Source organism: Perna viridis, chromosome 3 (assembly GCF_037379345.1).
Source record: "Perna viridis isolate PV_CMFRI_1.1 ecotype Kerala chromosome 3, ASM3737934v1, whole genome shotgun sequence".
Classification (NCBI taxonomy): Eukaryota; Metazoa; Mollusca; class Bivalvia; order Mytilida; family Mytilidae; genus Perna; species Perna viridis.
The window spans coordinates 56,661,609-56,730,429 of NC_142447.1; the positions used below are offsets into that span (position 1 = coordinate 56,661,609).

Genomic DNA, 68,821 nt, shown 5'->3' on the forward strand with positions numbered 1-68,821 from the left:
ACAAAACTGAGAAAAATTATGACAAAATGAAATTTTGTATTTACAAAATTGAATTCTGTCACAACAAAATCACTTTAGCATGCAATTTAACACAAAAGTCAATTTTGTGAGAGGGAAAAGTCAATTTTGTGAGACAGAAGTCAATTTGGTGAGAGTGAAAAGTCAATTTAAAGTCGATTTTGTATGCAAATTAGTTTACAGAATCCTTAGAATATGCAAATGAATTCTCTCTTCACATTTTGTAAAGTGTCTCATTGGATATAGTAACCGCGGGTCTCGCAGACGCAGGTTTCTACAGAAGCCATATGGGGATCTAATAAAAAGTGAAATTATATCGTTATCCCGATATATATATCGTTATCACTATATATTTATTTCGTTATCTCAATATAATTAATTCGTTACATGGGTAAAATTAATTCGTAATCTTGATATAATTATATCGTAATCTTGATATATTTATTTCGTTATCTCAATATAATTATACCGCTTTCTCGATATAATTTTATCAAGATAATGAAATCAATATATCGAGATAACGAATTAATTATATTGATATAACAAAACAATTATACTGAGATAAAGAAATAAATATATCATGACAACGATATAAATATGGAGATCACGATACAAATATACTGAGATAACGATTTAATTATATAGAGAAAATGATTTAATGGTTTTTTTCAGGTCCCCTTTGGGCTTTTGAAGGTTTCTGATTTACCATATGGATGATGAGCTATTCAGCAAAAGTAAATAATACCTAATAAAGTGCAGTGTGGCACATCAACCAAATGATATGCACTTGCTCGAAGTAATCGAAACATGCGAAACCCGCAGTTACTATATCCAATGAGAGGCATTCTTACATTCTTTCCAAAGGATTCTGTAAACTAATTTGCACACAAAATTGACTTTTCTCTCTCACAAAATTGACTTTTGTTATTCAATGTACATATCAGGTAACAAAAGCAAATTTTCTATGTAAATAAGTTAATATACCTATTTGACAAAATTTAGAAAAAACGAAGTTAAAAATTTAAGATAAGAAGTTGAAAATTCAAGATAGTAAGTGAAAAATTCAAGATAGTAACTCGAAAATTCAAGTTAACAACTTAAGATAATCAGCTGAAAAGTTGATGATCAGGTCTACCGCTTTGTAAAATTGTTATTAAAATCAGATGTCTGATATCGTAGAAAATGCCCATGGAATACCTTTTTACATGATTTTAAAATTTTCAGTATTTTTAAGTTTTATATCTTGAAAACTGTAAGACATAAATAATCAATGGTTACCATGATCACTTCTACATGCCTGTTATGTTTCATTAAAATCAAATCACTGGCATTGAAGTTTTGGCCCCTGAAGTGTATGGTTTCATCTTTACCTGACCCTTATGATTTTTGAAACCAGATGAGCTTTACATAGTATTAGAGTCTCTAGTTTATGTCTCGATCTGGCCTGACCCTCTACATTTTTTTCTACAAATTATTATTTTTACTATTGGTATTTTACAGTGCTTGTATAGTGCTTATCTAAAATATTACTCTAAGCACTGTACAGTGCATATATAAAACAATGAAGAAGAACAAAAAAAAAGATACAAGAATCTATATATCAATGATAGAAAAAAAAATTCTAAAAGTCAAAGTATCAATATGATAAAACTTAGAAAAAAAAACATAGAAAACCTTAAAAAATTTAAAATCTTCACAATAGTTATATATATATATATATATATATATATATATATATATATATATGAAGTATAAAAATTAAAAGTTCTCCATTTCACCACACATGTACATGTATATAAAAAAGTGATCAAAGTTTTAAAAAGAAATAAAAATTAAGGAACCATAATATAAAAAATAGGAGATTAAATATGGCCACTGAGCTGATCACAGAGTGAAAGTCAACTCCCAAGTTTTGTAAAGTTTCTGTGGTTTATGAGAATGTTACACGAGATTTATAGATTTTGATGTGAGGAATTCAGTGATGTGAAATTTATTGAGAAAGAAAGTGATTTGGAAAATTATGCAGAATATTACTTTTGAACAATATGAAAAATATGAATTGGATTAATACATAATAGATTTGAAAAGATATTACTAGGTGTAAACATTTCTTGGAGGAATAGTTCAAACAATAAGACTTTTGGTAGTAAATCATCTAATCCTAAAGGAACAGTACAAACTTTGCTGGTAGCGAAAAAAGGATAAACCTAATAAAGGAGAACCAACTCCAAAAAGAACTCACTCAGAACTCTCTAAAGGCTCTAGCACAAGCCTGGATATACCAGGACTAATTAACTTTCAAACAGATCTTGATGAAATTAAATTTAGCCTTAAGGGATTTAACAACAAAAGAAGAAGTGACAAAGGACCTTGTTAAAACTTCAGACTTAGAAGAAATGGTCAAAGGTACTGTGAAAAAACTTCTTAGTAAATTGGAGTCTACTGTGGAAAAGAAAGTAAATGAGAAGATAACAAAAATCAATAAAGAAATTGAACAAAGAGATAATGACATTATAAACAGAAGCCATATCTATTGAAAATGAAAATCTTAAAAAACAACAACAAAATTGCATGGCTCAAATTACATCCTTTAACCAAGATCTAGCATACACAGCACGAATTGCTAAGACTGCTGACTTGAGCAGCAATTATAATGAACAATATAGTAAAAAAAAACAACATAAAGGTATATAACTTCCCAAAAAAGGAACGTCACGATCTTAGAAAAGACTATTAAAATGGTTAAAACTGACTTAAACGTAGCTCTAGAAGACGGAGATATTGTGGCAATTCACCACCTAACAGCAAAGAGTGAAGAAAGATTTTACAAAATGGTGTGAAATGTGTTGATGATGTCACAACAAGGAACATGGACCTTATAAGTAGACTTGAAGACAGTGGGAACTTTGACTAAGTATGGTACATTAACTGCAACATGTACAACTCAAGTTTGGTTGATATGATGATATTAACAAGACTGAGAGGTAGAAGGGAGATAACTCTAACTCTTCACTTGAAATTATATCATGCCTGAATTTAAAAAAAACTGAACGTCAAATCCAAATGTATATAAAGATAAATATATATTTACATAATAATTATAGACTGAGATTTTACAAAAACTGATAAAATTCATAGCATTTCTATAATGATGCTAGCCATGTTGATCATACATAAAAATTTTATTCTATGTCTATTTTTTTCTCAGATATCTTTCTCTTTTCATTATATTTTCATTTTCGTTTGTCTGATGAATGTTTGTGTTTACCTGTATATTGATTATTACAATGTGTATTGTATGATTGATTTTCAATGTTATTTATGGATACGTTAAAAGTCCTAATTGTTAACTGCCAAGGCCTGGGGGATATTTTTAAGAGAAAGGATGTTTTTTATTATCTCAAATCAAAACAGTGTGATATTTATTGTACTCAAGATACCCATTTTATAGGTGATATTGAAAACCAAGTTAGAACTACTTGGGGATATGAATCTTATTTTTCATCTTTTGCTTCAAACTCATGAAGATTTTATTTAATAATACATTTGCATTTAAATTTTTGAAGGAGAAAAAAAGATTTAAATGGAAATTATTTAGTATTAGATATCAGTATTGGGGAAGAAAAGATTACTTTAGTTACTTTATATGGTCCCAATACAGATACTCCAAATTTTTATAGTCAACTTTCGAGTATAGTTGAAGATTTTGGAAATGAATCTTTTCTTATTTGTGGAGATTTTAATTTAGTGTTAGATCCACAAATAGACTGTTGTAATTATATAAATGTCAATAATCCCAATGCAAAGGAGACCTTGTTAGAAATTATTGATCAGTATTGTTTGATAGATCTATTTATAGAATTATTTCCTATTCTTCAAAGGTATACATGGAAGAAGTAAAAGCAATTTAAACAAGCTAGACTTGACTTCACACAAAGCATGCTGACAAATCTAAAAAGTTGTAAAATTCAACCTAGTTATCATCCTGATCATTGTATTGTGATTTTTAAAAGTAGTATTTAATCCTTTCATTAGAGGTAAAGGATTGTGGAAATTTAACAATTCTTTGCGGAGTGATATCGATTATGTAAATACTGTGAAAGAAATGATTATTGACCTTAAAAGCCAGTATTCAGCTCTTGTTTATGACATGAACCATATTGGTGATATAGAAAATGATAACTTACATCTCACTATTACTAAATAATTATTTTTGGAGATTTTATTAATGGAATTAAGAGGAAATACCATCTCTTATACCAGCTATACAAAAAATGACTGGGATAGACAAGAACAGATTTTACAGCAAGAAATAGATTTGTTAGAATGCTTTATAGATAATAATTCAATTGATGACCTTGAAGATAAGAAAAAAAGAAAATATCAGAAAAGGTAATATGAAAGGAAAATTAGTCAGATCAAGAATACAATAGATATATGAGGGGGAAAAGCCTACAAAATATTTTTGTGGCTTAGAATAAAAAAAAATTTACAAGCAAAATTCTACATAGGGTTGAAGAAGAGGGTGGTATTAATGTAACTGATCAGTTTGATATTTTAAAAGAAGCAAACCTTTTTTATGAGAACTTGTACAAGAAAAGTAACTCTTCTTGCACAGTTGAAGATTCAGAGGGTACATTAAATAATTTTGATTTTACTAAGTTAACACAGGATGAAAAACTTAGTTAAGAAGGGGATATAACTATTGAAGAGTCAACTTGTGCTCTCAAAAATATGAAAAATAATAAAACACCAGGATCCGATGGATTGTCCACTGAATTTTTGAAATTTTTCTGGAGTGATCTTAAACATTTTGTTGTAGACTCTTTGAATTATGGATTACATAATGGTAAACTTTCTGTAACACAGAAACAGGGTAGAATTACTCGTCTTCCAAAAGACAATAAACCCAGACATTTTTTTAAAAACTGGCGTCCTATCTCACTTCTTAATACAGTATATAAAATTGGGTCAGGTGTAATTGCTAGCAGAGTTAAAAAGGTTCTAGACAAATTGATTAATTTAGATCAAACTGGTTTTATAAGTGGGAGATATATTGGAGATAATATTAGATAGGTGTATGATATTTTGCAATATACAGATGAAAAGATATCCCTGGTCTGTTACTGTTCATAGACTTTGAAAAAGGATTTGATTCTATTTCATGGGACTTACTAGTGCTTTAAAATTCTTCAATTTTGGAGAATCCTTTATCAATTGGGTAAAGTTTTTTATACCAACATTTACTCTGCTGTAATACAAGGGGGCAATGTATCCAACTTTTTTAACATTGAGAGAGGATGTAGACAAGGGGAACCATTGTCTCTTTATCTTTTTATTTTATATGCAGAGATTCTAGCAATCAAGATTAGAGGCAATGTGAATATAAGTCCTATTTATATCACACATGTTGTACATAAGTTATCACAGTTTGCAGATGATACATCGTTAATTTTAGATGGAAGTGATACATCACTTAGAGAGACACTTATAGAATTAGACTGGTATGCAAATATTTCAGGATTAAAAATATTTTTTTCTAAAACCCATGTGGTTTGGATTGGAATCAAGAAGTATAGTAATGATATTCTTTGTCATGATAGAAATCTATCATGGGGAACTACAAGATTAAACTTCTTGGAATCAATTTTGATGTTGATCTTGACAATATGATATATATTAACTATTCAGAAAAACTGCGCCAGATAAAAAAAATGATAAATACTTGGTCAAAGATGAATTTGACAGCTATTGGGCGAATATCAGTTGTTAAAACCCTTATTCTACTGATTCTTAACCATCTAATTTTGACACTGCCGAATCCCAGAAATGATACGATAAAAAAGATTGATAACCTTATCTACTTCTTCATTTGGAATTCACCTGTTCACAGAGTGGAGAAGAAAGTATTACAAAAGTCTCATATTAACTGGAGGTCTAAAAATGATCAACCTGTCTGCATTTATTTTGGCATTAAAATCCACTTGCATTCGAAAAAAATATTTAGTCAAAATTGCACATGGCAAAATGTTTTATATGCCAGTGCAGGTTTAGAAAAGGAGAAACTATTTAATTTTGGAGCTGGGTATACAAATAATCTTAATTTAAATACTATGAACAAATTTTGGCAAGATGTATTCAAGGCTAGAAAAACTGTAATTGAGAAAGAGATGGACTAGTTGGGGATATTTTTAACCAGCCCTATATGAATAAATCATTATATTTAGGCCACAAACAAATATTTATGTAAAATTAATATTACTGATGACCCAAATTGCACTTTTTGTAAAGATGAAGACTATAGAACATTTGCTTTGGAATTGTGATGTTATTCAAAATTTTATAGAACAAATTGATAATTGGCTATTATCAAATGGGATAAGTATTCCATTTACAAAAACAAAGTTTGTTTTTGGCAATACATCAAATGTTGTCAAACGTGAAGCCTCTAACTTGATTATAATATGTATCATACAATATATCTATAACACAAGATGTTTTCAGAAAAAAATATCCCTCCATGCACTTGTAGGAAAACTTAAAGATTTGTATTACATAAAAAAATGTATTGCTGTTAAAAACAAAAACAGATACATTCTCTAAGTTCTGGAACCCTTACAGGTTTTTGGAATAATGTATTTTGGAATAATGTATTATATAAGCTTATTTAATTTCTTCAAAACAATGATGTAAACATGTTTTGGAACAATACAGAATATCACACATCATCAGACAACCCTTTTTCTAAATTTCAATTTTTTTTTTTCTTGTTTTGTCTCACATATCTAAGTATTTTTTTCTCTAACATTTTATTATCATTTCCATTTAATATCCTCTTTTCTATGATAATCTGTACATTTGATTACATTTTTGATTTTTAGTAATCTAACTGAATCTATACGAAAACCTTTTTTGAGATAGATATTCTGTAATGTCCATCATATACAATAATGTGTCTACCTAGGTATCCAAATAAAATAATATATGTTGTATATTCAAAATGTGAATTGTGTATATATATGATGATACTAATGCTAACGATGCTGGGATAAAAAAAATAACAATAAATAAAAAAACATATACATAGAAGTAAAAAAAAAATAGCATTTGCATGTCAACTATAAAGTTTTCAGGTTTTTCTTGAAAGTATTCTGACACAGATTTGGTGCTTCATAGTTCTTTTGGCAAGTCATTCCACAAAACGGCAGCCCCTCTATTTTTCTCCATAAGTTTTGTTCGCAATGTTGGTTTGACTACTGGTAGTAGCATATTGCTTTCTGACCTAAGAGTTCTGGTTGGCTTGTAGATGTTTACAAGTTCTTGCAAGTACACAGGTGCTTCTTATTTTAGAGCTTTAAGCACATAAAATAATACTTGTATTTGCAATGAAAAGTTATTTGCAGCAAGTGAAGTGATTTTAAAATATGGTCCCAAACACAGGATCAAAATATTTTTGCACGAAAAAAACCATCAAGTGAAATTGTCAGTCCCTTTTTTTGGATAAAGTTGGAGTTTTGATTATCATCATTTTCCAATGTGTTTCACTCAGACTTTTGGGGGCCTCAAGCTTGAAAATACAAATAAAAAGATAATATGAAAGCATTAATTTTCATTTATGCAAATTTTCCTGTTTCAACATGGAAAAAGTATAGAGAGATCCCTGAAGGTCTACAATAGAGGAAGGAAATTTAATGAAACAAGATTATATCCAGTATCCACATATCACACCACAAGACAAGAGTACACAAGAGGTGAAATACAAGGAATAGAAAACAAAAAAAACAAAAAAAAAACACACACACACAAAACAGTAGGACAGTGTTAGATGAAAATGAAAACTTAAAATCAAAGCTGTCATCAACATTCCCTGCTGTGACAATAAATGCTTTGTCAGTCCACCATTTCTGCATGTGTGTAAGGCAATTGAAGTTACATGTATCTATATTGGTTTCAAAAGTACAGGGTTCAACTTGCTGTTGTCATATCTTACTGCACTCAGCGCATCTCTTAACTTACTATCTTGAATTTTCAAGTTGTAATCTTGAATATATTCCAGTTATTATCATGAACTTTCAAATTAGTATCTTGAATTTTAAAGTTGTAATATTGAATTTGCAATTTTTTGTGTTTTCTAAAAAAAAAATTGAAAAAGTGGCCGATGTAGGGCTTTCTTAGGATCCTTATCAGTTTGTGTACAATTTATTTTATCAAACTCTATGATAGGGTTGGTGACCTATTTCTTTCCTTCAACCTGAATTTTGCCCTAACAAAACAAAAGTTAGAAAAACTTGCTGCAAAATATACACAAATTCCTTTTGTGTTTTCTAATGTGTAAAGTATTAGTGCTGAAGTACAAAAATGCCATAAAAGAAACAGGCTGTGGAAGTACATACATGTATTAATTAGTCCCATTAGGGGCAATGTCTAGTAGCGATGTAATCCCTTTTGGGATTCAGTGTCCAGAGCTATTTTCTGATTGGGCCACCCACTGAATCAATCTTGTGGGCGGCCAAATCAGAAAATAGCTCTGTACACTGAATCCCAAAAGGGATTAGTAGCGATGTTGCAACAATAACAAATAAATAAAATTGAATGCAGAAAAAGAAAAATAATGAAACTTGAAGTTTTAAGCTATTCAGAAATACCAAAGAAGGAGTCATATGCTAAGTATATGTACTTACAAGATTCATCCATATTCAAACTAGGAAATTTATCGCACTCATCTCTCACTTTAACCGAGGCTGATGAAAACATGTTTCGGCTTTCAGTTCCATATTTTGGCTTGAACAACAGAGTTGTCTGACTAAATATGATCATCATGTATCTATCGAATGCTGATGTTAGAATGTCGCATGTCTCACCGGTAGCCACGAATTTGAAATTCGACGAATCCATCGTAAAAACGTTGTTAGTTGTAGCATATTTTTGTGGTAGAGGCCACGGTGCACCTAGTGTGGGATTAATTAGAGTGCCTGTCAAACTGTGTAAATCACAACACAAGAAATTTAATGCCAATAGAAAAAACAGTTTGTCTAGCATTTTCGCCATTTTGAACGTGTTTGATCACATGATGGGATTTTCCTATCATGTGATATGAAAAAAGTTAAAATCTCTACGACAGTTCCGTGAACGTCCTCATAAAACGGAAACCCGTATTTGTTTCCTGGTGAGTTTTGATTAGAAACTATGATGTATTTAGGTAATTGACCTGGGTAACAATAAATTTCAATAATTCAATTTTCTGTATATTTGCACACAATTTACATTTACAAATTTGAAAAATGATTCCCTAACTGCAATTTAAAACTATTTTATTGAGCCAAATTGAACCATGTCTGTGAATGAAGAGTCTTTTTTACAACCTAAGTACAATGCAATCCAAATAAATCTTTTATTAAAATAAAACAATGAATATATCAATATCATGATGTTTTTGAATGTTTGATATTTTCAAATTTTCAAAACCATTCAACAAATGTCATTAATACATTCAACACATTAAAAATCTTGTATTTTTAGAAGTAGAGTTGAGGGGGGGGGGGGCATATTCACCACCCTCTTTTTTTTGCTTATAATCCAAAATATTTTGCCTATTATTTCTCAATTGAAACAATATCACTCCAATTGTCCAAAGTTTGGTTTTCAACAAGTATTACTAGACCAAATTAAAAATATGTGTGTTTTCTCTTACCCTACCCGCACTATTTTTTCATCGAAAACTATTAAACACATAAGTATTTTTTCAAAATGTTTCTGCCATAAACTCAATGTAAAAAAAAGAAATAAAAAAATCCCTTTCTACCTAACCTTATTTTTCAAAGGTGTAACACACATCTTATTTTTGTTGCCTTATCCTATTAACAAGCATCATGATACCTGTTATAAACATCCTTTTACCAAAGTAAGTACCATTATACTTTGTGCTAATATCATGACAAAAGCAAAAACTAGCACTACAGAAATATCCTTATTATTCTCCTTTCTCTATGATTTAAGTAACCTCTAATAAAATTACTATCAAACAGTGCTCCCTGTCCATGTGGATTATGTGGTAATTTCATAGGCAGTTTCTTTAGAATGGAGTAGATGGATAAAATAGAATATATACTTGAGACCATTTTTTATAATGATGGTGTTGTAGAGGACAATTAGTCATTACCTTTGGGTTTAGATATTATTGCAAAATTGATCCACACTTGGTTCAGATATTTTGACTCAGTGTTTAAAGTGTATTTTGTTTGTTTTGAGTTGTTCCTAGAAAAACAATATGGCAGGACTTCAACCAAAAATGTTAGCTAAAAATGCATGTGACCCTATGGAACCAATAATTAGAAATCTCTGGTAATCTACCATTTGCCATGAAAACTATTCAACAGTCTAAGAGGGATGGAGGAAACAAAAGAGAGACAGACAGACTATTTAACAACCTATTCATGAATGTTGATCATTAATTTTATGTTAATTTGTATTTAATGATGAAGATTCAGGCAGTGAGGATACTTAGACATATTTTTTTATGAACAATTATTCTGTCAAATTCTTCTGTTTTTCAAACTCAAATTATCATACCTCATTAATAGAAGTGCAGTATTTTCAGTTGATACTGTCTAGGGGAACAGGTCATGCACATTGATTATGAAAACATGGACAGAAAGGCAATAACAACAAAATGAAATTTCCACATTTGTAATGTAAAATGATTCACATAAATATATAATTACAATAGTCATAGTATCACCACAGAAAAACATTAGACTATAAAACTCAGGAAATACAGTCAAAATAGTTCAACTGTTTAAATTTACACAAGTTCTTAAACCAAACATTACATTCTAATTACCACAGATTGAGAACATATCTTATCATAAAATTGCACCCTATAATGATAGCAATACAATGATATACTGTTATTCTAATATAGCTTCTCATGCGTCAACGATCGAGAAGAATGTACGTAATTCATCGTCTCAAGAAAATTTGATCTAAAATCCTCCAAAGATGATCAGACAAATAACTTAAGATAGATGACTGGTCTGCTCCTAAAAGAAAGAATAAATGTTAAAATCTTCACACTTAAGAAAACTCAGAGAAGAAAACAATTTACAACCCACATTAGGAGTATCAATGTAATGCTGATATCAGGGCAATGTAATTAAGATTTATTCTTATAGTTACTGAAAGCTTTATGTTGAGTTTTATGCTGAGGAAGAGTTAATTTGTGTTGAAGATAACTTGAAGAAAAGAAAATGTTTCCTTATGACTATCTTAACCAAATTAAAACACACAAATGTTTTTTTAAATGTAAATTAAAGAGTGAAATAAATTTTAATTCTACAAGGAAAACATTTCAATTTGTGGAGTGGTATAAAACTGTCATAAAATATCAAATTCTAAAGAATTAGTAAAGTACATGCACATGTGTTGACTGAAGTTCAAACTAAAAAAAAATTCAATTTATACACATTGAACCTTGCACTTTAATTTTTAGATATAAGCAATCATATTTATTTGATATCACATTATAATTATACATGAAGGTACAGTGTTTGTCAGATGGATACACTTTAAATACAATGAAAATATTCAGATTAAACTTACATGAGATGAAATGATGAAGTTATGCTGTAACTGATGCTGAGTAATTCCTTGATATTCTATCAAACTCACTTTCCTAAAATAGGGAGAAAACAAAACACTGTACTAACAAAATATTTGAATGAATTACATGACTAAGATTACAAGTATGATTGAAAAATGCAAAACAGAAAATGTAAAATAGCATAAAAAATCAATTATGAGTTGTGTTTACAAATTTTATAATCAGTCGTAGAATGAAGAGTGAAATAAATTATCCGTTTTGAAAAGGTCATTATTACAGCTTCTTCCACATATTCCAGTGATAAATTATGAACTATTATACCACTAAAATTCATTAAAAAGTTCAGAGGGAGTTGGTTTGCCCTTAAATGTTGAGGGCAATAGAAAAGTAATAAGCCAGTCTAAAAATCAGAAGAGGATTCATAAAAATATATGATTACCTTGTGGAGTAAATCTTGTACAAAGGGATGGCTTCTGTGTGAATCTTTTAATTGTGATATATACCGGTTTGTTATCTGCAAATCAACACAGCACTGATGTCATTATTGTTACACAGTGAATGAACAACAAATACAAGGTTAATATTTTAAAAAGACAATTTTTTTATGCACAAAGAAATGCTAGGGAAGGTAATTTACCTAGGCATTATATAAAACAGACATTTTATCAAACAAACAATATAAGGAAAGTATTTTAAAAAGATAATTATTTGGTCCAAACAGCTGCATGAGTAACTTATACATTAACCCAGACTTTATAAAAAAACCTGACATTTTATCAAAGCATTTGATGGAAATAATAGCACACAATGTCAGGTTACATTTGTAAGTCTCCACATGAGTGATAAGGCAACAACCTGGAGAGCTACCTAATCAGAACTAACCCACAGTAATAAACAATTATTACAAAGACTAACAATATTTTGGCTTTACGTTTCTGAGTTCGCCTTTCAAAATTTCACTTCATACTAAAGTATGTAGTGCTTTTATCTACCATGTTCTAACAACGAATCTTTTTACATCATTCAATACAAAAAAGTTCCACCAAAAGACAAGAAATGTGAATCTAAAGATTGTAGAACATCTGTAAAAATTTTAATTTAACATCACAGCTGTACATACCTCAATAGATTTGCCTGTGTGTTGAGTCAACAAAATCATGTTTACAAGTGTCTCTGGGTTGTTTGAATCCTGAAGGCAGGAAAAATAATACAAAAATTAAAAACAAGAGGCTCCCAGAAGTCTGAATCGCTCACCTTTTTAAATTTGGTCTTTCAAGGGCAATAAATTTAACAGAGTTGTCCAAAATTTTTGACTCAAGAAGGCTTTGGTAGGACTTATCATAAGGATCATTTCAGCAACTGAGAGATTCTTTCTATCTATTATAGTTCAAGATATTGGCTACTGTTGTCTTTCAATGTCAACAACTCTTACAAGGAGTCATCTGACAACTTTGATCCCTGGAGACTTTTGTTGGCCTTATAATTAGAATCATTTCAGCAATTGAAGAATTTGGCTAATCCTAACAGTTTTGGAGATATAATAAGGAAAAAACTAATGTCTGACCCCTATATTCTATTTTTAGTAACAGCGGCCATGTTTTTTGATGGATCAAAAATCCCCACATCAGTTCTATGCAGGATACCCCAAGACACATGCATACCAAGTTTGGTTCCAATAGGGTATGTAAGTCTGATCATGTGACCCCATGATTTCACTAGAATGGGTCCTAGTCTACCGTTCGAAGACTTGTTATTTAGACAGCATTGAGTTCAGTGTTGTCAGGTGTGTAGCTGAGGCCAAATTGAAGTGTAGGCAAAATTACGGCAGGAGGTCTGGAGGCCACTTAAGGCCCCCAGCAGGTCCAGAGGGGCAAAGCCCCCCCCGAAGCTCCGCGGAAATAGCGTTTTAGAGCATCATTTATGCCTCTCCTAGATGTATTTTATGTCCAAAAAAAAAAAATCGGAAAAATAAAGTGCAGGCAAAAGCTTTTTTGCCTAAAGGCAGCTACGTGCTTGGTTGTGGGCAAAACATCTTTTCTTGTAAAAATACTGATAAAAAATGAAAAAGATCTATTTCTACATGATAAAAGTATCAAGAAAAAACATAGAAGATTTTGCATCATTATACAGCGTTTCAAGTACCCAGAAGTTATCAATAAAATGCAGATCAGTCTTCAGCTTTCAGTACATTCTACGTCGTAAATTCCGGTAAAGAAAATGAAACTAGAATAAGACTTACATACCCTATTCGTCAATGTCAGAGAAGAGGTTTGAAAAATTCTTAACGACGACAACGAACGACGAAGATGGACCGACGACGACAAACAGCAAGTGATTAGGGAATTTCTGTACTAAATTGTAATTTAAGAACAAAGAAAACTAAAGTGAATGTTCATGTAAAGTTGTATAAATCCCAGTGTAGCGGGGTACTTGTTGACATAGCACAGCTAATTTAGCTTTTTCATCAAATCATAGCATTATCTCCATACTGCATTTTAACGAAAATGTATTTGAGAAAGTACACAGCTAAAATTGATATTTTGGTCTGCAAACACCACCTGATCATATTACTTGTGTGGTTATTCATTTACTACAACTTTACAATTTTTTGTTCCTGTTGATGTTTGGAAAACCACATGCTCAATTCCCACAAAGGAATACCAAGGAATATGACAAGTTTACCTTATCCATAGCCTCTTGTAGAACAGATTCAGCATCGTCATACTTTCCTTGGGCCATATAACATGCTGCCTGACCATTCAGTAATAAAGGTGTCGAGTTGTGCTTGTCTGACATTTCTTGGAAAATATAGTATGCATCTTGAAACTTGTCTCCACCCTAAAAATATGTTTCAATATAAGTACTGGTTAAATGTATTAACAGTTAAAAGATACCTCAGTTCTTAAGTGAAATTCAATTTATTTTCATGCAAGCCCTCAACAAAAACTTTTGTACATGAAATTAAATTTCAAAAGACTGATCGTCTACGCATGCACGATTTGTTGGTGCATCTAATAATTTAATGACTTCCACTAATATATATTTATACTTACAACTGCTAAATTAAACCAAGCTTGAGCTAACTGAGTCAAGATACTATCTTCGTCTATTTCTTGCATTCTCTTCAGTTCTTTTCTAAAAAGAAAGTCACTGTTAGTAGGAACCTTATAGTCGATTCTTTAAACACACTGAAAAATTTAACCAGGAACCAAAAATAAAAAGAAATCTGAGATTTTTTTGTTTTTATCACTAATTTATCTTGTATACCTATGTCTAGAATTCATTTTTGTTTTTATCACTAATTTATCTTGTATACCTATGTCTAGAATTCATTTTTGTTTTGTTTTCTTACATGAAAAAAGCATGAGGAAAATACTCATGTTCATTTAAAGCAAAAAAATTCTACCACTAGTATTCATGACAGCCAATGGTTAGCCTGCAAGAATATTCAAGGGTGGACTTTCTTGTTCAAAGGTAAGAGTCAGAAAAAAAATGTCATGTCAAGGATGGGAAAACAAAGTAAATCTGCAACACTTAGGATATTTGCCAACATGTTTCTTCAAGTGCCCTAAGAAAGTTAGTTAAAATCAAAAACAGTCCTGAAGATACTTTATGAAATTGAAATTTTTTTTGACAACTTGTTTGAACTACAATGTTGTGAATGTTGTAATTCTCTCTCTTTTTTTAAGGATGGTTGTGGACAAAAATGAAAAGGGTAAACAGCTTCTTATCATAATACTTATTGGTTATACCTGGCTAAATCTACTCTGTCCAATTTCAGTAGTATCTGTATTGAAAGAGCAATGCTGAAAATAAAACAGACAAAAATATTGATTGATCAACCAATTGTAGTTTTACATTCTAATACAGGTATTTAATGCATTAGAGGACAAAAAATGTATATTATTTGAACATACCTGCTGTGTACGAGTTGGATACACTGAGATGGATTTTTAATAACTAGGTCACAGAAGCCTGCTGGTAGATCACACCAAATATTATTCTGACTCGGAGCTAACTAGTCATCACTCAATCTCCTGTATGGTGAGTGAATGGCTAACAATTCTAAAATCTTTGGTATGACTCTGCCTCAACCCACGATTTCAAGCATTCAACAATATAAACGTATTGGTATACAAGAATCATTAAATATTGCCTTTGAGTACATGTATATATACATGTATGAATTCAACACAAGTACATGTAGATGTTTTGGTTTATGACATTATTACTCATGTTTTTTGTTATGGTTGTTAAAAAAAAGCCTTATGACTAGCAAAACTTTGCAGAATTTACATCTGATGCCACTTGACAAAAATATCCTAATATTTACAGGAACTGTGTTTAAATCCTACCATTCTAGAGAATCTGAAGGGTTTAACACTCTCAAAGCTGCATCATAGTTCTGAAAAACAAATTTAATAATCTTTTATCACCATATCTAAATGTCAGATTACCATGCATGCATCTATTTTGTTGTTTATTTTTTTTTACATAAGACTTGATGTCAAAATGAGCTTAATCTGAAATTTTATTTTTGCTTATATGAAAAATATCAAATTTAATATACTCATGCTGAGGGTACTATAGTTAACTCAAAATCTAGTAATTAAGACCATTAAGAACTAAAGCTTAGTTAGTTGTGAATGACACAGTTGCTGAAGGTTGTCGGACTTCAAGAGGACATGTTGTAAATATTCAAAAATCATACGAAATTAACTCATTTGAAAAAGTATAAGAATGACAAGCTACTGGTACATGCATCTTTTGGAAAAATACATTGTTATTTCATAATGTATTCAATGATAATTTAAAAAAAATAATAATACAAAAATAAACAACTTTGTAGAGCACAGCATGATCCTAACGCAGGAGTTGAACCTTGAACAGTTGGGGCAAGTGTGGACAATATTATTAGTTAATGACACATTAAGCAAAGGGACTTACAATTCATTATGGACACAACAACAGGTTTGGACACTATGTTGCAGAAAATTTGAAATTCAATTTTTTTTTTGAAAATCGGAAAAATAAAGTCAATTTTTGGAGTGTTGCCCCTTTGACCCCTTATAACTATTAAAGCCATACGTGATATTTGAAGGAATCCAATAAAAAAAAAATTTGAAATAGCACCAAATATAAAGTTGAGTTGATTTTTTGGCAGTGTAGCCCCTTTGATCCCTTATAACTCAAAAACAGTCCAAAGTGCATCAAAATCTGCTGACACATTTGTCACAAGAATTAAATAAGGCAAACATTCTACATGGGTTTTTAATAAAACATCTATTTTTACACTTTTTAGCCCCTTATTCTAAAACAATTGGGGCCACAAACTCCAAATTAAATGTGAACCTTCCTTTAGTGGTTAGTAAAATCATATCAAAATTTCATAATAATTGGTCAACCACAACTAAAGATAAACCAATGGACATGAAAACCAAGTGTCTATGGATGATGGCTACAACAGTGCCATACCAATAGACAAAAAAGTACAACAAATTTTTTGCAGTCGTACAAAAATTAGTGACATGAAATGATGATAATGTTGATTTTAAAATCCAGTAGTCTCGTTAGCCCAATTTAGAAGGGTGCTGTGCCCTTCTGCCCTTTTAACTTGACCCAAAATGCCCTCAATATCATTTTGTTAATTAGAAAAGCCATTAATCTGACAAAAGGTGTTAATTGCTGTTTAATCAGGTAAGGGAAAGTTTTTATGCCCGCTAAATAGTCGCCCAGAAGCAATCAGCTGAACAGGGTTATCTGATGATGACTGGATCCCAATTGGATCTATTACAATTTTATGGATAGCCAATCATTTGTTTGATAATGATGAATTTCTACTGCACAATTAATTAGACAAATACAGTCAATTTTGTGTTGGACCATATGTATAAACAATTATAAAATTACAGTTTTTTAATCAAATTGTCAGTTACCTCATTATTTTCAAAAGTACAGTATATTTGCCAAAAGTTGTGCTTGCAATAGTTCTAGGAAATACAATTTCTTTAAATTAATGATGATTTTGGAAATATGGTAGCAGCAATCTTGATCATTTGTTACATTTTCAAAAACACTAAACCTCATGGTATGCAGTAAATGTAATGAAATACAAGTCTGACTTATGGTAAGTGGTTTTGATATTATGGTACCTCAACTATCTAAAGGCACTGAGTAATGCAATGATTACAAAATGTGTGTTTTTTTTTTTTTTTTTGGGGGGGGGGGGGCAGAATGCATTTGATTCATTAATGTATTCAGTGGGGGTGAAAGTTTAATTTTGCTCATAAGACAAATGTAATTCATCTTAATTTTAATGTATTGGTGGTATCCCTAAATACATGTATCATGAGCGTTCTGCCCCCAGGATACATCTTTTTTATGAAATAGCCCTAAGAGAGCTGTGTTGCAAAAAAGTGCCCTTCTCAAATTTGAGAAAGCCAGCACTCCACAGTTTAGTTTAGTTTCGCACTTTTGGCTAGGGATGAAAAATGACATAAATGGAAACCGTCGGTTGCTATAGTGATTAAAAATGAAGAATCTATTGTTGATAAAACATTTTCTGAAAAAAAGGGGACTTTTAAAAGTATTTTGCAATGTTTTATATATTTTCAATGTTGAAGGGGCTTTTTTTCAATGACAATTTGACTTCATTGTGAAAGTGAAAGTAAGTCAATTTTTCACCATGCTAAATTTAAGAAGTGGATTACAAAGTGAAATAGCTCAAAATCTAACTGGCGATGCCCATATGAGGAAGGGGTTTTCGAAGGAAAAAGTTTGAACAGTTTCAGGGGATGAAATAAAAATTTCAGATATTTTGCAGGAAATTTGATATTTTTAAACCTGATTTTATGAACTTTTTTGCAAATTTTCGCATATTTTTGCATGGTTTCTATGGTAACCCTATATGCTGTGGGTAATTTTTTTCCAGAAAATTTTTCCTGCATCCTGAAGGCCTTGGCTTGACCTATTTCTAGATATATAGATTTTCAGATGCTTGACAATTTTTTAAAGTGATAAATGTTACAAAGCATCAGATTACAATACCAAAATTAGGCAGTTCTACAATATTGTGGAGTGCTGGCAAATTGCCTTTTCCTCCACTGGTGCCCTCCCCTTTGAATTTCTAGCTGGAGAACTCAAAACTAAATACCCTTATGTTTGATCAAATATACACAGATAGAATATTCAGACCACTATAATGAGTTAAAATGATTAAATGGTCATACCTGTTCATGATAGTATACAGAAGCAGCCATTACAAGGAATGTTGTGTTACTTATATCTACATTAGCACTCATCTTACCATCAAGGTCTCTAACAATAGCATCCCTATTAATATAAATACAAAATACGGATTAAAGTTTGTTGAATTATGTTGAACAGAGTGACAGGTACAAAATAAAAGTACATGAAGCCTATCTACTGGTAAACATGATACTCATTAAGTATGTTAAGTTGTGAAGTGGGTGAAAATTAAAGTTCATACATGTAGTAATTTATTTAGACATTTATTGTATAAAAACAATCTTAATGCAATTAAAAGGGAAAAAAAGAAATGACTATTTCATTTCAGAAGAGGTATGTTCCACCTGCCATAATTTTTTTTAAACAAATTGCCAATCTACATTAACTATTTTGATATTTTTCACCCTTCTCAGAAATCAGAAATCTATAATACATGCACAAACCTTTTGGACTGGTTTGAGAGGTAATCAGCAAACATTCTAACAGCTTGCATTTCATCTGGATGTGCAGCATTGATGCCATCTAATACAACCCCATATTTCCTTTGAGCAATATATGCTCTATACATGATAACATCCTTCTCAACTTTAGACTTAGGATTGTTAGTCTGTAATAAAAATATATAACTTATGAAGATTGTTTAAAAAGAGAAAACTGCACAGGTTATACTACTGTATGAACAGCTTTTAAACTTTTTAACATAAGTGTTGCTTTAATAAATAAAAAACTGTTTTTTTGTCGCTCCAGCAGTGCTTTGCTTATTTGCTAATTCATTTGTCTAAAGCAGTTTTTCTCCTACAAAGATAAAAAATTCTAATTTAAGGTAGATCACACTAATAATGGAGCATATTTTTATAATCTTTCCCTTTTTGCCCTTAACCATCAGTAAAGAAAATTACTACATCCACAACAATGTAGTTCAAACAAGTTGTCAAAAAAAAATAAATAAATAAAAAGAAAATTACTACATCCACAACAATGTAGTTCAAACAAGTTGTCAAAAAAAAATAAATAAATAAAAATCCATTCTCCTCAAATGATAAAACTACCAACATGTACCAACAATGCCTCTTTCATGGGGAGATAATTAGCCCAAAAATGGGAATCTTAGTTGTTTAAAAGTAACAAAAACAGTCTGAAAGAAAGCAAGACAGGCAACCTTTACACAAATTTTACAGAAATTCTATTGACCAGTTTCCCAATGTAGAGAAGTTCAAAAAATGATAATATAATAATGTATGGATTCGAAAAAAAATCAGCAAGACAGTTGAAAATGGGTTTTCAGCATGCGAGTCTACTCAAACTAAGTCAAAGAGTCAACAAAATGAACATTTTTCATTTTTTATTGTTTAAATATTTATCCAACCAAATGTAAAACCTCAATCTGAATTTTATATAAATTTCTAGCACTTGTCAGAACTTTGATAATTCAGATGAATCTTCCAATTTGTTCTGGTTGTCAACACAAGAAAACTGGTCTATTATGGAGAACATAGGTGATATCTTTACAAACAACTGATGGCACAAATTCTTAATTTCAATTACTTTGATTTTGGAAAACTACAACCTTAGGGAATGCCAGCTTATGACTTTTAAATGAGTTATTTTTAAACAGACATGTGCAGATTTGCCCAGAAATTAAAAATAGTCTTTTTCAAAGAGAAAGGGCAAAATTTCCGAAAGTGTATCATGGCTGCAAATCCTTTCATTTATCATAAGGTGCTGACAAAATTATGTCTTGTGACACCAATAGAAACTGTACCAAAGGTAGTACCATAAAATTTTGTGTGTAAAAAAATTTATGCAACCCATAGTAATAGGTTGTTTCAGTCATGGACTTTATTACTGAATTCTATTTATATCGGCACTTGGTTAAATCAGCACCATAGTCAAATCGGCACCCAGTCATGTTAAATAGGCACCCAGTCTGGTTAAATCAGCACAATCAGGTTAAACTGGTCCTTTTTTTATTGTTAATAGATTGGCCTTGGAAGAACAATCTTTAGATAGATTGAGGGAAATGTGGAAGACCTGACAATAAGTTAAATGACATGCTGAAACAAATATAACTATTTGTATATAATGACAAATTATGTTCTGTTTCTCTTTCAAAATAATAAGGTTACTGGATTTTCAGTATTTTAACATCCCACCTACTTCAGTTTAGTGTACAATTATTAACAAAGTTTAATTTTCATAGTCAATACATACTGGCATAATGCTAACTATAGTTTAATAGCGAGCGCCATTAAGCAGTGTGAGCTCTACTGTTATTATGTGTGCATTCTAATTTTCCCTTATGGTTCCCCAATATACTAACAAAGTAACAAAAAGTGACTGTCCTTACAGAGAAAATTCATCATTTCCTTCAAACAAATAAAAAAATATAGGTTAAGATTACGTTTCATTAAAAATAAATTCATCTTTTCTTTTCTAATTTGTTTTACTTATTTAAAGGAGTGAACGTTATGTTTATAAAACTACAGGAAACCCATGGATGTAGGTACATGTATCTCCGCTGTTCCACTGTTGCTGTTACCAAGCACCTAACCCACCTCGGAAAAAAATGTAACTCAGATTATTTTATCAAAATCGAAGCATAATTTTTCGAAGATAGGAAAGGCAATCATTTTCTTGTTTTGAATTTGCAGTGTCCTGTGAATTTTTGAATTAATTAAAAAGACAGCTTTTCAAATAGAAATATTGATTTTGCTTTCTGCTGAAATATAAATAAAAATATTGCACTTGCAAAGCAAAAATTGTCATCCGGGTTGACCACCCCCCCCCCACCTTTGTAATGTCTTTTATCATTTTTACAAGTCTTGCACAGACCGTGGGAATAAATGTATGGTAAAGCTCACGGTTCTCCCTGATTTAGGCAATGCCTACCCCATATTAATAATTTACTTTTATAGTAATTACTCTTTAATCTTGTGAAGCCATATAGGACACACAGGTGACCCTAGTGATGCAATCAACATACTGGTAACCTCAACTAATTTTTCAGTTTCTGTCATTTATCTAATAACGACTGATTATTTTTGAGTTTTTAAACCTATCATCAGCTTAATTTCATGATATCATCTTTTTTTTTCTTTTTCTTTTTATCTAAATATATTTTTTTGTCCTTTATTATTTCTACTTTTAATTTTCACAGATAATGTTTTGCAACTTGTTATCTTTAATCTTTTTGTTTGTGTTCCTGCCTTATTCTATCAGTTTTTTATTTTTTTTTTTTTATTTTTCATTTTCAGCAATATCAACCATTTCAATTAAAAGCATCATTAGTGAAATTACTTAAACAAACATCAAGCTTATTACTAATAATTATTTTATTATGTATACAGGTAATCTAATCATCACAGCTCTAGAGAAGTTAAAATCACTGCACGTGTGGTCAATTTGTTGATACCATTAAACAAGTTCTTTATAATTTTACCACAAGAACTTTAACAGTTTAACATTGCTTTCGTCCAAATCTGTGTCATTAGACAATCTTTTAGAGTTCTGGGAGTCCATCAACCTTTCAAAAAGGTAAAGCAATTTGGATTGCTTTTCTGTGTCCAATAAATGCTGAGGTCATTAAGACAATGTTGCATAAATTTAAGATCGTCTTACTCCCTCTCCAATTACATTGATGTTTGTCAAATTGAATTAAATTTTTGATACTTCCTATATTTTATTAAATGAAAAGTTATCAAATTTCATTCATTTAAATAAAACAGTAGAAATCATTCAGCTTAATTGAATCTTTTGATTTTGCCAAGAGTGACAATCACCAATTTAACATCCAAGATTTCTTTATCCACGTGTTTCACTCCCAAACACATTAATCCCTGGAAATGACGAATCAAAACATTGTACTACCTTTAGAACAACCACACATGCCAATCATATTGATTTATGCCAGATATGGGAGATAATAGGCTAGAGTAATTGGGAAATCAATGATGATTTGCAATGCATGATGCAAATATTAATCTGAATACATGGCGCACACCAAACTAACACATGGCACTCATTTTTAATTCACTGCGCAAGGAAAGAAACACATGGTACAGCACCATGGAAGTCATGGAGAAATTTGCATACAGGTATGAGGAAAGAAACACATGGGGCAGCACCATGGAAGTCATGGAGAAATTTGCATACATGTATGAGGAAAGAAACACATGGGGCAGAACCATGGAAGTCATGGAGAAATTTGCATACATGTATGAGGAAAGAAACACATGGTGCAGCACCATGGGGGTCATGGACATACATGTATGATCTGTCTCAAGGAAAGAAACACATGGTGCAGCACCATGGAGGTCATGGACATACATGTATGATCTGTCTCAAGGAAAGAAACACATGGCGCAGCACCATGGAGGTCATGGACATACACGTATGATCTGTCTCAAGGAAAGAAACATATGGTGCAGCACCATGGAGGTCATGGACATACTTGTATGATCTGTCTCTTTTGCTTGTTTTGCAGCTTTGTATGTATTTAATACTGTATGTCTTATGTGTATTAATGTTTCAGTTATATGCTCCCAAAGGAGCTTAAATGACTGTATTATCAACTGGGTCCTGCATACTTATGGAAAAAAAAAGCATCAATATCTGGTTTGTGCATGTAAAAGTAAAAAAATGTATAAGGCAGCTTCATTTTCGTATACTTGGAAAATGCAATTAGGGACTACACCAGTCTAGGAAACATAATCTAGCTTTGATGATTAACTACAATTTGAATCTGAGCTTTTTTAAGATAGGGATGGTTATAACATGGCACCCAAATGTTTTACAAATCAATACCTGACAACTCAAACCGTGACAAACCACTATTGCTTACCAAAGCTAGACATTTTGGCCCAGGGCTCACGCTACTGGGCAATTCGGGCTAAATAGTCGCCCTGGAGTCACTCACTTCGCCCTCAGACAACACCAAAAGCGAAGTGAAGTCGCCCTCTCATTTTTAGACATCACCTGTGATCGGGACTGTACTCCATCTTTTAGCGGTATTTTGACCAGAGTTATCGTTCTTCCGATAACAATTCAAACAAAAATGGCACCCGTTCGAGAAAATAAAACATAAAAATTTTCAAAATCTATCGAATTAACGGTTATAAGCAAGTATTTTAATCAGCTTTTTGTTTCAAACATTTAAGTAAGGGTACAGAATGAACATTCTTCACTTCTGCTTATGATAATTCATGTTTTACTGTTCACATTTCATTACGAAACATGCAAATTTGTTGTGTGGGTTCTTTGGACTTAAGTTAAATTATTTCAATTGACAATTCGTTAGAAAACCTGAAGTGTTCCTTTTGATCATCATGTTTCATAACATTACAATTAATTATCCACTTCAACAGAAAAATTTTTAAGCTTGAGACGAGTTCATACTGACCGCTACAATATGTGTCAATAAAGTTTCAGTCTTGATTTGTCGGCAATAAAATTTTTACATGATTATTGATACTCTTGGTCAACTTAAATCAAAAGATTGGATATTTTGAACAAGAAATCATTATAGAATAAGTGGGATCAGGAAAAAAAACGAACAAAATGAAAATACCAACAGAATGTCACTGCCTGAAAATTTCTATTCTAGTGCTACTAAAAAAAGACAAAATCAAAAGGACAGTGCAGTGTGAGAAGATTTGCTTTGTTCAATCACATATTAATATTGCTGTAATAAATTTGGTAAGGGGTAAAGGTATAGATTATAAATTCAATTTCATGAATATATGATACAGTCAATCATTCAGTCAGCAGGCTGATTTCATTTTGTCCAAAATATTTAGTTACTTACATATGTAGCTTAAAGAAAAAGTAATATTTATCTCAATAAAAGAAAATGAATACATACAAATGCTTGCTTATATTGTGTGCATGTAAGTAACATAAACACATAATTTTAAAAAGCATTAGTAAATGATGCACGACCACGTTCACTTCTCCCTAGTGTCTCTCTGAAAGAGAAGTCACTTCCCCCTGTTTTTCTCAAGTAGCTCGAGCACTGTTGGCCCATACATATTTCTGGCTAGACAATAGGAGACTGCAAAAAGACAATAAAACCATATATCATGACACATTTTAACAATTTGGAAGTTAATAATAACAAGGCCGACAAAAATTATGAAAGGACTTCAGCGTTTGAAATATTGTTTCTCCAAGAGCGTTTGAGGTTTCACCTTCCTCATAATATGTTGGTTTTAAAAGCTCATTAGAGCTTGTGTTGTAATGTTTTACATGTACCAATTTAAAAAAAGCTTTTGAACTTGAACTTTGAAGGCCGTGTTTCTGGATTTCATCCCACTGCTGACGCTTCTGTATCCCTTAATCCAGCAATGATAGAGGTTGTCTGGCAAGCTGTTTTCTGACTTGGTGCCATCTTAACTTCTAGCATCTGACACGTTGAAAGCCATTGCAAATGTGAATAAGCTAAACATGCGTTTTAAAATATATTAAGTCTTTCATTTACATAAAAGAAGTTTAACCTACCAGAAATCTAGCAATAAAAATCCTTAATATTTGTTAAATACCTAGAAAACATTTGTAATAAAGATAGTTGTCAAAATGACCAACAATTTTGAATTAGGTCACTAATTTTACAGAATATAATATATTTTTGACAAAACGAACTTAAAGTTGTTAAAGACAATTCGTTGGTGAATTTGATATGTTCGTTTCACAAATGTTAAAATTCATAATTTTATCAAATGGAATTACACACTCAAAAAGCTAAAAACCAAATACGAAATTCATTTAAACTGCATTTACAAACGATTTCCAGGATTGCTGGATTTTCTCATCAGGTAGGTTATTTCTTTTTCTTCAGTTTAGTCCCCTTCGCCTGTGTTATGGTAAAGAAAAACTAATACATTTTAAATGGTAAATAATTTACTATAATTCTGCCGATTTCAAAGAATGTCAGAACAAGCATAATGCAATATGGCGCTCAGAAGTAAAAGGCTGGGGTATGGAGGAACGAATTCCAACCTATTATTAGTTACATGTACGTTGTGGGAGTACCATATCCATCCCCATATTTCGATCTCTATCAATAAATAAGGGAAACAACAAAATTACCGAACACTAATCCGATTCATAATCAAGTCAAGTTCAAAACAAATCTGGCAAAATAGATATTACACCACCGGAGAAGCTGGTACCGCAAATTATTAATATTATGATCCTGACTTGGTATGTACAAGCATATCAAACTGAGTTACAGCTATTTAAATTATATCTGTTTCATATTACCTTAAGCTTTGGGGCTTCATTTATACATAACTGGTAATTTCCCGTGTAAAACGCTGTTCTTATTTCAAATAATTCGTCGACTTCAGTGTTTGACATGTTTGCGATGATGTGGAGGACCGGAAGCAATATAAATCAAACGTCCAATAAACCAGGAGGGTAGTACTAATTAATGATCGGAGAAGATCTAGGAAGACTTTAGACTACAGGGGAAGTCTAGGAGCAAATGAGTGAACTAATTTTGCTTTAAATGATAGATCTGATTTTATAGTACGCGATATGCAAAGTTTTATTGATAACTAATGATTTTTAGTTGACAGTTAACATTAAGAATGTGTTTATTAATGAGATACTGGCTGTACGGTTAATATCAAAATCAAGTTCGGTTATGGTATGATTAAATTACGGCTGTACATGATAAGAAAGAAGTTTATTTAGAAGATTCGTTGTTATGACTTCCCTAATAATGGGCTGCCGTTAAATTGATTAAGGACAGCAATAATGACATCAGCAATGTTTTCCCTGTTGGTTCATTAGCTACAGTTTTTACACCAATACTATATTTTATATTTTTTGCACCAACTTGAATTTATTACGTTATCCTTGTTGGCAGTGTTGGCAACCCTGCATCACGATTTCTCGAGTGTTTTCTTATTCTGCATTAAACCCACCTAACCAGAAAATGTCATATACAGGTACATGCCACTTATATTGTGTATGTCCGTCCGTCTATAGAAATACCGGTACACGTATATGCTCGGGCCTACAGATAAATTTCAGATGACTTGAGAAATTATATCGGCATCCGAGAATGCAAACGATTACATGGAAATAAAAATTCTTCCTATAATGGAATTAATTAACTTGGAATGATGTTTTTATTTGAAGGGTGAAATACGGGTAATATTGATAGTATTTCAAAAGTACACCGTTCAAACTTTATGAAAACCCAACATTTTAACGCCATATCAAAACGGACGAAACAATAAAAAAAGACGTATATGCACGACGTACAGAGATAATTCGCGAATTAAGAGGTAAAAAATCATTAAAAAAACACAATTTGAATGCCGGTAGTATATATAATCGTCTAAATAAAAGTCAATAATCACTCTTACGGGGTTATGGATCGTTAAAAACGATGCGAAACATAACAATAAATTAAACAAACGTCTAAATATGCTTAACATCACCAGAAGGTGGTAAAGTTTACAATGAATATTTCGGATAACTGATATCCTTCTTCAGCATAAAACTCATAAAACCGTATGAACATAAAACTTATAAAACGTTACGATCATAAAACTCACAAAATTTGTTGATTACCATCTCCGACCCCTTGTTCAGAAGCTCCCGTCATATTTTAAGGACACCACGGACTATCTGAGGAAAATGGAATCAATGAATCCTTTACCTCCCGAAACGCTTCTGGTCTCCCTTGATGTCACTTCACTCTATACTAATATCCCACACGATGACGGTATAGAAGCCTGCAGAGAAGCTTGGGAATCACGAGATATTTTGGAACCCCCTATTGACTGCCTAGTAAATTTACTCACTTTAGTTTTGAAGTGTAACAACTTCACTTTCAACGACGAACACTACCTCCAAATCAATGGTACAGCTATGGGAACGAAAATTGCTCCTTCGTATGCTAACATTTTCATGGGTAAATTAGGAAATAAAATAATTTCAACATCTTTATCGAAACCCCTCTCTTGGTTTCGATTCATCGATGATGTTAACATGAAATGGACTGAGTCGAAACAAAATTTAGACAATTTTATCACACATGCCAACAATGTTCATCCATCAATCAAATTCACCCATGAAATTTCTGACCTTTAAATCACATTTTTGGATACTGCTACGTTTGTAAAAGACGGGGAAATGTCAAGACCCCCTTTGTTATTTTCATTCAGGTTCCTTATCATTTGCTTATGTGTGCCTTTGATAAAGGTACAATCACCCACAGCATACGTGATTCAGCTTCTGAATCTGTTTTGATCTTGAACTTTATGAGTTTTATGCTATAAAGTTGTATGAGTTTTATGTTCATAAAGTTTTATAAGTTTTATGCTGAAGAAGAATATCAGTTATCCGAAATATTAAATGTATATTTTACCATCTTCCCTGGACTCGAACTCGTACCGCTGTGACATCTATGGCAACACCGCCTGCACAAAGTCCAGCGCCCTAGACCACGCAAATCGCAAATTTAACAGTTGTAACATAACTAATTAAGACCCGTATCATGCATCCAAGATAGATTTAACATAGTTAACACACCTAAATTTGGTTGGATCATTGTCATGCAATTTAATCATAAGCCTAAGCATTATAATTGACAGTTTTTGTTCTTTTTGCATAGTTCTTGCCCAAAAGCTTACCATTCTTACTTCTAACAAATATTTCAAGTGGAAGTCTCCCTAATTCGGCGGGTGTTTCTAGAGAAGCAGAGGACGCTTGCCCTACCGGTACGCCTGGTCCATGCTCCCAGTTTTAGTGGAGTCCGAGTTACTCATTTACTTCTGTTACATTGTGTTCTTTGTTGTGTTTGTCTGTTTTCCGTGTCTGGTCTTTGTCCCTGGATTGCGTTCTTTTGTTTTCCGCTAGAGTCTTGGTTCCCTTGCTTACTCTCTTCATAAACCATATAATTCTCAGCTTAAAGATGCTTACCCTACCGGTGCACCTGGTCCATGCTCTCAGTTTTTAGTGGAGTCCGAGTTGCTTATTTGCTTTTAATACTTTGTAAGTATTATTTTAGTTGCTTGATGTTCTTTGTTGTGTATATCTGTTTTTCCATGTTTGGTCTTTGTCCCTGGATTACTTTCTTTTGATTTCCGCTAGAACCTTGGTTCCCTTGATTACTCTGTACAACATTTAAGATGCAACTTTCCAACGTTTTGAATGTTTTCGAAACCCCAGACCTAGAACTGATAATATCTTATGTTTTGCCTCATTATAATGTTCTCCGTAATTAAATCATGCCCGACCGGAATTTAATTAAAAATTATCATACTCCACGGACTCCACTTAGTAAAAAACTAGGGGTTATATATAATAATCAACACTAAAACATTTTTTTTCATATTGAAACTTTGCATATCGATTAATAATTATCAAATCTATCATGTAAATAAAAAATAATGAAAATCAGACACCCCATTTGCCCTCGGACTTCCCCTATAATCTCAGGTCTATCTAGATCTCCTCCGGTCTGTAACTAGGACCACCGACACCCGAGACAGAACATACGAAAAAAAAATTGATTTGGACATACGATTTGGAAATTATAAAGACTTGTTTATTTCCGGATAAATTGAGTTGCGAAAACAGATTGTTGTATCTTGAAATGTGGGTTCTCAAGAAGTGGTACATTTAAGTTGACATGATAGGTTTATTCTTCTCAGCGTACCGAACGAGCATCTTAAAAAATAGTTTCAGGTGCACGGACTTGCTCTTGCCTCTACCGCAGTCGCTTGTGTAATAAGTTGTGCAATTTGCCAATTTTCGCAATTTTTAAAAATAATTATGATAATGCTCATTGGTCTCAGTGTACACTTTTAAGAAGTAAACAGATGATAGCCAAATAGTTATCCTAGATTTGGGGATGCCCCGCTTCAACTTCAATTTATTTTTTTAAAGATAAATCAAACATTACTTAATACATGATATACAGCTCTGCAATCACACAGACTTAAGTTTACTACGAAATGGTCAAGGCCATTGACCCTTTTAAATGATGGATACGCATTCAGGCATGAAACCGAAAAAAAAAAACGACTTGGGGAAACTGAGGGCATTGTGCAGGAACAAAATCGTTTCTTCTGATCCTATTGATGGGACACAGTAAATTTCAGATAAGCCGACTGACAGAAAAAAAATGAACATGGCCAGCAAACCTAGAGAATTTTGAGTGAAGGTGAAACTGTTCATTGTCTGTGGGCCAGGGCCGGTTTGATATGATCCTGATAAGAACAGAAAGATTCTAACTTGGGCTGCAATGTACAACATCATATTGAATTACAATTTGAATCAACACAATGCCATAATAAAAAAAAAAAACCACATATGCTAGCAGTGATTTTCCAACCCTTATTTTAGGTCTGAATTTCGGCTCCATTCCCAATGAGAAAAAGGCTCTAAAAATCCCAATTGTTGGTTGTAGAATTCCCAATTGTCTATAGACGTTGGGTCGCCTCAAGATCACCATCATGTTTATTTTTTTCTTCCATATCATACTTTGTTTATTGATATTTGGGGGTGTTTCGTTAGTTTTCCTTATTCTATCAATGACATTATGATTGCATTGCAATCTATTTGATTCTATGTCATCGTTGCACTTGAAGGGAAATAAAAAAAGTAAAACAGACAAGCCAAAAAATGACCCATACAATACAGCAATAGAATATTTCTGATGCTGATGTCTCATAATTTCAAGTTCTATTAAAAAAACAGCTCAGCTGATAGTGCTACCGAAAAACAGTAAGAAATCACTTGCTAGTCGATTCCACTTCATATCGCTTTATTGCATATTTTGGTTATTAGCATAAAACCATTTCCTATTATTCTATTAGGGAAAAAATCGCTTATTTGCATAGGCCTTGCAGGTGCATTTCGGTTTATTGCATAGAGAATTTTGCTGGTGATAGGTATGAAAGTAAAATGTTACCTTGTTATCAGATTGTTTGAATCGGAAATGGCAGTGTTTTATTTACAAATTAGTACGAGTTAATCATGTAAATAATAAAATATGTTTCTTTTTGCTAATACAGCTATTATTTTGTCGACATGTCATGGCCAGTCATAATTATGTTGTTAAATAAAGTATGAATGAAAGAAGTGTTTTTACATTATCAGTTCGTGTAGACGCTCATCCAGGTAAAGACAGGTTTTCCCAAATTCTATTTTAAGCCTTCGAGTCATAAATATGTCAATCATATTTATTGTTATAAAAACTAGATTATCATCAATCAGGAGGTGTTAATAATGGATTAAAAACATAATAAAAACATAAAAGACAATTTAAATGATTTCTAAGTACATTAAAATAAACAAGCACCTAGGTGAACAGTGACTTCTGACGACATGCCAACATCAACTGATGTGAACACTTATAATGCGGCTTGGGGTTCAGCTTAGGGTATTTTTTGTCCCATTTTAAATTCTTCCGACTACAAATGATAATCAATGTAAATTTAATTTTCTTTAATTAGCTGAACAGTTTTTAGTGAGCTTGGGTTACTAGGCATAAATATCAACCGAAAATTAAGTCATCATTCATTCAGTACAATGTCTAAGCAAAAGCGTAACAATCTCACACTTGTTGACAAGTATGAAGTTATAAAACTGCAAACATTGATGGATATTACACTGAATCCTGGCTGAAATATGAAATATGAGATTTTCTTTCGTAGAAAGGTCAGAAAATTACTTGACTATTTATAGATGAGAAACACATGGGTTTACTTATAAATACACACAAGTAAAGAAGGTCAATAAACAAGACAAACACAATATATATTATTATTTATTGATAAAAACAATACAATGAGAAGGTCTATAACAATTAAATACCAGATCAGAAATGTTGAACAGTGATATCCCTGGTTGATCCACAGTATCGTCGTCTTACCTGAACTCACACTTCCGGTAAAATCGTCATTTCGGTTATTGGAATAGCCCGGTTATTTGCACAATTTTTACTGGCAAATAGGCTATGCCAATAAGCGGAATCCACTGTATTTCTTATTATTCATTTTGGAGTATATGTACCTCTCTCACCTAAAATGAAACTATAAAGTGTATGTAAATTTGAGGTTAATTGATTTGTTGGTTTAATCTCTCCTATTATCTAAAAATTGACCCCTTATCATATTGCCATATTAGCCCCTTCATTCTGAAAATGACCCCCTGTCTTGCTGTCAAGGGGGCCACTTTCTGGAATGAACACTGTCTACACATAGCCCCATGATACACCCAGAGATACACTTCAGATCCACCCCCAGCTTCAGATCAGAGTAATTAGAGTCATTAGTTGTGATTAAATGGCTCATTTAATTCATAGTGTAGTTCATTTATTTCTTGCTGGTCTTTTTCCCTGGATTACATTCTTTTGATTACCGCTATAACCTTGGTTCCCTTGATTACTCTTGTCTACATTATCTACCTTTGTCAACAGAAGTGGCAAAAAAAAATAAAAGCAATAAATGATAATAATTTTTTCAGGACATTGGAGCGGTTGCCCATTTTTGGCCAGCAATTTCATGTCTTCTGGCTACTTTTTGTGACCCTAATACAAAACTGATCTCATTTAGCAAGCTGACGACCAGGTATTTAGGCACTGAAAATGGGTTACTGGCCCCTACCATTCTGCTAATAAGGGGCAAAAAGGGGTAATATAAGTATTTATTTATATTGATGTAAAAGGTTTATTTGCATTCAATTTTGAAAATTCATTTTTACTCAGAAGTCATGTGACTTCTGAGTCTTAAAATCATCTGATATCAATTAAGACGACTACTGGTTGATAACCGCCTTAAAGAATTTCCATCGCAAAAGAGATCTGGCAGATGAATATTATAATGTATCAAATTGATTATTGCGTATAAATACATTGCACGTTTTTACAGTATACGATTGAAATTATTTTTTTTACGTTTAAAACTAAAACCAGTTTGTCAAGATTACACATTGAGAAACAAAATTAAAACAAAATGAAACCAAACAATAAAAAAAAAAGAAAAAAGGAATTTAAATTGAAATATTGAATAATCAGTAGTGTGCTGTTGTGTAGTTCTAGAAGTGATGAAAACGCTGATCCAGTTGTAAATAATTAATCTTTTTGGAAATACAGAAAGAACAAATTACCATCAGTGAATTTAAAAGTTTTTTTTTTTAAATACCTATAAATATCTCATGACCTCCGAGGTTCAATGCCATCAGCGCTTTGATTTTATTTTCTCATTGGATTCATCAGAATTCCAGATCTGCATTTTTTTCAATTAGTATTGGCATATTTCTCAGTATTTGAGTACAAAAGGGTCAAAGGAGCCAAAAAACCTAATTTTTTGGAACACTGTGTTTTTTAAATTTATATCTAATTTTAATACATTTTTTTGTAGATTGCCCACCATTATAATTGCTTTAAAACATATGCTAACAAATTTTCTCTATCATTTACATTTTTTTTAGATAATGGGGTGTAAAGTGATCCATGAAAGCCTCTGAAACTTTACATAATTGAATTTCAAAAAATTGTATCCAAATCAGTTGTTGTTTCCATAATGGACTGTAAGTCCTCATGTTTATAAGTGTGTCAAAAACTAATATTGTGTCCATACATGCCCCAAGTGAACAGAGTTCAACTGGCTGAGGTTGTATCATGCTGCACTTGGCAAAGCTTTTCATGTTGTCCTGGATATTATTTTTTTAAATGCTTAAATATTATCCTGGAAAATATATTCTCACATGTACATGTATATTATTTAAAAGGTAAATAATTCCCAGGATATTATTTAACAATAAAATTTTGTCAAGGATATCTTTCAATAACAAAATATTACACTACCCTAATTATATTATTAATAGCATTTATCCATGTTGTTCTAGGTACTGCTTGAGTTCCAAACAAATTGATTTTTTTTACATTTGACAGGGGAAATTTTCAATTTATTGACAATAATATATGTACACAGGCAAATCCAACTTAACCTATTAAAAGTACCGGTACTCATAAATACTACTATTTTTAATTTTCTTGACATGTTTTGTTTTTCATGTATGAATTCAGTTCACCATAAGATAACAGTATCTTGGAATTTATTTGTTAGTATGAAATAATATCCTGAGTACAATTAGGAATACCTCTGGCTGTTCAATAATAATTTATATTTGGAAATGATTTGATAGGTGTGAAAAAATTTTTGTTATAAAAAAATATCCTAAAAAAAAAAACAATGTGAAATAATATCCCCATAGGATATGATTTCATCTCGATAGTATTATGTCTTATATTCATTGTAAATACACCACTGAGTAAGCTCTGAAAGGACTAATCAAATAATTACTGGTTTCACCATTAAATTCTTCTGATATAAATCCAAACACCACAAGATTTTTATCTGATTTACAATGACACTTGAAAGCATGGGAAACTTAGTGTTTTTAGTATTATCATAGTCATACACCACATTTTAGGTCTTAAGAACACCCTGTTTGTCTAGTGATGGTCTCAGTAGTTTGGTCTAACCAGCAATAGAAACAAACATTATTTTGAAGTGGCTAACATATCTTTGTACATGTACAACATACAGTAAAATTCAACCCAGAGCAAATCCCGTATATTGAAGGATATTCCTGAAATATACAAACATGCAGAATTCAGGAAGCGGGATAAAAATAAAAATTGACTTGTTTCAAAATTGTGGTATTTTAGAATTCCTGTATCAATTTCTTTGCATGAAAGAGCATGCTGGCTTTCAATAATCTCCACAGGCCATTGTGCTTTGCAGCACTAATTTTAAACAATGTATTATAGTTAATATGCATTATAAACAGAAAAATGGTATTTAACTGTTATCACAATTATTTTCTTTTCATCATTTAGTGAAGTTGTTAAAGTACTTTACTTAAGTCACAATGTTTGACAACAATGAACAATTTCCTACTCTTTACTAAGGCTGTCAGTGAATATTTTATAAACAGTACAATCTAGCAAATTACTTTCAATTTGACACACTCCCAACTTTTTGTTGTCAACTTTATGTTGGCTCCCTAAAATCATGTCTTTATATGATATATTTCTTTGGTTCATTTCAGGGATAAAAAAAAATAGATAGTTTTTGAATCATGTTGAGTCAACAAAATCCCAAAAAGATGCAGACTGTGAAGATACCTCCTGTTAAAGCCATGTTTGAAAAGGGCATTCCAAGTTTAACCACTCTTGATGCCTACATTATGGACCTTGATCAACAGTTAGAAAATAAGAATAAACAGTAATTATATAATTATGTCATTAAATAATAAGGTTATCAAAATCTTTACATAGGTAGCAGTATAATAATAACAATGTGTGACTTACCTTGATCAAATTAACTGGCAACACTTCAGCAGATCAAGTCGTGTATTTATTATATCCCTACTTTGGGGTTATATACTAATAGGGGTGCCTGTCCTTCTGTCCATCCATAATTCCTTCTTTCCTTCCATTACCCAGATGGATACAGTCCTTGAACCAATCCACGGTATTATTAGATGGATCTATGACTGCTGACTGAATGACCGATGATGGATTGATAACCAATGACCATTTGACTGACCTGATCATAGTTTTGTTAAGTAAATTGACAGATGCTCGGTTTATGTGAATTTTAGTACTTCCACTAGAACAAATACAATATAATACCAACTATATAAAATTTATCTTGAATTTATGATATTAAATCCACATATTGTATTTTGTTAAAATAAGTCATTAATTGATGCTTAAATCTATTGCATTAAGTAAATATATGTAAAAATTGACAAACAAAACAACAAAATCCATAATATATTTACCGCTCGATGGTCACATGGTGTGATCACAGTTTAAATGGATCAGTTTGACAGATTGATGACTGATCAGAAACTGATCGTTGATCAATGACTGATCACAATTATAGTTGCACAAATCAATTTAGATACTGTACCCATCTCTTAAATTACTCCTACTTACACTACTGAATGGAATTTTTTGAAACTTTCACTGAATCTCCTTACATATTCCCATTGCGCACCTTCCATTTTAGATTTTGATCCAAATCAATTTGAAGGTCAAAAGGTGCATGTTATCAAAGATGGGGTTATCAAGTTAGTGAGCATTGCTCACAACTTTTATATGACCACAATTTTTGTGGTCATATTACATGTATTTTAGTTTCAAATTCCAAATCTCTACTTTTAAATTTTCTGGTATACAATCATCTCCTTTCTAATACTAAATGTTCCTATAAATTCCATTAAAATACAACATTTCAAAAGTGACTTATGTAATTTGAAATTTTTTTTTTCAAATTTCAGTGATAAATTGATACTTTAAAGTTTAGCCTTTGTGAATGGCTTTGCAAGCTCTGTTGCATGAAAATGATATTTTTCCCAATGTTAACTTTGTGTGAAACTTTGTCTTGACTTGGAGAAGAAAAGATTAAAAAGATCTATTAAGAGATAGAGACATCTAGATAGAAAGTTTTTTTTAGTCTGTGATATTGTGTTTTAACAGAATGACAGACTGCCTGAAAGGGATGGTTAAAACATGCAATGAACTTCCAGGAAATAAACAGTGGGATAATCCAAAGGATTGTATTTCATCCATGCTTGATTCCCATATTCTAGAAAAAGACTCCTGTTATGACCCTGATGCTGATGATATCAACACCATACTAAGTCATGTGGTTTGTATTGAATACATTGACTGACCTACAATCACAAAAATCACATTATTAAAATAATATCATAACTAATGTAGAGTTTTCCATAACATTGCTAAACTTAAAATCACATTTTTGTGAATAAAATATTGTTAAAAATTAAAAATAAAAAAATCACAATGATAAATTCTGCATTAAGGGTACATACAAAAATCATTGCAGCTTCTTAAATCTAGCTGTTAGGGCTGTTCCAGTAAAACATAAGAGGCACTTTTATTTTTTGTATATGGGTGGGTGTTCAGGTCTCTTGACAAAATATAAAGTTTAATACAAAACATAATTATAACTTCTATGGGTGGCTCCACAGGTGAAAAAATGCCTTCACCGGTTACATCAGATCTTTTAATGGAACAGTCCTTATTAAAGTTTTTAAGTTTTTATCCCTAACATTTGTATTTATAAAACCCCTTGCGGTAATATAAGTTTGAAGGATTAGTTTGTGGTTTCATGGTGATCTATTTATTATGCTTAAATAAAAACTGGAAAGCATGTCCCCAATATCAATTTCATATATATAGAAGTATTACATCATTGGTTCTGAACTATAAATATTTAACTAGATGTATGCATTTTTAATCACTTAATGTGTAAATTAAGAACCAATGACATACCATACTACTGGATTTTTTTTGTGTATTATTTTACAGTATTAAACCCAGAGATTGCAAAAATTAAAATAATAAAATATTATTTCAGTTTGTCTTCAGAGTAAATACTAGAAAGGAAAGCTGAGTTTGCTTGGAACTGCAATATACTTTCACACATAGATGATCAATATTATATATGTCAGATCTTTATACTTGGATTATATTCTTTTGATTCCCTTGATTACTCTTTCACCTGATGTTAATTATGGTGCATTTTGGCATTTTCACAAATTCTGCTGAAATTCTTAGCATTCATTGTGCAATATGTAATTCTCTATTGTTTCATCTATCTGAAAGAACAAAGTTTTCAATTATTAAAATTTCTATACCATTCATAATTGACCTAAGGCCATTGAAATTAAAATTATACTGGTATGTGAGTAAACAATTTTCCCTTTTCAGTTTATACACATGAGGGAAAAAAAGCAGTTCTAAATAGTATGGGAAATGCTAATGTATGATTACAGTTTTTTTTCACGTCATGTAATTTTTTGAATTTTTTTTAATGCTAAAGTTTTCACAAGAAACAAAAACATCCAGTGCTAACAGCACTTTAATTTGTTACAATTGTATGATTTTTCTTAAGAGCCTGACTTGGTGGTCTTTCCAGTTAAGTTTTATGTATTACAGTAAACATTTTCTATTAATATTTTTTGCCAAGAGATTTTAACATGTAGAAACTAAAATTCCCAAACTTCTGAATTCAAAATTCATCTAAAATTTTACAGCTTTAATATCTAGGAACATCTAAATAGTATGAGAAATGACAGATATCTAGGAACATCCAAATAGTATGAGAAATGACAGTAAAGGGATAATGATTTAGGAAAATTCTTTATTTGGGCAAGGACTAATCATTTTGTGTAATAGGAGAGGCTTTTATACATGTTAAATTATATTGAAGCTAAGTTTGTTATGTCCCATCTTGTTTTGTGATCACTGAGATGAATAAATTTAGTTGATGTGATCAATCTGAATTGCCTAAATTTCTAGTCAAATGTTCAAACATCACCATGTATACAAAATTTGAACTCTGTATCAAAAGCTGTTTTATTTGTGAAATCACTGTGTTTTTTATTTCTATTGTGTTCATTACAATTATCTTTAAATACTACTTGTAACATCTTTTGGTTTTACTGACTAATATTTAATTTGTGTAGTACTTTTGACTTAACTTATGTCAAAAATGGAGAAGTGATAATTATTTTAACACAGTACTTTAAGAAATAGAAAGAAATACATGGAAAGGTAACATGAAGAAAAATAACACCTTTTTTACTTTATGAAACAACCATAAACAAAATTGTCTTTTAGATAGTATGTATTTCAATGAATTATATACTGTCTGCTCTTTAGGCTAGTACATTACAACATGTTCCTGGGAGTGAAGAGTTGGTATTCCAGGACCTTCTTAATCTGTCATCCTCACAGGGCCTGACTTTGCCTCTAAAGTCATCAGGCAAAGACCCTCTACAATCCATGACATCACTCAACACAGTCACAGATAGTTTAGAGCTTCAGGTTACACAGGAATGGGATCATATTTCTAAACACTTCCAGCAATATTTCTTCCAGTCATTGGAGAACCTTCCTGTTACTGCCAAATCGGTGAGTGTTGATCTGTACGAGAAGAAGAGAGTTGGCTACCTACAAAGTCTTACAGTATTGTACCCAACTGAGGAGGTACTTGTCAAATACCAAACCTTAAGATCACAACAACTAGAGAAATGTTTCCAGAATTTACTAGCTGATGTCAATGCAGACACATACAGTGCTATGGATGTCACAAAGAACTGCTGTTACCTTGCTGATATTATTTTGAAAATGATCAGAGAAGATTTCATTGTATTCAACTCAGGTGTGTTTAAAAGATCTTTCAATGTTGCAAGAGCAATGCATGACATGTACTTGGAGAAATTTTCTGATGAAATGTCAGCACTGGTTGAAGACATATGGGAAGACATTGAGAAAATTATCAACAAGAAACCTTCAAAGAACAGTAGCAAATCCACACTATTGAAAAGGAATCAGAGTTCAGATTCACTTCCCTCAGCTAAGAGTTTCAGCAGTATTAGTGCTGCCTTAGACAAACTTCCCAGGGAATACATGGCTTCCATCATCAGTGTTGTAAATTCTATACTGTTTATTGAAGAGAATGTTGACAAACTGATACAAACATCTGCATGGGACACCTCTGGTCTGCCTAGCAAAAAGATTAAAAGAAAAGGAAGCTTGAAAGGTACTTAACTTGTATATGTTACTGCAATAACTAATCTTTAAAACTTGGAAGGAATAAATTGTAAATGGTTGAAATGGGTGGAAATTTCAGCACTTTATCCCTGATTTTGTAAATGTCACTTTCACAAAGTCCTTTGCTCTTTTAAAAAATATTATTTGTACTACTAATTTGATGTTCCTCCAATGTTTGACTCAAAGGTCTTATAATATACCTGTAATATGATTATTTCAATGTTCCAATTCTCTCTGGAACTATATAAGATATAATGTTTGAAATATAAACTACATGTACATGAAATTTACCTGTTTAGGTGTATTAAAGACAAGCTCCAGTCCAGAACCAGCCAGGAGACCACTGAGTTACACAGGTGGTGAAGACTTTAGTGAAAGTCTTAATTCATCGTTTGGCTCCTACCCTGGTCTCTCAGATAACACACCAGCCCCGAAAGGTACATCTCTTTTGCAGCTGATGAAGTCATGTTCTACTTGTAAAATTTGTTCAAACTATATAAATTTACTTGCTTCACTTAATATTGACAAAGTTGTAGACTGTCTATCTGTTTCTAAGGAAACATGTATATTCCCTTTATTTCCGTAGGCCTGATGTAAGCTCCAAAATTATGATTTAAGGTTGATGCCATTGTCCCAAATGTTTATTAAATTTGACAATAGTCTACATTTGCATTGTAAAGAACAATAATTCTATTTCTCTGTATTTTTATAGTATTATTGAAGGCAGTACTAATTATTTCATATTTTGAGTTATTAAATATTCTTTTTTTAATAGTTGTAGAGAAATCAAGAGAAGAAAAGCTTAGGTGGGAGTGGAAGCTAATGTTTAAGAAAATAGGTCATGATTTAGCCCAGTTTGTTAACAACCAGATCAGGAACCAGTTCAAAGTTTCCTTAGATAAAGAGCTTGCAGATTGGACAAATCTACACATGTTAGTTACTGAGCCTGTACAAGAAGATTTATGTGGTGGAAAACTGGATTATCCAAAATTTGTTACAAAGGTATATAGTTTGGAGGTGTTTCTTGATTTATGAATGTCTGCTGTGAAAAAAGGCTACTGTTGTAAGAACTTACATATCATTTGTTCTACAGTTATCTGTCTAATGAAGCAAAGATGTGTGGAAAAATAACTCCAATACAAAGTTGCTTTGTACCATCTTAAGATGTAGAAGTAGTACTTAATTGAAGCCTGGTGTATTAAATGTGAGAAAAAATCAATTAAATTAAAATATTTGGCAAATTTTAAAAACAAACTCATGAGATTAAGGAAAAAAAAAACTAATTGTCTTATTTCCTGCAAGAAACAAAATAGGGTAGGTAGGAAATTATTTTATTTTTCAAAAAAAACATTTTATATTGTGTTAATTGGGAAACAATATAGACTTCAATGATGCCTGAGCCAAAATGGCTATAAAATATTTAGGGTATGCACAAAAAACTAGGGTAGGTAAGGGTAGCAGGAAACAGTTTTTTTTTACCTAAGGATGTTTTTTTTTAAGGTTTTGAATGTTTGTTGTTATATGGACATCTATATACTACATATTGTTTTAACATATCAAGTTGATCCATGAGCTGCTGCAGACTTTCGAAAGTGCCTGGAAGACCCAGTTTGAGGAAATTATTTTGGCAAAGGTGTAGGGGCATTAGACTATGAAGATGGTCTAAAAGTATAAACTCAGTTGTCATAACATAAAAATCATTGATAACATAGACAGTTACATAGAAAACTATGTAAATATTAGCAAATTAAAGGTTGGGTGGCATAAGTTCCTTGTAATAATGCTTCAGTTGTATATCATTTATGAAACTGTCAATAATTGATTGTGAATTTTGTTGTTTTTCTGGATATATTTACATTCAGAAAATTATGTCACATGAAACAACATTATATTTGTATGATGTGAATGCATTTGATGAATATGACATTGTTTATTGGGAGTGAATACCATTTCCTTTACCAGAAATATGACCATAAAATGACAAATAAGTCTGAAATTTTGTAAACTTTAAGCAATTATTTTGTCCTTTATCTTTTCTCATTTTTATGGATTCTAGTATCCAAACTTTCAACACTTGATGGTTAATTTTCAGTTTTATTTTAGGCCAATAAAAGCCTTTAACATCCCTTCTCCATTTACTGAGATATAGTTGACTATGCCTTTTTTTCATGCATACAGAGCAGGTAAGCCATTCTAGATTTGAGAACTTCTAGTGTTCTATGATTTTCAATTATCTGTATGCTATATTTTGTAGGCTGTATTGGACTTCCTGAATGAATTAGATTTCTTGTTGCCCTTTGCCAAGGCAGGTCATGATGGAGTACTACACAATGTAAGGACAGCATATGTAGACTCAGCAAGCCTCTGTCTACAGAATTTACATGTTCATTTAACTAAGGTGAGTTTAACATAGTGAACAATATTTTATTGTTGCCAATGGATCTTAGCTAAAAGATAAAATATATATATAAGGGTCTGAAAAATTCCCAACAATGTTAGAACTGTCAAATTTGTGAAGCAAATTTTTAAATTTTTGGTCATTCCCACCGCGGGACTCGAACTCATACTGCTGTGACATCTATGGCAACACTTCCTGCACTAAGTCCAGTGCCCTAGACCACTCGGCCAGCTAGGCTAAATATATAGCAAATTTTTGGTCGTTCCCTCCGCGGTAATCGAACTGGTACCACTGTGACATCTATGACAACACCGCCTGCACGAAGTCCAGCACCCTAGACCACTCAGCCAGCTAGGCTATATAAAAATATAGCTTTCGCTGGCCAGATCATTCCTCCTCATAGGATTAATCTAAGGCTGTAACTTAGTACATGATGTATGGTAGTACGGGACATTCGTCACATTGTTGTTGTGACATGCATCATTAATTTGATCCTCTATCCTACATAATAACATCTAAATGAACTGTCCCCTACTACCATACATCATATACTAAGTTACAGCCCTAGATTAATCCTATGAGGAGGAATGACCCAGTCAGCAAAAGCTATATTTTTTTACATAGCCTAGCTGGCCGAGTGGTCTAGAGTGCTGGACTTTGTGCAGGCGGTGTTGCCATAGATGTCACAGCGGTACGAGTTCGAGTCCCGCGGTGGGAATGACCAAAAATTTGCTTCACAAATTTGACAATTCTAACATCGTTGGGAATTTTTCAGACCTTTCAATGCGTTTACATATCTTCCCTGTATCAATTTGATTTGATGGAGCAGTGTAGTGAATAAAGTCGTCGCATTCTGAGAGGTTTGTATATATAGTGCAATATTTCCCGAGTTTTATAATGCTAGTTTAGAGTTAGTGTAATACCATTATGATGTGTTATACATGTGGTATCATTAGTAAAATTTGTTACTTTTATGTATGCCTAAAACATTTATTTTATTTTTTATGAAATTGTCTGTAATTCTAATAGCTTAAAATTGAATGATTTCAGTTATGTAGTGACATTCCCAGAAATGCACCAATGAAAAGCTTATATGCTGTTTTGTCAAGTGCAGCATACATCAGAAATAAATTACATTACTTTGAGTCTGTCCTTGTTCCAGAGGAAAGCAGGTTAGATGTTTTAATGATTTGCAATAATACAACATGTTACCATTTGATATATTCCAATAACTGAAGACGCTCAAAAAGTACTTAGAAGATGGAATAAACTGTAAAACAATTTTTACCCCATTTTTAGTCATGTTTATCTCTATACTAAATAGACAAAAATATTGATATTGTTGACCATTTTTATGCCCTGCCTTAAATCTTGGGAGCAATGAGTTCTATTTCTAACTGTATGTAGGTGTGTTAGTCCTACAATGTAAATCTTCATGGGGAATTTGGTTTGTAGCTTCAGGTTGATAGTTGTACAACGTACTACCTTCTCAGCTTATCATCCATCATGTGTGTTGTATTTTTGATGCTGAAATTTGTAGGTCTTTTTGTAATTTAGTTCTTGTAAATTTAGGTGTGGAGGACTTTTCAAGTTTTTTTTGTAATATAGGTCTTTTTAAGTTAGGGGTGGCAATGGCATTGGTACCATTATAAAGGACACATTTTTAAACCCCCGCTCAACAATTTGATGAGATATATATGGGAATGGCCCTGTCCATCCATCCATCATTCTGTTTATCTCAACTTTCTCACAATTATGTAGACTCCCAATGGATTGATTTCAAATTTGGTATATGGTATACATAATGAATGACTTTGTTTGCTGTCTGATATCAGCTTTCAGATTTGTAGGGCTTAGCCATTTTTTACTAAATGGGGTGATAGAAATTTATGTCACAAAATTCTCTGCTTCCACTGGATGGATTGATTTCAAATGTGGTATGTTGGTTTATAAGATAAGACATGCATTGTATGTGATTTTTGTAGATGTCTGATATCAACTTCCTGATTTGTGGGATTGCCGTATAAGTTGGGCTATACCTAGCAAAACAATTCATACAAATTCACATATTTTGTTCTAGTGAATCGAAGTATTTGTCAAAAGTCAGATTTTGTGCTTAAACACTAATGGAATGTATTGTAGTCATTTAGCCTTCCAATTGCTTGTAAGTTGATGATATCATTATATTATATTTTCTGACAGTAAGAAGATATTTACAGAGCAGTATAAGAAGTTTGTTGAGTTAGTTGATGTTGTGTCCAAGTTGCTGATTGAGATTCATAAAAACTATTTGGCTACAAGTATACTTCATGATGCTGAAAGTTACAACTGGGGTGATTCAAAGGAGTTCCATGAGGTTAATATGATGTTTATAGTTAGATACTTGTTTCTGTTATTATGTTATTAAATAATGTCCCAGTCTCCCCATTCCCTATACTTCATTCCTCATTTATATCCAACATTGCCCCCTGCCTAATAAACACAGATTATACATGTTACAAAATTTATTTATATTATTTAGTATAATATTTTAAATTTATAAGTAAAGTAAAACTGCGTTTAACATCAATGTGTGCCTAATTAATACAGTTTCCCCATTTTTTGTACCCCGTGCCCATTAAATGGGAAGTTTACCCCCATCCAAGTATAAATTTGACTATTATTCCTGGTATAATTAATTTGTCCCTTTTAACATGAAAACTTCATTGATATCCGTTGATATGACATGTTACTTATTTGGTGAAAGTTAATACTTAATTATCAGACATTTTGAAAGATATTCAATAACTTTCAAATGTTTCAAAGTACTGTAATTCAATAATGCTTTCTAGTTTTAGAGAATTACATAAACTTTAATTTCAGGGAGAAAGATGTTCCTACCCTGTCCAAATGTGGAACTACCATATGAGAGGACTTCAACATGATTTGTGGACTATGTGTCCACCTAGACTTGGACAGAAAATATTTGGGGAAATTCTACAAGAGTCCCTACAGATATTAGCTCAGAGATATGCTCATGCTCAACCTACATACAAACGCATTCCACAGTTTAGGTGCTGATCTAATTCCTGCAAACAAGAAACATATTTGAAACAAAAACAAAAGCTAATAGTGAATCTTCTTCATCAGCAATTAACAAATAAATTAGATAAGTTTCAATATTTTCAGTGCTTAAAATTTGAAACTTTAAAATTTAAAACTTTAAAATTTAAAACAGCTTTTAATGACCATATATTTCCCTCTACTAATGATAATTTTATAAAATGTTTACCTGCTATATTTCAGGTGTGATATTGTTACTGTGTTATTTTGTACTGTTGAGATGTTGTTTTTTACCTGTCGAGCACTGTATCAGTTGTTAGATGTTGGTGATTCTCATATTCCTCATTACAACATTCAGAATCTATGTACTACATTATTGTCAGCTGTGGCTATTGTCAGTTCACCGCTGGAAATTTTATACAGGTAAAGTATAGTTTTATCAAAAATGAGTGACTGGCTTCAGATAACATTGTTAATAAATGTTTTTTGTTGTTGCAGCAGCTCTGATATAACTTCTTAATTGAGTAAAGACTTTTGAACTTTTATTCTAATGAAAAGGATTATAACTGTTTTGTCAATTATTAATGAACATTTTATATCCATAGGGAATTCAAGAGAGGTTTTATGGAGAAATCTCAGAAGTCAGGTACATTTTCTCCCGTTGCCAATACCACTGGAACAAACACTAACTGGTTGTCATGGATACAGCCAGATATGTTCCCACCAGGATGTAAACAGTGAGTGTAGTCAGTGTTAATTCATTTTAGTACAATCTGTAAGGGTCTTTAGGTACAATGGCTTAGGCAGGTTAGTTCTAATTGTTTTTTTTTTCTTTTACCTGATTCATTGTGATGATATTAACATAATTCTTTATGAATATGTCATTTATTTGTCATTGTAGAAATATTCTTGTTTGTTTAAATGAAAATAAAATGTATTATGCACATGTTTATAGGTATGATGAAATGCAGACAACAACTGCAGTATATGTTCAGTGTAAACTACTACTTAATCAACCAGAGGTAGACTGGGCAATGACTTTACAGGTAAACCATACTGACTATATTGGACTGGGTAATGAAATTACAGGTAAACTGCACCAATTAGGAGCAGGCATTACTGGTAAAATATACTGGTTCTTTAGGACTGACCAATGACATTACAGATATAACATATGGATTCTATAGAACTGGACCATGACTACAAGTAGTACACACTGATTCAATAGGATTGGGCAATGACTACATGTTAATCACACTGATTCCATAGAACTGGGCAATGACTACATGTAAATCACACTGATTCAATAGGACAGGGCAATGACTATGTGTAAATCTGATGATTATATAGGACTGGGCAATGACTCCATTGGTAAAACAGACTGATTCTATAGGACTGGGCAATGACTTCAGGTAAACACACTGATTCTATAGGACTGAGCAATGACTTCAGGTAAAACATACTGAATCCATAAGACTGGGCAATGAAATTGCTGGTAAATCACACTGATTCAATAGGACTGGGCAATGACTTTATTGGTAAAACACTGTGATTCTATATGACTTGGCTATAACTACAATTAAAAAACATTGAATCTATAGGACTAGGCAATGACTCTATTGGTAAAACATTCTGATTCTATAGGACTGGGCTATGACTACTTGTAAAACACACTTATTCTTAAGAACTTTTTGCAGTTCTATAATTTTTAGGTATTTTTCATGTACATGTTGTCCCTGGTCTCTTCATTTTATGTACAATATCTTAAGTACCAGTAAGGCTTCAGTTTCTTTATTCAGTACTTATAACATCATATGAAGCATTTCACTTATGGTAAACGGGCTTAGATCAAGTCAGTTATTTTCATTAAGTGTCAGACCACAATCAATCTGTCTAATACAGTTCAGGGAAATTGCATTTTTCATCATTTTATTTTTTTATTAAAAATGTTCCAATCAAAATGGTGTTTATTTCTAACAAAGCTATTTTTTGTTTTATTGACAATATTGTTACTCTGCTATTTTAAGATATTTTAAAATCATGTTAAGAATAATTTTTTCCTTTTTACAGGCATTAGTAATGAAGGACTACACCTTATCTATTCTGATACTGACTCAGTGTGTAGTGGGGGAGAATGGCCATTCTGTGACAGGATCGATGGAGAATGTCAGAAAAACATTCCAATGTATGACAAGAGTTCTGTCTGAATGTTTACATTTCCCCGATGCTGTTGCTAAAACCATACTACCTGTTATTGATAGGTAATGATGAGATGATTATTAAAGTATTTGTTATTTATTACATTTTATACTTTTAAAGCCTTGATTAAAGTTTAATTTGTTTTTATAAGTTTCTTTCCCCCAAAAATTTGACTTACTGGAATACTTTGTTATTCTCTGTGTGTAAGAAGAAACTATTTTATATAAGAATTGATGATGTATTTTGGCCCTACAAAAAAAGAATGATGGAACACCTACCATCTCAAAAGAAAATTCCAATAGTTAATCCTGTATATTTCTAATAATTTAATGTTTGGAGTATCCCATATTTTGTATAACTTTTTGGATAACTGGAGTTCTAACCCTTCCATTTAATGTCCTATACTTCAAGTAACATTGATAGTCAGAGTAAGTCTGTATCTGAAAATTAGATAAATGTTTTTTATTACAGGTGTAATGACTGGAAAGTCTTTGAACCAAAGACTGTGCCAGGAAAGGATTTTATTGTAAGTAGCCTTAGTAGTAGACCAACTTCAGGTAATTGTCATGTTCTAATGGATTTGAACCTTCAACTGTTGTATTTTTTAAATATTTTAATACTAACAAAAAAATAAATTTTGCTTTAAATTAGTATTTCAATTACAATGCTTTTTATAACTTTTTTTTTCAGATTCCTGTTTGGATGGAGTCCATGTTCCAGTTGATGGAACCCTTTATTATTAGGTAAGAAGGTATAAACATTTCAGTGTGATATTGATTAACATTTAATAGCCTTTTCATGTAGAAATTAGGCAGATTCTTTGATATGAGCAGGACTTAGTCGAATTGTATACCACATTTAAGTAATTGTGATGTCAGAGAAAATGGGAATTTTTCCGTGTCAAAAGTGGACGACTCAGAGTTCTTTATAACAAATCAGTGAAATTATGAACAGGCCAAAGAATTTTTTCCCTTTATTTTAAAGTTTGTAGTGCTTCCTATATAACTCATTTTATTCTTACCATTTTAGTAAATTACAAATTATCATTCAGCATGTGCTACCCACTGTCTGATTTCTTCTCTTGTATATATCAGAATTCACCAGAATTCACCAATCTTGTACTTTGATAGACAACATAATGAAATAAAACAATAACTATATCCCTTCAACAATCATAGCAAAATTCACATTACACTGATGACTGTTATACTTTTAGAATCATTTTCTAATACTTGTGTTTTGTGTGTATCAGCTATTGTATGTGGTTTTGTAGGGTCTTACAGCCAGTGTTAGAAGAGTTAATGATAGAACCCCATCCCAAGCCAAATATTAGACCAATCATGTGTATTGTAGCAGATCTTCCCTGTGGTTGTCCTCCACATGCAACAACTACCTCTAAGCCTAAGAAAACTGATGGTATGTATAATGGTGGAACAATAAATCATATAATTTAATAAAACTGTATCATGAAAATAATGGTAGTATCTATGCTTCAGTATAAATGACCTCATAAAAACAACTCTGAAAAGTTCTCGCACAAAATAACAGATAAATCTCAAATCACATTAGGGGGCAATCACCTTGTCTGTTCTTTCCTCTGTTTGTCCAAATAAAGTTTCAGTCTCATTTTTCTCAGCTTCTACAAGACAGAATGATTTCAGATTTAGTACACATAATCTGATGTTGTACAGCGTCTTATATTTTGAGTTTTCAGCTTCAATTTTGATTGGTGTTGATTTTCTAAAATTAGCATGTTGAATTTAAGTTTGTTTGCACATATAACATTTTTCTCAGTTTCTACGTTGTAGAATGGTTTGAAATTTAGAACACAGCTTTTTTGCATAATGAGTTGTTAGTTTCTTCTTTTTTGATATGACCCGAAAAAATAAGTTTTAGTTGACCAATTGTTATGGAATTAATATGATTTTACTAACCACTAAAGGAAAGTTCCTATTTAATTTGGACTTTATGGCCCCTAGTTTTAGAAAAAGGGGTCAAAAAAGGGTAAAAATGGGTGTTTTATTAAAACCCTTGTAGAGTGTTTGTTTTTTTTCCGATTTTAATTATTCTAAATGTATCAAAGCAGATTTGATGCGTTTTGGACCGTTTTCAAGTTATAAGGGGTCACACCCCAAAAAATCGACTTTTTTATTTTTTGTCCAATTTCAAAAATTTTGTTTTATTTGATTCCTTATGAAAATATCTGCCAGCTTTTTTTCAATCTGATTTCAGATATCTTTTATGATTTTCAAGTTATAAAGGGTCAAAGGGACTACACTTTTTTTATTTTTGGTATTATTTTGAAAATTTTTGTTTGATTTCATATTTTGTGTAATATGGTGTCCAAACCAGTTGTTATGTAAATTGGAAAAATATGAAGCATAATAAGATCTATTCTTGGTGCAAATAGTAGAAAAAAATATTGACTTGTTAAGATTTATGGCCTCTGAAAGTGGTATTTTTTACAATTATTCCAGATAAAAAACATGGCCACCATAACTAAAAATTCAACATAGGGGTCAAAATGCAGTTTCTCCTCGTTTTGCCTGGACTATTATAAAATGATGAGCATTAAAGCTATTTTTAAGGTAAACTTGATATCCACAGTTGATTTGAAGCAACAAAATTTGTTTGGGGGAGGGACGCACATTTTTAAAATGGATGCCATTTTCTCACCAATTTTTCTTACTTGCTGGCATTTTAATGATATTTGGTTTAATTAGGAAAACCTGGTGTCCTGAGTTGAATGGTGATGAAAACAATTTGTTCTAGGTGGCCATTTTCAAGATGGCTGCCACTTTCTTTCCCAATTTTACTTGCTCAGATTTCAGTGATATTTGGTTTTCAGAGGAAACATGGTATCCTGAGTTGAATGGTGATGGCAAAGTTTTGTACTTGATAATCATTTTTAAAGTGGCTGCAATTTATTCACCAATTTTGTACTTGCTTGGGTTTCAACAATATATAAACATTATTCCGAGTTAAATGATGATGAAAATAGCATCATTGCCTACTAACTTTGCACTGTTTGCCAGATGAGCAATTCAGGCTCTTCAGAGCCTCTAGTTTTCACCTGATATTTTTTTATTTGTTAACAGCCACAAAAGAGATGATAGATGGTTGTTTGACCATGCTGTTGGAACAGATTACTGGAGATATATTTTCTATTCCTACTCCTTTATGTATCTTACTCAAACTTGTACAAGACCAATGTTCATCTCACAGTATCAAAACTCCTCATCAAAGTGCAGGATTAAAGGTCAGCATATTCTCTTTTAATGGGGCCATTTTTTTTCATATCATATTAGGTAATCTGAAGAAAGAAAAAAAAAGAGTTTCAACAAAATAAATTTTTGTGAAAGTTTTTATGAGTGGTCAAACTTATGTACTTTATAACAAAAAAAGTACTTTCAAATGATGTTCTGTTTATAAAGAAATATAAATAAAGTTATAAAGATAATAACAGTCAAGCTATCTTCTCTCCACAATATAGAAATATAAATGTATAACTGTTGATAAGTCTTTATGAAATTAAATATTGACATTTATTCTCTCTGTATAATTAAATAAGTTAGAAAGATTTACTGTTGTATCACTATTGTCCAAGGTATCATGTGTATCTATTATGGTGGTACGACAAAATGTATGGTAAATTAGAAATATCAGAATGTAGAAGGACTGTAACAATTGTACAAAATAATTCTCTGTAGGTGTTAGCCATGTGTCTGAGATCATCCCTTACTGATAAAAATTTCATTGAACGGATTTCTGGTATAATAGTTACTGAAAATCAGGAAGAAAAACTCAACACATTGGCAGAATGTGTTTACTATGTCCTTGTTAGTACAAAAGGTATGTTATAAAGGACAGTTATTATGGGATATTTTGTACCATTATTTCCGTTTTGATTGTCAAGTTATCTACAACTGGATGAAACTTCATAATAAATGCACCAAAAAAGAAAGAAATATTTGGGATGGTCATGTTTAGGTTTGTTACATCTCAAGTTTGCACAGAAAGGCTTTATTTATAAGAACACATATGTAACATGGTATAAACTTTTACATACCATTAGGGGTTATGTAAGTACTGAGAGAAAAGTAAACAGTATTGGTGACACATTTTCAATTATATTGTAATATTTTGTTATCAGTAAAATACAATGAATGTTAAATCTACCTTGGATATTAGTTAAATTACAAATACTCCATGTAAAGCTGCTTTTGAAATACTATATTATACATCACAAGCTTGCACTTAAAATCTTTGCCATATATTGAAAGAAATTTAATTTATCATTTGCAAAGATTTGTCACATGATATTATCTGTTGTAATTAAATGATTGCTTATCTTTCATAGCAAAGAGCAGTAGTACTCCCAGATTAGGAGGGAAGTATTGTAAAGAGAACAAGGAATGGACAACAGAAAAAGTCACTTATATTGCTAATTTCTTCAATGCTGAGTAAGTCTTGATTGTTTGAAAATCAGTCAGTACAGTATACTGATAGCAAATCACTGTAGGTAATAGACAAAGAAATTACCTGCTTTGTCTACTGGTCAAGGAATAGTTCTTGCCTTCCAATTTTTCATCCTTGCCTGTGAAACAAGTTCTTGCCCAAAATTTTAGGAAAAACATCAAACAGATTGCCGATATTTTGCTCTCAAAAATGAGCTATCACACAACAACTTTCATTACAAAAAAAGTTTTGGTGAGCAGATTGGTGAGAATTATTTCTGTCTTGAAAATGGCGAGATCTACTCTCTGATGAGTATGCCTTCAACTTCAGAAAAAAACTATGCAATATTTGTTTTATTTATAGTTTACAACTGATATTATTATTGTTTGTGTATACAAATTAAGCAGTTAAACACTGTCTACAATACTGCTTTCCAAAGTCATTAATATGGATTATCTGTTTTTTTAGGATCTTTGAAGTCCCGAACACATCAGCTTTAGAGGCAGCTACTAATGAGTACAAAGCACAGTTGTTCTCAGTCTGTGCTAGCAACATTCTGGATAATCCCATGGGTAGGATATATGTACTTACTGACAAACAAACTATAGTTGTAGCTTTGTATTTGTGTTGTATTATAACAATTTAAACACATAAACATTACCATATATACTCATGTATGTCAGTCTGCGTGTAGGTCAGAACCCCCTTCTCAGACCAAAAATTCTGGAAGTAATAAAAATAAGTTGGACTGAATTTTTACAGGTACAACAATCAGTGAAATTGTAAGGAAGGGCACAATTTTTGGTGAAGAAAGATCATGTGTTTGTTTTTGTTTTTGTTTTTTTTTTTGTGCTGCGGAAGTTTTTACATCCAGGATGTACGTTGTGTCCGATCAACATATTCACGTGTATGTTTTTTTTTTTTTTTTAAATCAAAATGGTCTGTACATATTTGAAATGATTTACATAAATATAACATTTGAGTTGTCATCATTCTTCAATGTTTATTGGTGACCTATGCAAGTGTGACCACCATTTTACAATAATTTGTTTATACGACTAATGACCAGATTAGAATAAGTAAAAACTAAGAACTGTGAAGAACAATTTTTTAACGGAAACTTGGACACCTGTTGAGATCAAAGGATTTTAATAAATTAATTACCCATTAAGGTGGTCAAAGGATTGATTGCTCATTAATGTTATAACACCTTTTTACCCAGTAATCATCTTTCATTTTTTTCTTTTCAATCAAATCAATCAAGACAGTTCTCTTTGACATATACACCATACATATAATCATTATATTGTTATGGAATTACCAATCAAGATAATGTTTTATTACAATTTAAAATTAAATTTTAATTATTTCTTAGCATTGCTAATATTACTTGTAGACTACGGTACATCGCTTAGCCATGTTTCATGCCATCTTTTTGGTATTCGGATATATTCAACAACCATGTGACATGCAAGTGAAAATAACAGAGCCAAGAAGCTGATACAGGAAATACAAATTTTATTAAAGATAGTTTAGTTGTAAGGCATAATAAAAATAAAACTGCAAATATTCATTTATTTCATCACTTTATAACCATACACAACAATAACAAATATGACATATAGGTCGACATTTACAATACACAAGTACGGTGCCGATCTGACTGTTAACGTAGGTGTCATTTTCATGTCAATTCCTTGATTCTCCCACTTGCTCTGAGTAGAATTTTTAACCCACGGCCAAGATCTCACTTTTAAGTTGGAACCTCTCTTAACAACTTAAAATTTACTCCCAAAAATCTGACTTATACGCGAGTATATACAGTATATTGAATTGATCAGAAGTCAATTCATGGAAAAGATTTTAATGGACAGAAGAATGACTAGATATATTCAAATTAGAGGGGACTGCAATCACCTTTATTGTTTGTTTGTCAGAAAAAAAAAATTGTATTATTTTCCCCAGATCATCTTCTGGTGATTGATTTCACATTTAGCTTTGACATGATGAGATTCAGGTCTTCACCTAGATAGAGTTATACTACATCACAGAATTAGTATGTTAAACAGGAACATTATTAGTATATTGTTAGCTGCCAATGTGTAGATTCTAGAGGTTTGACTTGATGATATGTACATCATTTCTTACGATTTACTGGACCAAACTTTTTGTTTGAAATGAAGTAGACCTTGTAGGACTAGCATTTTGAATATTAAAATGTTGATGCATTTTTCTCTGATACTACCTAATTTCATATTTGTTACACATATATTAGATTTGATACATTAAATATTGAGTTAAACATTGTTTCCAATTTTGAATTTTGCTGTACTCCAACTTCCTACTTTACAGGTTTTACACTGTAGAAAATATAGCATGTTTGAGAAACTATATGAAGATATTATATTGAATTAGTGGGGAAATTCTGATGGCAATACCTCATGCAACCTCTTTTCCAGTTGCTTATAGATAGATGATTTACCTTAGTAAAAAGTTATTTTATATATTGATTCTTTTATTTGAGTCATATATTCTGTAGAATAAATAAAACTGATTGGAAAAAAAATTGTTGTACAGATTATAAAATATTTGGGATGGAGCATTGGGTGCTTCAAATAGTTTGGAAGCTTTGAAACATGAATGGCTCAAAGTTGTTCTGTAAGAAATGACATATGCAATGAGGCTGTGGTTGTAAACCCACTGGGATGTAACAACATAGCAGTGCAGTGAGGAAGTGGTTGTAGACACGCTGGGATGTAACAACATAGCAGTGCAATGAGGAAGTGGTTAAAGACACACTGGGATGTAACAACATAGCAGTGCAGTGAGGAAGTGGTTAAAGACACACTGGGATGTAAGTAACAACATAGCAGTGCAATGGGGAAGTGGTTAAAGACACACCGGGATGTAACAACATAGCAGTGCAATGGGGAAGTGGTTAAAGACACGCCGGGATGTAACAACATAGCAGTGCAGTGAGGAAGTGGTTAAAGACACACTGGGATGTAACAACATAGCAGTGCAGTGAGGAAGTGGTTGTAGACACGCTGGGATGTAACAACATAGCAGTGCAGCGAGGAAGTGGTTGTAGACACGCTGGGATGTAACAACATAGCAGTGCAATGGGGAAGTGGTTAAAGACACACTGGGATGTAACAACATAGCAGTGCAGTGAGGAAGTGGTTGTAGACACGCTGGGATGTAACAACATAGCAGTGCAATGAGGAAGTGGTTAAAGACACACTGGGATGTAACAACATAGCAGTGCAGTGAGGAAGTGGTTGTAGACACGCTGGGATGTAACAACATAGCAGTGCAGCGAGGAAGTGGTTGTAGACACGCTGGGATGTAACAACATAGCAGTGCAATGAGGAAGTGGTTAAAGACACACTGGGATGTAACAACATAGCAGTGCAGTGAGGAAGTGGTTGTAGACACGCTGGGATGTAACAACATAGCAGTGCAGTGAGGAAGTGGTTAAAGACACACTGGGATGTAACAACATAGCAGAACAATGACACACTGGAATGTAACAACATAGCAATGCATTATCAATTGCTAATTGAGTACAAATATTTCTGTGTTTGATAGGCAGAGCCTAGAATCATATTCCCCTTTTTTCAACACACCACATTTTACTCATTACAGGTGCTGATGATTTAAGATGTTTGTACAACATTGTATCCAACAACTTTTTCTGGCTAGAGAAACACTTAGATATACAGAGCCCATTACCTTCTACTGTCCACATTCCACAGAACTTTTCCATCTCATTGGATAAGACAAAAACTCCTGCATTTGACCCAACATTAGAATTTGAATTGATTGGAAACAGGAAGTTTGATCATGTGAGTTTTATTTTGTATCGACTTGAAAACAGAAGTATCCATTTACATTTCATACCAAGATTCAAAGTTCTTTAAAGCATCATGCACTAAATTTCTTGAAACATGGAACTTAAAGAACTGAGGAGCCGAAATTTGGTTTGATAATAAACTCTCCAAAAACTGTTCTATATATTATTAACCATTGTAGACTGACATTTATTACTTAGTTTAGTCAATTAATTCCAGCAAAATGAATATATTTTTAAGTTTTATTGCAGAGTTAACATGTTTACAGGCTGGCTTACTATAGTGTTTTCTAATTGTTACTTATTTTTGTCCATCTACCCTTAACCTACCGCAAGCTATATTCATTGTGTATATGATTTTATATATTTATACTCAGAGTAACATTTGTGCAGATATTTGGCAATCATAAATCTCTATCTTTTAGTTGTTATGTATATTTATATATTTTATTTTGATTTAGAATGTTTTAATGAGTGTCAACATGGACTGGCAGAAACTATTGTCCTCGGACTTGGGACTCAGTGAATACGGTTTCCATACACTGCTGTATAACAGACATGAAATGCAAGATGGTGCATACTTAGAGGAGAATGAAAAGAAACCAGTTGAAGTTCTTAGATCTGTTTATGAACATGAAGATCGTGAGCTAGGATAGAAACTTACTGAACTTTGCTTGTAATTTATTTATATAAACTATTATTTTAGTTTACATAAAAATAACTCTTTAAATAGGTCAAAAGAAATGTAAAAAAAAAAATTAGTGAAGAAACCATTTGTTTGTTTATTATCAAGAATGATCAAATGAATGTTTATAATAATGAGAAGATTAGGAATGTCATATGTTTTCAGGAACTGTATGAAGAGATAATTGACAATTTATTCTAAATTTTAGACAACTTTATATCAACAGCTTTACATTACATAGTCAGGCATAAAATGAGATACCCCTGATAAAAACCTTGTCGGACTGTTAAAACTTAGGGTGTTGTTATGCAATCTATTATGACAAATTGAAATAATTATCTGTATTGTAAATTCCATCAATACATAGAATGTTACAAACTGAAGTTGTGTAGATGATACTCTTGTTAACATTATTATAACCAGTAGTCGTTTGTTAAACCAGAATTTTTTAGTCTTTCCAATAATGTGGTGTAGATGTCAAATTGGTTTATATTAATATGTATAGCTGTTAATATCATCCTGTTGAAAAGTTGTTTTAATTATAAATCACTTAGATATTTCTTATGATCTTAGCTGTTAAAAACATCCTATGTTTTATTTGGGTGTAAGTCTGACACTGTTAATATGACAGTGAACTATAATTATGAGAGAGAAAATGGGTAAATTACTGAATCAGATGTCTACAAAGTATACTGCTTTGTTTGTTAACAATCTGGTTGTGTATAAATCATTCTTTTGAATGTCAGATAATTTTATAAAACTGTTCAAAACATAGACTATGATGGAAAAAAATGTAGTTACAATATAGAAAGGATAGTCTTGTGTGTAGTAAAATTGATGAGAAATCTAAGAATTCATAATATCCATATTTACTATCATTTAGTAACTTGAAAGGGTTGATTTTGATTTTTGCATACTGTACTTTTTGGCTGGCTTGCACTTTTGCCATTCGGCATAAAGAAGGTGAATATTGGTTGGGCCTGTAGACCATTGGTTGGGGAGAATATTTTTGTAACATTTTTCACAGCAACTATAGATCACAGCCATTTTTTGGTATGCAACTTTGGTATGGGGTCCCATATTGTGGAATGGGATTTCAGGTTTTGTCGCAATGCTATTTCCTTATACCAACTTTACGGCAACCTGGCAATTTCCGTCTTTGACCCATTTCTAAATTAAATACAAGTTTATGTTATTAACATTTAAATTCCTATAACTCATTTCACTCACTTTTAATCTTTACAAATAGTTGTTAATTTTTATATCAGTATACTTGTGCCAAATGTCAATATTGTTTCAGGGTCCGAAGAATCTCTTTTCATGTCTATATTGTTTCGGAGTCTGAAGTGTCTCTGTTCATATTTACCATAAATTGTTATACATCTTCTTTTTTTTTTATTATTTTTTACTGTAATCCTTCCAAATGCATTTATGGCATTATAACTTTTTATTTATTTTTTATGCTAAAATATTATAGGACTAAGACATGACACAGTAGTGTTTTTTTTGTATTTTATGTATTTTTGTTCTTCTTAAGGTTTTGAGCATATTGCTTTTCTGGATCTGAAATTTAAACTTGTATGAGCTTTTGTGTATTGAAAAAAGAGATGTTGCAACTTGTACAATAGTTAGATATTGCCTTAAATTTAAAAAAAAATATTTTATTTTTTTTTGGTTAGTTTTAACTAAGAATTGCATTGAAAATCCACAGGTTTTAAATGGTTGTATTCAGAAAAATTGTATTCTTGTTCCTTATTATCTTATCTATTCTATCCTACAATTACCAGTATGTCTGAAAAAAAATATAACATGTCACTTGAATATTATACAGGCATTATTTAGTGGTCGTGGTTATGTTATGACAACTGTAAAAATATGACTTTTCACTTAATTTCTCTATTTTCACAATGATGAAATAAGTGGAAAAATAGTACTCTGAAATTTATGAGTTAGTGCTATGGTAATTCTAGTCCGTTTTATAATCTGTCCATCATGTATTTGTCCCACCAGATCTATTTTCATTTTTGTTTTACATATTTTAGAATGTCATTGATATGTTGCTATAGTTGAGTATTGTTTTACCTAGAATTGTTGTTTGTCTGGAAATCAATTTTACCCAGGATTGTCCCATACTTGTTGTTTGTCTGAAGATCAATTTTACCCAGGATTGTCCCATACTTGTTGATTGTCTGAAGATCAATTTTACCCAGGATTGTCCCATACTTGTTTGTCTGAAGATCAATTTTTCCCAGGATTGTCCCATAATTGTTGTTTGTCAGATGATCAATTTTACCTAATATTGTCCTATACTTATTATTTGTGTGAAGATTTGTTTTAAAATGCTGTTGTTACTATTTTTTATATATACTTCTATAATGTGTTCTCAGGAGAACCATTTTTACTTCAGATCATACTGAGTTTTGAGCTTACTTCAGATCATACTGAGTTTTGAGCTTACTTCAAGATGTCAATTCTATTTTATTATTGTGTATTTGCTTATTTTATTTCTTTAAGTGAGCTACATTACTGTAACATTGGGACAAAACTGTCTATCAAGACAAAGATTAAAATCAATTAGACCAATAATTGGCTATTTTTTTAAGCATCTTCAGTTATTGGTTAGATTGGTATATTTATTGTTGTGACTATCTTACTGCAAAATAGGAATCCAATGAGACATCATTCCCTGTCTCCATGTAATCTTACACAAAGAAACTGTGCATTATGGGTAATATTGCTTACTAATAGCTGCATAGAAATAACTGACAGCAGTGGTAGTCATCAATAGATAATCAAGAATGGATATTGATTCTCCATGTATAATCAAGAATGGATATTGATTCTCCATGTATAATCAAGAATGGATATTGATTCTCCATGTATAATCACGAATGGATATTGATTCTCCATGTAACACTAATACCAAGTGTACTGTCATATATTTATGTTAATTAAGTAAAGGTGAATGACTTTTAATTTTCACATATCAGTATGATAAAAAGGGCTACAAAAATCGTTTTGAAGGAAACACAGTAATTCATAAAACTAGGAATCTAATTACCCAATTAATTTAATTAAACTAGTTACTTATATTTGACTTATTAAGATGACCTTTGGATTGTTATCTGTGATATTCTGTACATGACAATAAAGTTATATTGCCAATTGATGAATTGAGTTTTTTCTTTAAAATTTATATTAAAAAATGATGAATTGTAGTTTTTAATGGGTGGATGTCTTTGTAGCTGTAGCACAAGGTTTCATACCACTCAAGGAAAGCTATGATAAAAGAAAGTCTAGGATTAATTTTTTTAAGTTCAAAGCTATAGCATTATGACCAAATTAAGCACAGAAAAAGATGTACCTAAATCTGACTTGCAGAAATCTCAAAGTAAGCATTTCAAATACCATTGGAAAGGGGGGATAGCTCTGTAAAAATGGCTGAAATAACAATAAAATTTGTTACAAAATCATAATTATGTTTTATCTGATAAAATTTGGCAATAGTGGACATTTTAGCATTGATTAGAGGATCATTGACAACTTAAAAAGAGTTTTCATATTTTTTACTAAACAACAACTTCGATGTAGAAACCAGTAAACCATAGAAATAGTTAACCATATTAGATAAACCATAGTTAACCATAACCAGTGTCCATATTTTGAGATAATGAAGTAAATATTCTTTTAACAAAGGTAAAACTGTTGATAAATAGCTTGCCGAAATAAACAATTGCATTTTTTTTTTAATTTAAAATGATGAAGGGTCTGAAAATAAGCATTTTCCAAAATTCCAAAAATTTTAAATATACCTATCCTAATTCAAAATGTTACATATCATGTGCAGCATAACATGGAAGATAGTCAATAAGGAAAAATACTTTGATCTAAGTATCATATTTGATAAGAAATTGAAAAACAGGAACAAAAATCTGACAAAAAACGTAATTGTATCTCCCCTTTCAAATGCTAATTTCCAAAGGAAATTTGAAATGCATGTTCAGAGATTTCCGCAGGTTTTGTTTTGTTAGACTTTTTTCTTTTAATTTTTTTTTTTTGGGGGGGGGGTCATAATGCTACATATGTAATTATTTGGCAGTTAGCAATTATTGGCTGCGTAGTATATACATACTTTATGTTAGTCATTTCTGAAGTTGATGCATTTTTTTAAGATATTTAGAAAAACTTCAATGTGACACTGATATTTTAATCCTTCAAGAACATTGGTTATATGACTTTGAAAAATCTGAGCTGCAGTCTTTTTTACCAAAATTTCGGTGTCTTGTCAGATGCGTGGATGAAATGGATCCGATATCACCACTCCAACGTCCACGGGACATGGGTGGGATTGCCATCTGTTACCGAGATAACTTAGGTAAAAGTATAGAGGAAAATCCGGATGGTTCTCCAAGGATAGCAACTGTCAAGATAAATGCTACACCTACACCAATAATTCTTATTGGAGTATATTTGCCATGTCGGGGTAAGGCATCTGCTGACCTAGAATATGACTCGCTTGATGTGTTAAGAGAAATTATACATAAATACAGGCCAACCTGTGAAATAATAATTGCGGGAGATGTGAATGCATCTCTGAATAGAGTTTGTCCCACAACAAGGGATAAACTACTGATGAATTTATGCAAGATGAGCAAATATGTAAACCTGCAGCGTCAAGGAATGCTTTACCTATTTCCATCAAAATGGCAGTAGTAAGACTCAAATTGACTATTTTATCCAAAGTAAACTTGGAATAATTAGTAACTACAAAACACATGAGAGGGAGCCTCTTAACACGTCACAATTTATGGTGGCCTAAGGGTGAACCTGGAAATATTTAAACCGGCTGATGAAGTAATTATACAGAGTAATAAAATAAACTGGGAAAAAGTTGACACTGAACTTTATCAAGAGCTTGTATCTACTTCCATTGAAAACCTAGAACGTAGTCTTAATCCTGAAGAGTCTGTAAACTCTCTCGTCTGACAGGTGTGTGATATACTAACAATAGCTTCAAATAAATCAAAACCAAGTATAAAAGCCATAAAGCGGCGGAAACAAAAACGTCCTTGGTCACCTGTCATCAATAAAGCATGTCAAAAGAGTAAGTTATACTTCTGGATATGGAAGGAGAATGGTAGACCAGTTGACCCATATAATGAACGCTTTAAACTCATGAAAGAAGCCGAAAAGAACCTCCGTAAATTACAACGTCAGCACGAGGCAAGTAAAAGGAGATCAACATATGAAAATATTATGGCAGCTTATGAGGGAGATCAAACTATCTTTTACAAACTCATAGGCGAGCAGAGAAAAGATGGAAATAGGGGAACTACCTACCTCACTGTGAATGACCAAAATCTTACAACTAATGATGAGATTCGTGAGGGGTGGGCAGAATATTTCAAGGATCTAGCTACGCCAAATAGCTCCGATTGCTCAGATGAGTCATACAACTCCCAAGTCGAAGTTGATCGTCTACTACTGGAAGATATATGTAAAAATAATAAAGATATCATACCAATATTTCTTGAATCTGAGGTGCAAGATATAATCTCCTCAATGAAAAATCGCAAGTCCCCAGGTAGTCTAGGAGTAATGACAGAACATTTTAAGTATGGTGGATTTAAATTACCGATGTTCTTAACAAAACTGATAAATCAAATCTTTGACAAAGGACTGATACCAGATCAGTTTCGAACTGGAACTGTGACACCTGTATTCAAGGATAAGGGGAAACTGTTACATGATCCTAATAGTTATCACAAGATCACAGTAGCTAGTATTGCTGGTAAACTAGTGGAGAAACTACATCTCAATTTAGTAACAGATAAGATTGTCTTTCGACAACGTGGTTTCACAAACGGTGTATCACCATCTAGGGCGGCATTAATAGTAACAGAGCTCAGAGCAGAGGCAAAAGATAATCGATCTCCCATATTTTTTGGATTCCTAGATGCGGCCAAGGCCTTCGACAAAGTCTGGAATGGATCAATGCTAAGGAAGATTTTCCTCACCGGAATTGATGGAAACAAATGGATTATGTTAAATGAATGGTATAAGAACTTGAGATCTCGAGTTAAATGGAAAAACAGTCTCTCGAAGGAATTCCAGGAGAATATTGGTGTGAGACAAGGTGGAGTCTGGTCCCCTTCTGCATATAAGCTGTTCATTACTCCACTCCTTAACTTGTTGGAATCATGTGGTATTGGTAGTTACATAGGACCAATCTATTATGCAAATCCAGAACAGTACTCTATCAATAAACCTAAATCAACAGTGCTATGTGTTTCCAACAGTGATACCATTAAATATTCATTCAGGTTAAACGACTGTGAACTCCAACATCAGATACAGCTACACATCTTGGAATAACAAGGGACTCTAAATCAAAATATGGAACATCAAGTGTTTCTACAGAGAGAATCAGTATTGCTAGAAAAGCTGTCTATGCATTGATGGGCGCAGGCCTTCATGGTATTAATGCACTCAATCCCTTTGTATCCATGCACCTGATAAGAACCTACATTGTGCCTAGATTAATCTATGGGCTGGATGTCACTCGTCTGAATACAAAAGATTTAAATAATCTTGACAGTTACTATAAGAGACTGCTTAAGCATATCCAGCATCTCCCATTTCGCTCTGCAGACTGTGCGTCATATCTACTACTTGGTGAATTACCATTGACTGCTGAACTGCATAAGAGAATCCTTACTACATATGAGAGTATCTGCAGGGATTACAATTCAGTTGAAAATCAACTTTCTATTAGAGAAAGTAAATCTCATAGTTGGTTCATTTTAGTTAGAGATATATTGGTGCAATACAGCCTCCCGTCAGCTTTTGAACTTATGGAAACACCTATTGGAAAATTTACCTGGAACCATATGGTTTACAGATCAGTTGATGGATACTGGGAAACAAAATTTAAGGAAGAAGCAAAATGTAAATCATCGCTAAAATGTCTCAACGCTGACAATTTGGCTGCTGGGAAAGTCCACAATGTATGGAAATAGGCTGGAACTGAGCCTATGTTAGTTACTAAAGCACATGTTTAATTAAGATATTATTTGGACTATATATTCTACAGCCAAATCGTCATAAGTTCAATCACTATACGGTAGAACCGACCTGCCCACTATGCAGGGATGGTGCAGAAGATCGATTACATTTCATTGTGACCTGTACTGCACTACACTATGTCCGTCAACCCTTTATACAGTCTTTAAACTCAGTTCTTGAACTGGAACAATTTTCTGTGAATAATGACGGTAACTTACTCCAGCTCTTACTTGATACCACCTCATTCCCTTATATCTCGAACAGTTGCCTTAACGAAATTGAAACTGTCAGGGATGAATGTATAGAAACATATTGTTTTTACCTTAGGTAAATGAAAAACATGAAATTTCTCCAGGAAAGATTACAAAAAGTAGAAACTTAAAGTCCATCCACAAAGAGCAAGCGAAAGGCTAAAAAAAAATCAAACACTCGTAAAATCAAGCGCAAATGAAATCAAGGAGGGTCGTACATACTTTACATACACATTTAATGTCAAGTTGATGCTCAAGATGTATCAAGTATACCTGAATCCATATTGTCTCCTTCAGTTATCCCTTTAGAAGGGTTTTAGTGTTAAACTTACGGTGTGACTGTGAGTTCTCTGAAATATCAGACGCATTTCGTACAAATTCTATGGAATCGTTAGACAACATGGTCGTTATCATACTGCACTGTCATTCTCATTTTCACTGACAAACCTTATGTGAGTTATGAAATTTTGTACCTATTTACATGTACTAATTTCAACTTTGAAGGAGTTTGTGGCGTGTAACAATCTAGATTTAGAATAATGAAATATGTAGAAACCATTTTACCAATATATCTACTTTTTGATTAGGGGACATAGAACATCCCAAAGAAATACATACTATTTTAATGTCATCAAAGAGATTTATCGGGGACGAAACAAGTACACACAGAGTAGTTTAGTGTCAGAAGCACACAACGCATTGGAAGATATGCTATTATTGTTCAAACTACTAACCAAGTCTGACAACCGTACATGAATTGTTGAAAAGTAGTTTCATCATTGAGTATCTTATATCTTTTCAAAGCTATTCGATCCAAAAGCAAACTTGGAAACATTCCGAAAATTGATCAGGGACAAGAGCAACACAAAATGCATGAGTGAAAAGGCGGCTGGAAATGGATTGACGTGCACACACCTTGAATTAGCTGAAAAGAGGGGTGGTCTAGACGGCTTAAAAGCTATCTTCAGTGAGCTCAACACAGGAGCTTGCTCCCACTATAAAACTATAAAAATGGAGCCCCACTAGTGTATAACGTGTTTTTATATACTAGTGGGGCTGCATCATTGATAGTTGGAGCTAGCCCCTGACTTCCAAGTGATTATTCATGTATTATATTTTGGTGATCAAAGCTATTTCTTCAGTATGCTTAGAGTGATCATTATACACCAGACTTTACATTTCTACTTGGTTCTAAAATATTGTTTTATATTAAAACATTTCTCTGACCATCTTTGATTAATACAAGCCGAACAAGACGAAAATTTTACCCAGTTAAAACCATGCAAAAACAAATACTAAGAATACCACGTTCTTCGGATTTGCCGCGTGCATTTCAGTACAAAATGCATTTCCAAAAGAAAAAAAAATATCCCAACCCACAGTCCGCCCGTTTTGAATAGTCTACTTTAAAAAAAATTCTTGGTCCGATAGACACAATATCTAAAATTGCTTTTTTATCTACCGATCGTTTCCTTTTCTTCTCCTTCTAGAGATAAAAAAAATTAAACCGCGAGATTTGTTCGCTTTGCGTCTAAAAACCCAATTCTCCTTGATAGCAGTATTTTTCTATGGTTGTCCGACAAAGTAGAAATATTCAAGATGAATTTGGTATTACTTAAAGTTAAAAATAATATCATACAGTCAAGTAAGAGTACGAATTACTTGGTTTGAACAAATTCAAAAGAATGCTTGATAACACTGCACATGCAGTGAAATAACGCCGTCAACAAATCAGACGTCAGGAATCGATAGATAAAGGATGCGGATTCTGATGTCAATGTACATTTTCCTTCCGAATTTCTGTTTAGGAGGAACACTTAACTAAAATTCGATCAAATATTTTAGAACTAGACTTAACTGTAACGGTTTTGGATTTAGATTTAAAAGGGTACGAAATAGGGCCACACTTACAAAAAAAAGGTCTTTTTTATAATAATATTCACTCTTTTATTGTGGAAACTGACAGGTAGGACAAATTAATACCGATGAACTTCATGGTAAATTTGATAAAAGTGATGACTTTTTTAATACCTATACTTGTATGTAAGTGTCAATATGTTGTGCAATGGGCCTTTAACTGGAATAAAACATATTCTTGTCTATCCACCTTGTCCGTGCAGGATCTTTTCAAAAAGGAACAAAATTAATTTAGTATATTTAAGTACCGCGAATTTTAGTGCAATGTATGTGAAACTTGACATGAGACGCTTTGCAAAGTAGCGACATGACCTATACTATAAACATCCGTTTCCATTTGTAGCTGACATTCATCCAGATTTCACATTTTACAAATTGTTTGTACATTGCCAAGCTGTTGCATTTTGGGAGATGTCATTTAATTTGCAAATATCTCAACTTAAAGCTTCTATGATAAAGAGGACAGATTTTTTCTGCAACAGGTAGGACTCTTAAAGACATTATTTGTTGCTAGTCACCAGAATATGGACATTTGATTTGGATATAGGATGCTCAATGTCTACTTTCACTTTATTGGTAATTTCTTTGATACTTAAACGAGGAAATCGGTATCTTTCTATCAGCTCCGTGTCACTGAGCTGGTCAAGAGCGGTTGAACACTCTAAAACCCCTCTCTTTGCGTAGTCATCTTCCTTCATCTCGCACCGGCATGAACGCAGCCTCCATTTTATTTCAAATATGATACAATTTCGGGTAAAAATATATGCCACGACTGCCTACATCTGATCGTACGGTTACGACAGTTTTTGTCGTACGACATCTGAAAAAAAAAAAAGTGAAACGCAATAAAATCGTACGATTTGACGTACGAATATTTCAGTCGTACGATTGCTTTGTGAAACGCTGACCAGACTCGTCATTTTAGGTCCGGTATTGAAGTTTGTGCGTGTTTACTAAAAAGATCCTCCATAAATTATACTTTTCTATTCACCAATCGATTCGTATTTTGTAATTCTACTCTATGTTAGCTCTTGGATTTGGTAGAAACAAAAAAAGTAGTTGAGAAATATGAATTTTTCGAACATTTTTTTTACTGTATATCTTTGTTAAATTGCCCTCCTAAACCGACGTTTTTGATGCTCAATATATCTCTTAGATTGTCCTTAAGCCCTGTTAAAAAGTTGAAATTACGATGTAAGCCGATTAGATGTATGCACATGCACGATGTAATGAAAAAGAAGAATATATGAAATTCCGAAAATTCCCCTTTTTATGAAAAATTCATTGAAACTGAAAAATACGCGCCTGAAATGAGAAGATATGTTGGAACCATTGATAAAACAATAGTACCCAATATGTCTATTGTACACCGTGTAAATGCCAAAAATTTACATTTTACTTCATGTGGAGGTATTTTTTTTCATGTGTAGGACCCGGGATGGCGATTTCCACCTAACTTGACTTTGTTCAAAGTTCAAATATTTATTACTTGGACTCATTAGGAAAATAAGACAATATATTAATGTACCGCATCACACAAAAGATTGTTTAAACTACGGTATTCTCAAACAAGAAGAAATTCTGAAATTCTAAAAATTCCCTTTTTTCGAGTTTACAATAATTGTAACCCCCAAAAGAAAATATAAGCGCCTGAATTAATCAGATATGTTGTGTACATCATTATATTAGTTATGAATACCTTAAATATTTTATGGTGTCAGTATGCTGTGAATGGGAATTCTGTTTGATACTGAGACTAGTTTTCTAGGGGGAGGGGTAATATTTTTAACATTTTTTTGAAAATTCATTCTTGAAAATTAGTTTTTCGTGGTTTATTTATGTAGAAAATTAAATTATCTATCGAATAATACCAAATTTGAGACGTTTTAGATGAGCTATAACTTGTAGAAGCGAATTTATGTGACTTTTTACGGAAAAATCGAAAAGCCTATTTTTCGCTTTTTTGATAAATTCTAACAACGAAAATCGCCAAAATTCATCAAAAGAACACAAGAAGTATAAATTGTGATAATACTAAACAGAAAATACCAAATAAGCTATTTTTTTTACTGTAGCATAAATACTCTAGGTGTTTTGACATTGACAAATATGTCAATTAAACGATTTTTCGGTGGGGTAGGGGTACATTCTTTTCATTTTACCCTAAAATTCTAAGTGTTACCGCAACTTTCTTGATACCATTGTAAAACTGAGATACATGTATAAGTCAGTTTACTTTGTTTCGTAAATAGAAGAAGTTCGAAGAATTAAAAAAACGTACAAATGGATTTTTGGCTCAACGAGATATAAAGAGTAGCCAAAAAATACAAAAAATTCTTCAGTTTGTTTTTTGGCGACAAAACGATTTATAATGGGAGATATAAATGTACCGGCAAGTCATATTTTGGTTAATGAGTGGGGCTGCTGGGGGGGGGGGGGGCTATGTCCTTTTTACTGATATCAATAGTTAATACTATTAATGTGTGAACGAATATGTCACATTTATCGATATCAACAAATGATGATTTATTTTTATCAATATTAATAATTTATTTTCATTTATTAACATAAATAAATAAGGAATATATACCACAACAGCTTGCCATATAAACATGACAAATTCGTTTATTTCATCTTATGTAGTTTAATAAATGTCAAATATTCTTTGAAAATAATTCACAGAGTTTTGTTTAACATCATAACACACATTTACTTATTGACGATGATCGAAAAAGATGCTTCCTTATCCGCTTTGTTTTCAAGCTAAAATAGTGAACTCAAATTTTCTTTTAATTCTTTAATGGATTCATTTTATTTTAAATCAAAGTGCTGAGGCACTGAGTCAAGGAAGACCTCATAAATATTCATGTAACCAAATTGCAAGCTAAAAAAACGATAAAAAAATTAGTCATTTAAAAGAGAATCATCAGTTTTAATGAAATGCATATCAATACTGCTTGTTAATTAATGTATTTATGAATCTTCTTTTCTTTTATTGTTTTTGGTATTTCTGGCTGTGTACGTTTATGTCCTCAAATTTCTTGACATTTTACACCTAAATCAGCATTTCTTCAAAAATATGATCTCCACTGTGAATCACTGACTATATCAATATTATATGGATTTTCAAAGTAAGAAAAAATCCACACTTTGAAATTTCGGGTTGGAGATGCATGAAGTAGAAATGAATCCTGTGAACTAGGGGAGCTAGGTTGACCAAGGACCTAATCTAAAGGGAGAAATGAGCAACAAAAAAAACTTCTCCTTGTTTGTGCTCTCTTTGACAGTGATTTGTAATAGATTAAATGAACAAATATGTCAATATCGTTAGTTTTCAAACAGAATTTACTAAAGCTTGTCCTTGTCACTGTTGTCTAGATTATGCCCTGAGTTGGAAATGTCAAAACTATACACTTTTTACAATAAATAATTACCTACCTCAAGGAATTTTTCAATTCAAACAAGGAT

At 32.1% G+C, this 68,821-nt stretch overlaps 3 protein-coding genes across 7 annotated transcripts in view; 1 reads left to right on the plus strand and 2 right to left on the minus strand.

Moving 5' to 3' along the window:
- The window catches only part of LOC148623021 (beta-hexosaminidase subunit beta-like), a 25,701-nt gene extending 16,609 nt beyond the window's left edge, over nt 1-9,092 (minus strand). The window contains exon 1 of the mRNA XM_088573474.1: nt 8,700-9,092. Coding sequence (XP_088429600.1) covers nt 8,700-9,066 — 367 coding nt within the window. The 5' untranslated portion in view covers nt 9,067-9,092. The remainder of the gene's footprint in view (nt 1-8,699) is intronic.
- Nucleotides 9,093-10,688: 1,596 nt separating this feature from the next.
- Nucleotides 10,689-26,278, minus strand: LOC148623022 (coatomer subunit epsilon-like). The gene is made up of 11 exons (XM_088573475.1): nt 26,123-26,278; nt 19,309-19,472; nt 18,847-18,949; nt 15,973-16,022; nt 15,370-15,423; nt 14,671-14,752; nt 14,300-14,455; nt 12,738-12,806; nt 12,057-12,131; nt 11,617-11,689; nt 10,689-11,057 (listed from the first exon to the last, which is right to left on the minus strand). Exons 1-10 carry the CDS (start codon nt 26,216-26,218, stop codon nt 11,636-11,638), a joined length of 903 nt encoding a protein of 300 aa, XP_088429601.1. The 5' UTR covers nt 26,219-26,278; the 3' UTR covers nt 10,689-11,057; nt 11,617-11,635.
- A 3,048-nt stretch (nt 26,279-29,326) lies between these two features.
- Nucleotides 29,327-59,289, plus strand: LOC148623023 (uncharacterized protein KIAA0825-like). Of its 5 annotated transcripts, XM_088573480.1 has the most exons (24): nt 29,327-29,476; nt 30,472-30,607; nt 34,943-35,118; nt 36,381-36,552; nt 38,592-39,474; nt 39,785-39,922; nt 40,261-40,487; nt 41,740-41,883; nt 42,934-43,055; nt 44,086-44,239; nt 44,746-44,936; nt 45,169-45,348; nt 45,531-45,662; nt 45,881-45,971; nt 46,996-47,186; nt 47,596-47,650; nt 47,815-47,867; nt 48,398-48,540; nt 50,223-50,383; nt 50,835-50,976; nt 51,485-51,587; nt 52,051-52,154; nt 55,231-55,430; nt 55,897-59,289. In XM_088573480.1, exons 3-24 carry the CDS (start codon nt 34,973-34,975, stop codon nt 56,089-56,091), a joined length of 3,927 nt encoding a protein of 1,308 aa, XP_088429606.1. In that variant the 5' UTR covers nt 29,327-29,476; nt 30,472-30,607; nt 34,943-34,972; the 3' UTR covers nt 56,092-59,289. The 5 variants fall into 5 exon arrangements, with proteins under 5 accessions (XP_088429606.1, XP_088429602.1, XP_088429604.1 ...); XM_088573476.1 differs by having other exon boundaries at nt 29,327-30,607; XM_088573478.1 differs by lacking the exon at nt 30,472-30,607 and having other exon boundaries at nt 29,327-29,566.
- Nucleotides 59,290-68,821: the final 9,532 nt, after the last annotated feature.

What these genes read in the sequence shown, in the direction of transcription:
- LOC148623022 (XM_088573475.1), bottom strand. Translation starts at nt 26,218, where the DNA reads ATGTCAAACACTGAAGTCGACGAATTATTTGAAATAAGAACAGCGTTT. An exon ending in ATGAAGCCCCAAAGCTTAAG is followed by an intron (nt 19,473 to 26,122) that starts GTAATATGAAAC and finishes TTTTTATTACAG; the next exon opens with ACTAACAATCCTAAGTCTAA. An exon ending in CTGTATACTATCATGAACAG is followed by an intron (nt 16,023 to 18,846) that starts GTATGACCATTT and finishes TTTGTTTTTCAG; the next exon opens with AACTATGATGCAGCTTTGAG.
- LOC148623023 (XM_088573476.1), top strand. Translation starts at nt 34,973, where the DNA reads ATGTTGAGTCAACAAAATCCCAAAAAGATGCAGACTGTGAAGATACCT. An exon ending in TAACACACCAGCCCCGAAAG is followed by an intron (nt 39,923 to 40,260) that starts GTACATCTCTTT and finishes TTTTTTTAATAG; the next exon opens with TTGTAGAGAAATCAAGAGAA. An exon ending in ATCAAAGTGCAGGATTAAAG is followed by an intron (nt 50,384 to 50,834) that starts GTCAGCATATTC and finishes AATTCTCTGTAG; the next exon opens with GTGTTAGCCATGTGTCTGAG.